Source organism: Zingiber officinale, chromosome 6A (assembly GCF_018446385.1).
Source record: "Zingiber officinale cultivar Zhangliang chromosome 6A, Zo_v1.1, whole genome shotgun sequence".
Taxonomy (NCBI): Eukaryota; Viridiplantae; Streptophyta; class Magnoliopsida; order Zingiberales; family Zingiberaceae; genus Zingiber; species Zingiber officinale.
In genome coordinates, this window is record NC_055997.1 from 132,393,915 (window position 1) to 132,466,003 (window position 72,089).

The window sequence follows — 72,089 nt, forward strand, 5'->3', positions numbered from 1 at the left end:
TCCGTATTCCACTGGAACTTAGTCTCTCGGCATAGTATCTTGAAGAATGAGTGACCCCGGTCGGATGACTTGGAGATGAACCTTAATAGTGCAGTGATCCGTCCGGTTAGCCGTTGGGCCTCCTTCAAGTTACTGGGTGAGGGCATGTCCTATAGCCTCCTTCAAGTTTGGGTTTAGCTTTATTCCATACGCTCTCAAGATTTGACAAGTTTCTTCAATGTCTGCACAAAGGTCAGCAGCTCGGAGGGATTTTATTAATATGTCATCGACATATACCTCTATGTTGCGGTCGATCTACCGCCGGAACACCTTGTTCATCAGCCTTTGGTAGGTGGTGCTGACATTCTTCAATCCGAACAACATGTCATTGTAACAATAAGTTTCGTCGGCAGTGATGAAGCTGACATTTTCTTGATCCTCCCGGGCGAGCGGCACTTGGTGGTAATCTTAATATGCGTCGAGCATGCAGATCAACTTGCAGTTCACCGTGGAGTCCACCATCTAATCTATCCTGGGTAGGGGATAGAAGTCCTTCGGGCAAACCTTGTTCAGATCGTGAAAGTCGATGCAGACTCGCCATTTGTTGCCCAGCTTGGAGACCAACACGACGTTTACGAGCCAGCTCGAAAACTGAACCATGCGAATATGGCCGACCTCCAGCAACTTCTCTATTTCTGCTCTGATGATCTAGTTATGCTCTATGCTGAAGTCTCTTTTTCGCTGCTTCACAGGTCTGGCGTCCGATTGGACGTGAAGCTCGTGCTGAGTTACACTTGGTTGTTGGTGCAACCTTAGGTCAAGGTTGACCTGGTTGACCAGACTCGAGTTGTGTTTTGATGTTTGACGAGTTATGTTTGACAATGTTTGACGTGAACAGAAAAGTTGTATCTTGATGTTTTACAAGGATACAAGCTTGGGAGATTGTGGGTGCAACCCGTGGTCAAGGTTGACCTGGTTGACCCGAGGTGAGTTGACCTGACTCGGAAAAGTTCAAGCAGGGAGCTTGGCACGGGAAAAGTCCAAGTAGGGAGTTTAGCATGGTGAAAAGTCTAAGCAGGGAGTTTGGCATGGTGAAAAGTCCAAGCAGGGAGCTTGGCACGGGAAAAGTCCAAGTACGGAGACTTGGCACGGAGAAGTCCAAGTATGGAAGCTTGGCACATGGGAAGTCGGAGAGGGCTTGGTAGCTCGTTCTCCGGACTGTGGTCAGAGAGGGCTCGGGAGCTCGTTCTCTGGACCGGATGGAAGTCGGAGAGGGCTCGGTAGCTCGTTCCCCGAACTGTGGTCAGAGAGGGCTCGGTAGCTCATTCTCTGGACCGTATGTGGAAAGTCCTGGTGAGTGAAGCCAGGCAGACGGATAAGTCCTGGTGAGTGAAGCCAGGCAGTGGGAAAGTCCTGGTGAGTGAAGCCAGACAGTTGTGAAAACCCTAGTGAGTGAAGCTAGGTGAAAGTCCTGGTGAGTGAAGCCAGGCAGTGGGAAAGTCCTGGTGAGTGAAGCCAGGCAGTTGGAAAGTCCTGGTGAGTGAAGTCGGGCAGATTGGAAATCCTGGTGAGTGAAGCCAGGTGAAAATCCTAGTGAGTGAAGCTAGGTGAAAGTCCTGGTGAGTGAAGCCGGGCAAGGGAAAATCCAGATGGATCAAGGGTGATCGGACATCTGGTGTTGAGAAGGTCAAGTAGGTCAAGGGAGTGACCGGATACTTGACACGAAGAGAAAAGTCCAAGTGGGTCAAAGGGATTGACCGGACACTTGGTGGGGAGTCTTAGCAGGTCAAGGGAGTGACCGGATGCTAAGCATGATGTACCAAGAGGTCAAGGTTGACCGGATATTGGTTTGAACTTGGTTTGGGCAAAAACCAAGACCTGGATCGGTCTAGTGACCGATCCACCGACATCTGTGGTTTCTGATCGGTGCAGGCGATCGAAGCGATCGATGTGCCTCGTGAGCTTCTGATCGGTGCGGGACCGATCGGAAGGAAGCTGATCGGTCCGGGACCGATCGAGTCTGCAGAGTTGGGCAACTCTGCGTGAAGCATCTGATCGGTCTGGGGACCGATCAGGCTAGGGCCTGATCGGTCCCCATGACCGATCAGATAGGCTCTGGACTGATCAGGGTGGAGCCTGATCGGTCCAAGCCTAGCCGTTGTAACGGCTAGGCTATTTCGGGCGTCTGTGTTCTGGCCTTTTTGCTTGCGGGTTCGCAAGTTGGCTCAGGATATCAGAGGTTATAAAAGGAGATCGAGGGCGACTCTTTTTGCTTCTTCTTTTTCTCTGAGCTGCTGCTCTTCTGAAAAGCTGTGCTCTTGAGCTTTACTGAGCTCCGAAGCTTCGGGTGAGCTTCTTTGACTGAGTTGCTTGTTGGCATTCGTCCGTGAAGTTGGTGCTTCATCCGGGACTTCAGTCGACGAGAAGGCAAGCGAGTATTTGTACATTCATTGTGTATTTTGTTCTTGCTCTTCTTTGTATTTCCATATTGCTGTTGCAAGCTATTATGGCGAGGTTTCTCCACCCAGAAGGAGTGATTATTAGCCGAGTTTCCGGGGTCTCATCCACCGACGGATTGATAGGCTTCGTCCACCTTACGGACACGCCGAGGAGTAGGAGTATATCTCCGAACCTCGTTACATCGCTGCGTGTTGAGGTTTGATCTTCTTGTCTTTGTTTCTTTGTTTTATTTTCCGCTGCGCTAACGTCAACTTGTAGAAAGAAACGAAGATTTGGGGTCGGCTATTCACACCCCCCTCTCTAGCCGCGACCATCGATCCTGTTAGAGTGTATACTAAAAGCCTAGCTTTTGGTATAAACATTTATCTAGAAATAAGAATCACATTGGTCAAATGTCTACATTTGTGATAAATGTAGTTGTTCAATTAATTTATATTGTAGATAACATGGTGTGTGGTGTCACACACAGAGGATCATGTTATCAGTACCTTATAAATTATAAACAGTAGCTCACGACCAAAATGGAAAGGAACAAACCATTAGAAGGTCGTAGTGTAATTAGGTATCAGTTTATCTTGACTGTATAATTACACTAGTACACTTAGAGTGTATTGAGTAGGACCATTTGAGGTCGTTTCTTTTATACTGATTTTATAAAGAAACAAAGACCTCGGTTATTATGGAAGTGTGTGCTCTTAATCCTAATATAATAACAAGCACATATATTTGATATTTATTTCTTTAATTTATCAATGGGTGAGATTTAGTTCGATGAATCAATAAGCCCGATAAGTTGGGAAATGGTATCACTTATAGTGTGTGTTGTTGATTATAGAAGGAAGCGTGTCCTAGAGATACTAGGTTGATAATGTCCTCAAGAGGAGCTCATAAGGATTGTCATGTTAAACCTGCGGTGGACCTAGTCCGACATGATGATAAGGTTGAGTGGTACTACTCTTGGACTAAGATATTAATTAAGTGAGTTGTCAAGAACTTACTTAATTAGTGGACATTGTTATCTTAAACACAGGGAGACTAACACACTCATAATAAGAAGGAGCCCAAAATGTAATTTGGGATTGGTGCGTAGTTCAATAATAGTTCTCTAGTGGAATGAATTATTATTGATAAAATTAAGTTGTGTGTTCGGCAACACGGGATGCTTAATTTTATCGGAGACCAAAACCAATTCCTCCTCTCGGTCCCTATCGTAGCCTCTAGTATATAGAGATTTATACCCACCGCATACCCACCTTCTTACCCATCCAATGGGGCCGGCCAAGCTAGCTTGGAACCCAAGCTAGGGCCGGCCAAGATCAAGTGGATGAGCCATGAAGGTGGCCGGCCAAAGCTTGGGTCCCAAGCTTAGGTGGCCGGCCACTAGAATATTAAAAAGGATTTTTATTAAAATTATTTCTTATGTGGATATCATGTTTTTAAAAGAAAGTTTAAAAATTAAAAATTTCCTTTTATAACTTTCTACAAAAAATTAAGAGAAGAGATTAATCTCTTTCCTTATTTGTAGTTTAAAAGGATGGTTTTAATTTTTGGTAAAAACTTTCCTTATTTGTAAATCATCTACATGTTTAAAAGAGAGTTTAAAATTTGAAATCTTTCCTTATTTGTTGATTAAAGGTGGATTTTAAATTTTAAGAAAACTTTCCTTTTTAATCATGTTCATGATTTAAAAGAGAGTTTAAAATTAAATATTCTCTTTTATAAGTTTCTACAAAAGATTAAGAAAAGATTTGATATCTTTCCTTATTTGTAGATTAAAAGAGATTTTAATTTTTAGAGATAACTTTCTTTTTATCCACATGTTTAAAAGAAAATTTTTAATTTATAAAATTTCCTTTTTATTAACCAATCATGAAGGGATAAAATTATTGGAGAAATTTTTATAAATTTCTAGAAACAAATTAGGAAGTTTTAATTTTTGTTTTAATTAAAACTTTCCTTGATTTGTGGATTGAAGGTGGCTGGCCAAATAAGTTGTAAAAAGGAAATTAATTTTTAATTAATTAATTTTTTTTTTTATGGCAAAAGAATTAAGGAAGTTTTTAATTAAATTTCCTTATTTGCCAAGACCAAGGATTATAAAAGAGGGGGTAGAGGAGGCTTCAAGGCTTATGACTCTATTCTATTTTCTCCCTCTTTTCCTTGGTGGTGTGGCCGGCCCTTCCTTCTTCTCTTCTTCTTCTCTTTATGGCCGAACCTCTTCATCCTCATGGAGTTTTAATTGGTGGCCGGATCTAGCTTGAGGAAGAAGGAGAGAAAAGCTTATATCCCTAGGAGCTTGGTTGGTGGAAAAGATCTTCATCTTTTGGAAGCTTTGTGCTTGGCCGAAATTTGAAGAAAGGAGAAGGTGCTTTGGTGGTTTCTCATCTCGGAAGATCGTTGCCCACACAACGTCCGAGGTTAGAAGAGGAATACGGTAGAAGATCAAGAGGTCTTTCTAAAAGGTATAACTAGTAATTTTTCTTTCCGCATCATACTAGTTATTTTTGGAAATAATACCAAATACAAGAGGCATGTGATTCTAGTATTTCGAATATGTTTTTCGATGTTGTGTTCTTTTGTTTTTTCTTGTGATTTGTTTGTTCTTTTCGGTTAACCTAAAGTTATTTTAGGAAATTAAATATTAGCTTTCCATAAAAGGTTTTGTCTAGTCGGTGGTGGTTGCTCCCATATCCAAGAAGGCCATGTGCCTCGCCACGTCAGTACTGGGAACCAATTATGGAAATTAATATTTAATGGAATTAATAACTTAAGGTGATTTGGGTCGAACGTGTTAAGTTCCGCAGGAGACCCAAGTCAAAACCTAAAAGAACGAATAGATTAAGTTTTGGATCAAACGTGTTAAGTTCCGCAGGTGATCCAAAATTTAATTTAAAAGAACACATGGTAGCTAGGAAAAGGTTCAGACCTTTGTACAAAATTTTTGTACAGTGGAACCTCTAGGTTTTCCGAGTAGCAACCAACAATTGGTATCAGAGCTAGGGTTTTGCCTCTGTGTATTTGGTATTAGTTTAATTATGCACATGTCATACATAATTTAGGCAGGTTAATAGTAGGATGTGCTAACTTTGTGGATGCAGGATCCAACTATTATGGCTTTTAGTTATTATGTGTGTGATTGGACCCTTGGACATGTCAAGGGCATTTATATGTGTGTGCATGATTGTATTAAAATACAGCAGGAGCTGTATTTAGATTTATTAGGATTTTATTTTTGATCTAGATACATGTACATTCCTTTTATGGAATATAGGATCAAAATGTAAAATTCTATTTATGTCATGGATCGAATCTTGCAAAGCGTGGAACCTTCTAAGGACGAGGCGTAGCGGAACTAGGAGCAAGATGGATGCGACAGCTAGACCCGGTGGCGTTGGCCAAATATGGCAGCAACTTGGGATGACAACACACGGAGGATAACAGAGATAAAAGCCATAATAGTTGAAAATTAGATTTTCTATTTATTGCTTTTATATTGTCCGTGTGTGCATGTTAGTTTACAAGTTTAGTAGGCTAGCATAGTTAAAATTCCTCATTTATAAATAACTAAGTGGGAGAGGATTTTAAGTAAATCCCATGGTCTCCATTCGATTTGTAAGTGATGCAAACAAGCTTGCGTTGGCTCAGTGCCTTCCTCCATAACGGATGAGCTTGTTTGTGGATCACTAGAGCAGACTTCCATATTTGGATGACTATAGGAAGTTAATTAAGGCGTGTGATCTTCCCCAACGGAAGGGCATAATCTTATTAATGGACTTAGTGTCAAGTAATGGTATACACTTAGACACATCTAATAGTATCCTCCCATCGAGTCATTGCTATTATTTGTGTGACCAAATGAAACCAACTATTAATTTGTCATAAAACTAGGTTGACAAGATAATAAAATTAAAGGGTTAAAACCCTCTTGCAAATGATTGATTTTGTATCGTCCACACTAACGTGGCATACAAAATTAACGGTGTTGAGATAATTTTATTTGTCATAAAGTTACGTTGACAAGATAATTAATGGGTAAAACTCTCCTCTTACAAATGTTGATTTTGTATCGTCCACACTAACGTGGCATGCAAAATTCACGGTGTTTTGAGGTGTTGGTAAATTTAAATAGTATTGTTAGAGGAATCAATATTATTTTAAATTTAGAGTCTTGACCAAATATTTGATTAAAGATAGACCAACTATTAATTTTATTCGTCATAAAGTAAAGTTGACGAGATAATAAAATTAATGAAATCTCCTTTTCAATTTTGTATACGCAAAATTTATGGAGATTTTAAGAAGTTGATCTTGACCAAATATTCTTGTGATTCTTAGGATGTTAGTCAATCCCTAGTAGTCATACTATAGAAAAAGACTTAGTAGTCCCAATTGTAATAGAACTTGGACATTAAGGTAGACTGTCTTCTTAGAACTAAGAACAATTTAGGTGTATTTAATTCATTAGTTGAAACATGTCTAGTGGTGTTATTTACCAGAACCTGGAGTGTAGATACAAGATGCCATTAATCATGTCTGCAATTCATTGCAGGGTTCCAGGAAACCCGACAACTAAATGAAAGGTAAATCATCGTCCACATGGGCACTACTGTAAAAGTGGTAGCTATTGCAGTGGGAGATGTTTATCCTTTGATAAGAATAAAATATGGATTTTAAGTAATTGTCTTTACGTACCAAGTTTAGAAAGAACCTGACTTCAGTTTCTAAACTATTATAGATATTGTGTCTATTTTGATAACAAAGTTGTTATCAAGAAAAATAGGGAAGTTATCTATTCTGGTATGATGGTTGACAATTTATAATCCAATAACTCCCACAATGCAACAAATGGAAATTAGTAACACATCTTCTAATTTTAAGAGAAAGCAACCTTCGGAAATGAACCAATTATATCTTTGACATCTAAAAGCTAGGTTATACTTGAGTAGGATTCATTGGTAGCTGATGAACTTTTGGGTTCATTAGTAGTGGAAATCTTTCCAACCTGCGAGTCTTACTTGGAAGGAAAATAACCAAGGAGCTTTTAAGTCTAAGGGGTATGGAGCCAAAGATATATAGGAATTGGTTCATTCTGATTTGTGTGATCCTATGAGCATCCAGGCAAGAGGTTGTTTCAAATATTTTATCTATTTTATAGACAACTATTTGAGATACGGATATATTTACTTGATGTGCCGCAAGTCTAAGTGCTTTGATTAGTTCAAAGAGTACGAGGCTGATGTGGAGAAACGACAAAGTAAAAATATCAAGACACTACGGTAAGATCGTAGTGGCAAGTACCTCTTGGGAGAATTTAGGAGTCATTTATCAGAAGTAGGGATTCAATCCCAACTAACTGCATCTGGTACACTCCAACAGAATGGTGTAGTAGAAAGAAGGTAAAGGACTCTTATGGAATAATTAGATAGATGATGAGTTATTCAGAAAATTACCAAATTTGTTTTAAGGATAAACTCTGAAAACGAAAGTGAACATAGTACCTTCCAAGTTAGAACTCTCTACTCATATAGAATTGCTGAATAGGTGAAAACCTATTTTGAAGCATATTCGGATTCGGGTAATCCAGCACATATGAGAGACAATGATAAGTTGGATAGGAGTTCACTTGTTTGTAAGTTATCCTAGATAAACAAAAGTAGGTTTATAGTCTTAAAATCAGAAAGTCATTGTTAGCATCAATGACTGATTTTTAGAAAAGGACTATATAATGAACCACGTGCTCATAAGTAAATTTGTTCTTAAGGAAATAATAAAGGACATGTCTAACCTAGTACCAACTGTATAAGATAAGATACCACAAGAAAACTGTAACACGTATCACAAATGATACACAATTGCAGAAAGTGCCTTGTCGTAGTGGGAGGGTTGTTAGCAACCTAAATAGGTCATGTTTTGGGAGAGTTTTGGACTCGATCCTAAAGGACATAAACCGATCTCCGGACATATGAAGCACTCCAAGATAAATATGACATCTTGGCAAAGAGTAATGAATAATAGAATTAGAATATATGAATTCTAATAAAATCTGGAAGCTTGTAGAACCACCAAGTGGTGTAAAAGCCTTTGGGTGTAAAAGGTCTATAATAGGAAAAGAGGGATAGACAGGAAGGTAGAAACCTTCAAAGCAAGGCTAGATGAAAAAGGAAACTTTTTCACTGGTAGCCATGCTTAAGTCTATTCGGATTCTTTTATCTATTTGGCAAGTGGATGTCAAGACAGCATTCCTTAATGGAAGTCTTGAAGAAAACATCTATATAAAGCAACCAGAAGGGTTCATTGCAAAGGGCTAAGAGCATCTTGTGTGCAAGCTCAATCAGTCTATGGACTGAGGCAAAGCTTCAAGGTCTTGGAACATCCGGCTTATCAAAGTAATCCAGATCTATGGATTTGGTAACCGGATAAGTCTTGTGTATACAAAAGATGTGATAGAAACGTGGTGATATTTCTTGTACTATACTTAGATAACATTTTTGGTAGTTGGAAACAATATCAAAATGTTGTCAGAAGTAAGGGTATGGTTGTCCAAACAATTCAATATAAAGGACTTGGGAGAATGTATATATTCTTGAGATCAAAGTAATAAGGGATCGCAAGAAAAGAATATTTTACTTATCCCAAGCTTCATACATCGGAAAAATCCTTGCTCGTTTTAAAGCATACAAAACTCCAAGAAAGGTTTCTTACCTTTTCAGGATGGAGTAACTTTATCTAAAGATATGTCTCTGTAGACATCAAAGGAGATAAAGGCAGTTCTTTATGCTACGGCTGTTGGAAGCCTAATGTATGCTATGCACGAGATTATATAGTTAGCAGATATCAAAGTAAGCCTGGACAAGGACAGTGGACTGCAGTAAAGCATATATTGTAGTACCTTAGATGCACTAGAGATTATATGCTAGCTTACAAGGCGATTAATTTAGTCCTTGTGGGTTGCATGGATTTGACTTCCAATCGGATAGGGACAATAATAAGTCAACCTCGGGGTTTTGTGTTTACTTTAGGAGGTAAAGTCATAACTATGGAAGAGTGATAAGCATAGGTGTTTTTCTGAACTCCACCATAGAAGCTTAGTATATGGCAAGCCTCTAAGGTAGCCATAAAAGCTGAATGACTCAATAACCTCAAGATAGACTTAGATATGATTTCTGGTTTGTCCAAAGATTATTACAATTTATTGTAATAATGTTGGTGCAGTAGCAAACTCGAAGAAACCATAAGTCTATAAGGCAAGTAAACACAATAGAGCGCAAGTACCACCCAATACGAGGAATCGTATAAACGAGGAGAAGTTGTTGCCGCCTAGATTGCATCAGGTGATGACCTATAGATCCTTTCACTAAGGTCCTTAAGGCAAGAGCTTTTGATGGGCATGTTGAAGGGATGGGAATCAGATGTATGGCAGCAGATATGGCAGCTTAGTCTTTTAGTATAAGTGGGAGATTGTTAGAGTGTATACTAAAAGCCTAGCTTTTGGTATAAACATTTATCTAGAAATAAGAATCACATTGGTCAAATGTCTACATTTGTGATAAATGTAGTTGTTCAATTAATTTATATTGTAGATAACATGGTGTGTGGTGTCACACACAGAGGATCATGTTATCAGTACCTTATAAATTATAAACAGTAGCTCACGACCAAAATGGAAAGGAACAAACCATTAGAAGGTCGTAGTGTAATTAGGTATCAGTTTATCTTGACTGTATAATTACACTAGTACACTTAGAGTGTATTGAGTAGGACCATTTGAGGTCGTTTCTTTTATATTGATTTTATAAAGAAACAAAGACCTCGGTTATTATGGAAGTGTGTGCTCTTAATCCTAATATAATAACAAGCACATATATTTGATATTTATTTCTTTAATTTATCAATGGGTGAGATTTAGTTCGATGAATCAATAAGCCCGATAAGTTGGGAAATGGTATAACTTATAGTGTGTGTTGTTGATTATAGAAGGAAACTGTGTCCTAGAGATACTAGGTTGATAATGTCCTCAAGAGGAGCTCATAAGGATTGTCATGTTAAACCCTGCAGGTGGACCTAGTCCGACATGATGATAAGGTTGAGTGGTACTACTCTTGGACTAAGATATTAATTAAGTGAGTTGTCAGTAACTTACTTAATTAGTGGACATTTGTTATCTTAAACACAGGGAGACTAACACACTCATAATAAGAAGGAGCCCAAAATGTAATTTGGGATTGGTGCGGTAGTTCAATAATAGTTCTCTAGTGGAATGAATTATTATTGATAAAATTAAGTTGTGTGTTCGGGGCGAACACGGGATGCTTAATTTTATCGGGAGACCAAAACCAATTCCTCCTCTCGGTCCCTATCGTAGCCTCTAGTATATAGAGATTTATACCCACCGCATACCCACCTTCTTACCCATCCAATGGGGCCGGCCAAGCTAGCTTGGAACCCAAGCTAGGGCGCCAAGATCAAGTGGATGAGCCATGAAGGTGGCGGCCAAAGCTTGGGTCCCAAGCTTAGGTGGCCGCCACTAGAATATTAAAAGGATTTTATTAAAATTATTTCTTATGTGGATATCATGTTTTTAAAGAAAGTTTAAAATTAAAATTTCCTTTATAACTTTCTACAAAAATTAAGAGAAGAGATTAATCTCTTTCCTTATTTGTAGTTTAAAAGGATGGTTTTAATTTTGGTAAAACTTTCCTTATTTGTAAATCATCTACATGTTTAAAGAGAGTTTAAAATTTGAAATCTTTCCTTATTTGTTGATTAAAGGTGGATTTTAAATTTTAAGAAAACTTTCCTTTTTAATCATGTTTATGATTTAAAAGAGAGTTTAAAATTAAATATTCTCTTTTATAAGTTTCTACAAAAGATTAAGAAAAGATTTGATATCTTTCCTTATTTGTAGATTAAAAGAGATTTTAATTTTTAGAGATAACTTTCTTTTTATCCACATGTTTAAAAGAAAAATTTTAATTTATAAAATTTACTTTTATTAACCAATCATGAAGGGATAAAATTATTGGAGAAATTTTTATAAATTTCTAGAAACAAATTAGGAAGTTTTAATTTTGTTTTAATTAAAACTTTCCTTGATTTGTGGAAATAAGTGGCCGGCCAAATAAGTTGTAAAAGGAAATTAATTTTAATTAATTAATTTTTTCATGGCAAAAGAATTAAGGAAGTTTTAATTAAATTTCCTTATTTGCCAAGACCAAGGATTATAAAAGAGGGGTAGAGGAGGCTTCAAGGCTTATGACTCTATTCTATTTTCTCCCTCTTTTCCTTGGTGGTGTGGCCGGCCCTTCCTTCTTCTCTTCTTCTTCTCTTTATGGCCGAACCTCTTCATCCTCATGGAGTTTTAATTGGTGGCCGGATCTAGCTTGAGGAAGAAGGAGAGAAAAGCTTATATCCCTAGGAGCTTGGTTGGTGGAAAAGATCTTCATCTTTTGGAAGCTTTGTGCTTGGCCGAAATTTGAAGAAAGGAGAAGGTGCTTTGGTGGTTTCTCATCTCGGAAGATCGTTGCCCACACAACGTCCGAGGTTAGAAGAGGAATACGGTAGAAGATCAAGAGGTCTTTCTAAAAGGTATAACTAGTAATTTTTCTTTCCGCATCATACTAGTTATTTTTGGAAATAATACCAAATACAAGAGGCATGTGATTCTAGTATTTCGAATTTGTTTTCGATGTTGTGTTCTTTGTTTTTCTTTTCCTTGTGATTTGATTGTTCCTTTCGGTTAACCTAAAGTTATTTTAGGAAATTAAATATTAGCTTTCCATAAAAGGTTTTGTCTAGTCGGTGGTGGTTGCTCCCATATCCAAGAAGGCCATGTGCCTCGCCACGTCAGTACTGGGAACCAATTATGGAAATTAATATTTAATGGAATTAATAACTTAAGGTGATTTGGGTCGAACGTGTTAAGTTCCGCAGGAGACCCAAGTCAAAACCTAAAAGAACGAATAGATTAAGTTTTGGATCAAACGTGTTAAGTTCCGCAGGCGATCCAAAATTTAATTTAAAAGAACACATGGTAGCTAGGAAAAGGTTCAGACCTTTGTACAAAATTTTGTACAGTGGAACCTCTAGGTTTTCCGAGTAGCAACCAACAGATCCTAACATTGGTGAGATGCCCGGGAGCTCGTGGGTCGACCAGGCGAACACGTCGTGATTTCACCTAAGGCTGTTGACCAGCTCTACCTTCTTCTCCTCTGTCAGGTCGGTAGCGATTAAAGTTGTGGCTTCCGATCGGCTAGGATGAATCTGGACTTCCTCCTTTTCCTCGTAGACCAGCGTGGGAGGTTCCTCCCTGATGGCGTTCACTTCCAGGTGCGGGGTCTTCTGCGACTCTTGCTTCTGACTTCACCATCTCGACATAGTATCGTCGAGTGACCAACTGATCACCTTTAACTTTGCCCAGCTCATTGTCCACTGGAAACTTGATTTTCTAGCAGAAAGTAAACATCACCGCTCGGAACTCGTTAAGGGTCAGTCAGCCCAATATAATACCGTATGTAGATAGTGTGTCCACCACGATAAAGTTTGTAATCCTTGTCCTCTTGAGCGGCTCCTCTCTGAGTGATATGGCCAGCCGAGCCTGGCCGATCGGCAATACTTCATTTCCTGTGAACCAGTAGAGAGTGGTCGTCCTTGGTTGTAACTCGCTTCGGTCAATTTGCAGCTGATCGAACGCCTTCTTGAATATTATATTCATTGAGCTGCCGGTGTCAATAAAAGTTTAGTGAATGGTATGGTTAACAATTACCGCTCGAATTATTAGAGCGTCATCATGAGGGATCTCCACTCCCTCTAAGTCTCAGGGGCCGAAGCTGATCTCGGGTCCCTCGGCCTTTTCCTTACTGCACCCCACAACATGTACTTCTAATCGCCGAGCGTCTGACTTCCTCGCTTGATTTGAATCATCATTGGTTGGTCCACCAACGATTATTCCGATCTCTCCCCAAGCAACGTTGTTTCAGTTCTCTTCTTCTCGAGCTTAGGGTTGACTCCATTCAGTAGAAGCTCAGGCAGGACTTGTGTTATTTCTTCTTTGAGGATGATGATGATGTCGCATAGACATCACTCGATTGTCATCTCGCCGCCCTGCTGATTGGTGCCTCTTATGGTAGTGGTGACTGCTGGAAAATTGATGTAAGAAGGTCACTCGAAAGTCTCTGAAGTTATAAATCGACCCGCTCGGCAATCTCTTGAACCAGCGTTGCGCTGATCCAGAGAGGCTTGTGAGGAAGACCTGACATTTCACCCCATCGGTATATTAATGAAGTGTGGTCGTATTATCAAACTTGGCCAAATGGTCATCAGGATTGGTCATCCCATTGTACTCCCTGATCGTCAATGGGGTGTAGTGCTTTGGCAAGGGGTCGTCCAAGATCCCTCGAGAGAACTGCTAACTAATCCGCTCAGGCGAATGATGTGCGTAGATTATATACACTTTTATGCATGTCTTGACGCGCATCTACTAGTATTTCATTAGCATAATCTATATTTATTGCACCCTATTTCTTTATAATGTCATACTTCCATTATATTTTGTTCGGAGATATGCTCTTTGCTTGTTTTGATTGATAGGACGTGATTTGAAGCAAAAACGGAGTTTAAATGAAGTCTAGAGCTTCCAGATTGTCACATGCATGCAAAAACTAAGTCCTTGCAGGTTCTAGTCGTGTGGAGACCACATTACCGTGTGGAGGCCGTGTTAGGGGTGTGTTGAGGCTGTGTGATTGTCACACGGCCGTGTGAAGGCCGTGTGAATGTCACACGGTCGTGCGAGGGTCGTGTGGAACTTTCAGCATTGTAGACCAAAAGTAAAATGATCATAACTCTGTACTCGATTAGAGTTTTGAGCTATTCCTTATATCAATTTATAGATAACGTCAAGATCTACAACTTTGATGAAGACTTCAACTAGAGAAAACCCCATATTGATGGTGTAAAAGACACTGCAATAAAACATAGCCATTTAGAGCTATGACAAGGGCCATGACAGGGGTGTGCAAGGGCCATGCAAGGGGTGTGTGAGAAACACATGCCCATGGCATGGCCGTGTCACATTTGCAGAGCCAAAGCAGTATATGGTCGTGTCCCAAACACAGCCATGCAAGCCTACCAGAGCCAAAGCAGTACATGGCCGTGTAGATTCACACGGCCGTGCAACATTTCCAGAAGCCAAGAAAGCTCAGGCCGTGTCCCAGACATGGGCATGCAGGAATTTCAGAGCCAGAGGCAGAGCAGACCGTGTAGATCTACACGGTCATGCAAGGGGGCAGTAGCAGAGTATGCCACGACCGTGTGAGCATCACACGGCCGTGTCACCTGGGAAGTGAAGGGAATGGACCAAGTCGTGTGAGCTTCACACAACCGTGTCTCGGGGCCGTGTGGCGCCCAAACCCCAGCTCTATATAAGGGTTTCTTTCTCGTTTGAATGGGGGAGTTCTCCCTCTTGGGGAGAGGGTGAGATTTGGGGTGATTCCTCACCTTCTTGGAGGGATTTTCCGGCGATATAAGGGCGGATCTTCAACGAATCGACTCCGGGAATGAGGATTGGATCTGAAGACCGTTCTTCATCGTAGATAAGCTTTTTTTCCCTTTCTCTTCTTGGATTCTGGGGATCAAGATGCTTGTAATCTCCTTGTCTTTGGATTTCTTTTCTTGTTCCATGGATTAGATCTCTTTGTTCTAGGATGGAGGGAGTATTTGTAATGTGATTTGATGTAAACTCTTGTGGATTTGCCAATTTCCTATTTCTACGATATTGTCTTGTTTTGTATTTATTTGATCTTGTGTGGATTGATGTGATTGGGCTTAATTACCATACTTGATTGAATGTTTGAGTGTCTTGTAGATCTTGTAGAGGTAATTCCTCATTCGATTATCCGAGGGATGTATGTGACAGACATGCACGTGTAAGGACGATTGAGGGATAATCTTGAAAGGAAAATAAGGACATTCAAGGGGATATGATAGATTGTATGCATTAAAATTTATATCTTGATATGGTTGAGAAGTAATGAATTTCTATGTTGATTATCCGAGGGATGCACGTGACAGACAAGCTCGTGCAAGGACATCATAGGAATCATTCCTAATTGATCACATTAGATATAGACTTTAATCCTAGGCCGGTTGTCTATTGCAAGAGAGAATCGACAATCTCCTACAAATGAAGGACAATTGAGGAATAAGATTTAGTAGATCATTTACATTGAATAATATTACAAAGAAACCAAAACTCCTAAAGCATCCTTTTATCATAGCCCTTGTCCCTGTTTTTATACTTTACTTTTCATAGTTGCACATAGTTGTTATAATCAATTGATTAGTTGTTTAGCTAATTCGTTTTGAGATATCTTCAGTGGTTATACCAGTCCCTGTGGATACGATATCTTTCTCTATTACTAACGATGTATCCGTACACTTGCGGATCGTTAACAGCGAATCATCATTCTTTGGTGCTTTCCCTTTCCGCGCGTCCCGAATAGGCACGTTGTCTGAGGAGGATCCTCGGTCCTTGCCCACTCAGCACTATTCCTCTAATGGAGTGTAGAATAGCGCACGATAGAAGGGGATCGGCACATTGGGTGCGTTTCCGTACGCGTCGGTCGGCTTCTTACTCTATCCCTGAACGGGTACATGATCCGCTCGATCTCCATATCCGTCTTGGTGACCCGCCACTGAGGTCGCGAGTTCTTGTATTTGGCGTTCGACCAGCGCCTGTTGCTATTGTTGCTCTAACATTTTTGTCGCTCGAGCCTGTATCAGCATATCTAGCTCCTACTTTGTCAAAGTCACTGTAGTGAGTCATTCAACGTCCTCCATCTTGGTGTTTCGGATTCAGTCTACGTTCCCACAGATGGCGCCAATATGATCATGTCCGAAAATCATGGAGACGGAAAGCTGGGGATGTGGCTGCTGCGTTGACTGAATGTAGACCACGCTCCGATTTGCAAGCACAAGAAACATCAGTGCAGAGCCAGACAAGGTGTCTCCGGCATTGACCCTCCGACGCTCAAGTCAGTCTTCGACACGAAGAAGAATACAGAACAACAATGGCGCAAACGTAAACAGTGAATAATGCGTACCTCCGTCGGTGTATAGATCCCCCTTTATAAATGCCCTAGTGGGCGACGTGCGCACTTTTCGAGGTGTGGGCACATTCTCCCATTGGCCGCGGACATGTTCTCCAATTGGTCTTGGACACGTTCTCCAATTGGTCCTGGACACATGATCATGGACACGTTCTCCAATTAGTCATGGGCACACCCTCCTATTTGTCGTCGTATAATCCACCTGTTGACCATGCCCATGTTAGAGTGTATACTAAAAGCCTAGCTTTTTGTAAACATTTATTTTGAAATAAAGAATCACATTGGTCAAATGTCTACATTTATATGCTAAGTGTAGTTCAATTAATTTATATTGTAGATAACATACTGTATGATGTCACACACAGAATATCATGTTATCAGTTCCTTATAAGTTATAAATAGTAGCTCACGACTAAGATGGATAGGGACAAACCATTGGAATAGTCGTAATGTAATTTGATATTAGTTTATCTTGACTATAAAATTACACTAGTACACTCTGAGTGTATTGAGCAGGACCATTTGAGGTAGTTTCTTTTTATACTGACTGCATAAAAGAATAAGACCTCTGTTATTATGGAAGTGTGTGCTCGTAATTCTGATATAATAACAAACACATATAATTAGTATTTATTTCTTTAATTTATCAGTGGGTGAGATTTAGTTCGATAAATCAATAGACTCGATAAGTTGAGAAATAATATTATTTATAGTGTGTTGTTAATTATAGAAGGAAACTGTGTTCTAATGATCTAGGTTGATGATGTCCCCAAGAGGAGCTCATAAGGATTGTCATGTAAACCCTGTAGGTGAACTTAGTCCGACATGACAATAAGATTGAGCGGTACTACTCTTGGAGCTAGACGTTAATTATGTGAGTATCAGTAACTTATTTAATTAATGGACATTCGATATCTTAAACACAGGGAGACTAATACACTCATGATAAGAAGGAGCCCAAAATATAATTTAGGATTGGTGCGGTAGTTCAATGATAGCTCTTTAGTGGTATGAGTTATTATTGATGAACTCGAGTTGGGTGTTTGGGGCGAACACGGGAAGCTCAAGTTCATCAGGAGACCATAACCAATTCATCCTCTCGGTCCCTATTGTAGTCTCTTATATAAAGCCTTATATCCACCCAAAGTCTAGCATCTTAGCCCATGCTAGGGGCTGACCCCTATCCTTGCTTGGAGCCAAAGCAAGGGGTCGGCCAAGCCAAGCTTGGAGCTAAGGCTAGGGCCGGCCAAGCCTTGCTTGGTGCCCAAGCAAGGGGTCGGCCAAGTGTGAAAGGGAAGAGGGATTTTATTAAAAATAAAATTTTGATTAAATATTTCCTTTTATGTTTTTATCCACATGGTTTTAAAAGAGAGTTTTTAATTTTAAGATCTTTCCTTTTATAGATTTTCGGGACTTGTATAAAATTTTTGTATAGGGGAACCAGTACGATATTCCGAGTAGCAACCAACATCCCCATGTTGGCAGCACTATCTCCCAAAAGGATATTCTGAGATAGGTCAGCGATCCCGCTGATCGACCAAGCGAGATAGCCGCTTGACCTGTACTCCTTCGCTTGGCCAAGTATTTCTCCGCTCGGTCGAACTTGGCTACTCTTCCATGTGGCGACGAGTCTCGATAATATGTTCTCACCCGACCGGAATAACTCTATAGTCATCTCAACGCTCCTCTACTCCGTAACAAACTTTTGATGATCTTGGCTGTACGGGCGCTTCACTTGGCCCATCCCTTTACCGGTCAGGCAAAACATGCCCGATTGGCCCATGATGTAGAGCTCTGCTCGGATACCCTTTGATGGGCCCGTTGGTTCTCTGGCGTTGATCTCCTTGACTTTGACCTTCACGTCCTCCTTTGACCCACACTTAGTAGGCCCCTTTTATCACCGCATGAATATGCATTACGAGTTTGCAGGATACAAATACAACAAGGAAAGTCCAAGTATGATCTTGGCAAAGGAGAAAAGTCCAAGAGGAGTTTTGGTAGTATAATTCCAACTATGTAATTTTGGCAACGTAAGTCCAAGTGTGATTTGGTAATAGTTGATGTCCCAGAGGTGAAGAGACTCTTGGCAAAGGAAGATCCAACAACTAGGACAAGGCCAAAGGAAATTCCAGAAGGCAAGGCGTGGAGGATTGAGAGACTTCCGAGAGACACGAGGTTGATGGAGAAGGCTAGAAAGCTAGCTAGGTCTAGGTTGGTTGGGCAAGGATAAATGTTGAGTGAATGTACTCGGGAGGGGGGGGGGGTCAAAACCTTAGGGTTAAGCGTTTACCAATTGACTGACAACTGAACCAGTCGACTGGGCCAGGGCATAGAATATTTCTGTATTCGTCGACTGTGAAAGTAGTAAACTGGTACAGTAGAGGTAACTGTAGCAGTTATTGTAGCGATTACTGTAGCAATTAACTGGTACTTCCATCAATCGACTGGTATCGAGCCGTTGACATATAACGATCAAATTCCACAGAGGATCAGTCAACTGGTAATTTTACTAGTCGATTGGTGGCGGAAAACATAGCTAAGTATTTCTTCCTGAGCTCTATTTAAGAGAGCTCGGGGTGCTTGACTAAGGTTGACGAAAATAGAGATAGTTAACCCCTATTAGAATCTTCCAAGCTCTCGTGTGATCAAGTGTGTTTGTGCGAGGTTGTGGCGAAGTTTCTCCACCCACAAGGAGCTACTTGAGCTAGTCGAAGTTTTCCGGGGAGTCATTCATCGACGAATCGAGATCATCAACCTTACGGACAACCGTGGATAAGGAGTCATAATCTCTGAACTACGTTACATAAATATGTCATTGGGTTTGTATTTCTTGTCTTTGTATTACTTAGGACATAACTTTTTTGTTAGTATTTTATTTTATATTTCTATTGTATACTAACGAGTATATGATGATTTAGATGATCAACTATTCACCCCATCTAATCAAGTATCAAGGTCCGAACAATCCTTCCCCTTGAATGTCACGAACTGTGACGGTAACCTAGCTGCTCAATCCATTCCTTTCAAAGGCTTCCCCCAGGAAAAAGAGCAGAATTATTAAGTCATATAGTTCATTGGGATGCTCAGAAAATATATATTGCATACATAAGAAGAGTTGGAAAATATTAGCATCATTAAACATGAAAAACCATTTTTGCACAGCAAACGAATCTTCGACAGAATGAAATAAAAGACTATTTTTTATTAAAAACACTTTACTTTTTCATCTCTATAAAGCTTCATTCATGTTTTTAGAAAAATAGGGTTTTAAATCTTTGCATATTCTTGTAGCTCTTCGTAATCATAAGAATGATACATACCTATCAGTTTAGTAGGAAAAAAAGGCAACAGAAAATCTAATGAACTAACGCAAAACACAATGCATATCCAATAAGTCCACGTTGAGTTTGATATATATCATATCAGATTTAATATAGAAATTTTTATTATTCTTTCTTATTCCATTTTAACATTTATGAGAAGTTAAAAAAATAATAGATAATATATTTGAACTCCTTACAATCCTAAAAATTCATTGGAATTGAAATGGATATAATTTGAAATCTTTAAATTCATCAGCGGATTATGACCGAAACTCACTAATGAATCTAGAGCTCTAATTGCACTCATTTTAATTCTTATGAATTTCTAGAATTACAAAAAGTTCAAATATACTTTCTTATTTCGACTTCTTAAAGGTATTAAAATGTAATAAAAAAGAATTATCAAAATTCTCCGCATTGGGTCTGATATGATGCAACCTCAAAAATTTACGGGAACTGAGATGGGTGTAATTGGAGCTCTCTAGGTCAATCAGAGAATTTCGATCAAAATCTATTGATGGACATAGAGATCTCAGTCTATTAGATTTCATCTATTTCAGTTTTTATGGATTTCTAGGTTGTAAGGAGTTTCAATATGTTATCCATTATTTATTTCGACTTCTTTAAATGTATTAAAATATTATAAAAAATCAATTAAATTTTATAAAATGTTACCCATACGTTATGCATGCATGAAAGAAGGTAGAAAGATTTTGTGCTCCCGAGGCTATGGTGCAGTGACAGGGCATTCAGATTGTCACTCAGGTACTCGCGGTTCGAGTCCCAGCTATGATAAATTTATAAGAATTTTTCTTCCAAATGGGACATGCAATTAAAGGATGTTGGACTCCTGGGCTGTCCGCTGTAAGCACTTCTCGATTTACCCTGGTGGCTGGTGGAAAATTTCTATGGGACTGAATCGGTTATCTAACCTGATTAATCATTTTTTTTAATGAAAGATGATAGAAAGAAAAGAAAGAAGAGGAAATATAAACGAGAAGTTACCTGCATAAGAGAGCAAAGAGAGAGAGAGAGAAAAAAGTCAGATTTATGAGAAAGGTAGAATCGAAAGTAAACTTGAATATGTACATCTTTTGATAAATACTAAAATTGCATGTGTCATTTAGTCAATTCAAAAATTTAGGTGTGTCATTTGATAAATTACCAATTTGGGTTTCATCAAAATATTTTTAGAATTATAAAAAATTAAAAACTCGACCTAAATATAATATTTTCTGCGCTAAAATATAATTCTTATGATTTGTAATTTTATTATAATATATAATTTCTACTCTAATTTCGAATTCTAACTTTATAAGGACTAAAGTGTAAAAGAGAGCACAGCAAGTCAGCAACTCATCGAGGACGACGACGAGAGGAAGGGAACACTGAATGGAGAGAGAAGAGAACTTCACCGCCTCGGCCCTTCTCCAGCCGGAGACTCCGCCTCCTCCGCATCCGCAGAGTCCAACTTCCCGGACGAGCAGTCTCATCTCCATCCTCGGCCGCGCCGCCGGGCGGCGCCGGCCCTCGATGCTCGTCCGCGAGACGGCGGCGCTCCAGCTGGAGGTGCGCCGTGCCAATTGGGCCTACTCCAGGCCAGTGGTGGCGCTCGACATCTCCTGGAACCTGGCCTTCGCCTCCGTATCCGTTGCCGTGCTCGGCGCCACAGCGTGCGAGCGCCCTGGCGCTCCGCTCCGCCTATGGATCGCGGGCTACGCGGTTCAGTGCGTGTTTCATGTGTTTCTGGTATGGTCGGAGTACCGGAGGCGGGTTGGCGGACGGAGGCGAGATGCGGAGCACGACGGGCGGCCGGCGCCGAACTCGGGCGTCGAGGGCAGCGAGGAGGATATAGCCGGGGATGGAGCTAGAAGCAGGCAAAGGAGGTATCGTATAACTATTATACTAGTTAAATTTTGCTCATACTGGTTGCTTTCATTAATCTGTGGATTTTTGCTAATTTCATGCATTTGATTCTCTCTGTTGATGTAAAATGATGCAAAGTAGATGATTGGGATCTTTCTTACAAAGGAGAAGGCAAAAAGATAAGATTGATTGATTGCTCAAATGATCATACCATTCCCTTCAAATTCATACATCCAAAGATCTTTTGTAGTTAAACTAACCAAAGATGGCAAATATATCTTAATTGGTAATTCATCATGCACAATAAAGGTTTGGTTAAGCTGTTAAATTTGTGATCGTAAGTATAGGGGTATCATTGTGTGTGACAAAATGGAAATTGTTAGGATGTATACTAAAAGCCTAGCTTTTGGTATAAACATTTATCTAGAAATAAGAATCACATTGGTCAAATGTCTACATTTATGATAAATGTAATTGTTCAATTAATTTATATTGTAGATAACATGGTGTGTGGTGTCACACACAGAAGATCATGTTATCGGTTCCTTATAAATTATAAACAGTAGCTCACGACCAAGATGGAAAGGAACAAACCATTGGAAGGTCGTAGTATAATTAGGTATTAGTTTATATTAACTATATAATTACACTAGTACACTTAGAGTGTATTGAGTAGGACCATTTGATGTCGTTTCTTTTATACTGACTTTATAAAGGAACAAAGACCTCAGTTATTATGGAAGTGTGTGCTCTTAATCCTAATATAATAACAAGCACATATATTTGATATTTAGTTCTTTAATTTATCAATGGGTGATTTAGTTCGATAAATCAATAAGCCCGATAAGTTGGGAAATGATATCACTTATAGTGTGTGTTGTTGATTATAGAAGGAAACTGTGTCCTAGTGATCTAGGTTGAGAATGTCCCCAAGAGGAGCTCATAAGGATTGTCATGTTAAACCCTGCAGGTGGACTTAGTCCGACATGACGATGAAGTTGAGTGGTACTACTCTTGGAGCTAGATATTAATTAAGTGAGTTGTCAGTAACTTACTTAATTAGTGGGCATTCGACATCTTAAACACAGGGAGACTAACACACTCATAATAAGAAGGAGCCCAAAATGTAATTTGGGATTGGTGCGGTAGTTCAATAATAGTTCTCTAGTGGAATGAATTATTATTGATAAAATTAAGTTGTGTGTTCGGGGCGAACACGGGATGCTTAATTTTATCGGGAGACCAAAACCAATTCCTCCTCTCGGTCCCTATCGTAGCCTCTTAATTATAGAGTACTATACCCACCTATACCCACCTTCTTACCCATCCCATAGGGGCCGGCCAAGCTAGCTTGGAGACCAAGCAAGGGCCGGCCAGTGCTTCAAGGTGGCCGGCCCTAGCTTGGGTTCAAGCTTGGTGTGGCCGGCCCAAATTAAAATAAAAGGATTTTTATTTTTTAAAATTTTTCTTATGTGGATAACATGATTTAAAAGAGAGTTTAAAAATTTAAATCTTTCCTTTTATAAGATTCTACAAAAGATTAAGAGAAGAGCTAAATCTCTTTCCTTATTTGTAGATTAAAAGGTTGATTTTAATTTTGGTAAAAACTTTCCTTTTAATTATGTTCATGATTTAAAAGAAAGTTTAAAATTAAAAATTCTCTTTTATTAGTTTCTACAAAAGATTAAGAAAAGATTTAATATCTTTCCTTATTTGTAGATTAAAAGAGATTTTAATTTTTAGAGATAACTTTCTTTTTATCCACATGTTAAAAGAAAGATTTTAATTTATAAAATTTCCTTTTTATTAACCAATCATGAAGGGAAAAATTATTGGAGAAATTTTTTATAAATTTCCGGAAGCAAATAAGGAAGTTTTAATTTGTGTTTAAAATTTTATTTGCTTGGAAATTTTATGGTGTGGCCGGCCATTGTAAATTGAAAAGAAAAATTGTTTTTAATTAAATAAATTTTCCTTTTCAATGGCAAAAGAATTAAGGAAGTTTTATTAAATTTTCCTTGTTTGCCAAGACCAAGGATTATAAAAGATGGGGTAGAGAAGGCTTCATGGTGAACAACTCTATTCTATTTTCTCCCTCTTTTTCTTCCTTGGTGTGGCCGGCCATCCTCTCCTCTCTTCTCTTTGATGGCCGAACCTCATCCTTCTTGTGGAGATTCATATGGTGGACGGATCAAGTTTAGAGAAGAAGAAGAAGAAGGAGAGAAAGAAAGTTTTGTTTCTAGCATCCCTTGGAGCATGGTGGTGGTGGCCGAACCTCTTCATCCTAGGAGAAGTTTTGATGGCCGAAACTTGTAAGGAAGAAGAAGGTGCTTGGTGGTTCTGATCTCGGAAGATCGTTGCCCACACAACGTCCGAGGTTAGAAGAGGAATACGGTAGAAGATCAAGAGGTCTTTCTAAAAGGTATAACTAGTATTTTTCCTTTCCGCATCATACTAGTTATTTTTGGAAATAATACCAAATACAAGAGACATGCGATTCTAGTATTTCGAATTTTTTTTCGATGTTGTGTTCTTTTATTTTTTTTCTTTTCCTTGTGATTTGATTGTTCTTTTCGGTTGACCTAAAGTTATTTAAGGAAATTAAATATTAACTTTCCTTAAAAGGCTTTGTCTAGTCGGTGGTGGTTGTTCCCATATCCAAGAAGGCCATGTGCCTCGCCACGTCAGTACTGGAAGCCAATTTTGGAAATTAATATTTAATGAAATTAATAACCTAGGTGATTTGGATCGAACGTGTTAAGTTCTGCAGGAGATCCGAGTCTAAACCTAAAAGAACAAATAGATTAAACTTTGGATCAAACGTGTTAAGTTCCGCAGGCGATCCAAATTTAATTTAAAAGAACACATGGTAGCTAGGAAAAGGTTCAAACTTTTGTACAAAATTTTTGTACAGTGGAACCATTAGGTTTTCCGAGTAGTAACCAACAGAAATATAGTAAATAAGTACATAATAGAAAAGTAAGTCCTTAATCATTTTAATTTTATATGTGAATTAATATATGTTTACTTTGAGGGAAGAGGAAGTTGGATTTGTAGCATGTGGTTTAAGGCACTAAATTGAGGCCTATGCCTTACACACACAGCATGATTTAATGTCCTTGATCCATTGCATGTTCAGAATGAAGTGGACACATTCTAGACAGAGTTCAGTTCTTCAATAGACGGGACTGTAAAGTTAAGTTCTTTCTTGCCTTTAAGTATCTTGTATATTTTGTGTGGTCCCGAACTCGTTGTTAAACCAAGTAGATAACATAACTAGTATATGCTACATCTGTATCTTGTTGATTAGAACAATTATTTCCACATAACTTATAGCTTGTTGCTTTATTAAATGTCAACTATGGATCTCAGTCATTTAACAAACGCTATATTCCTGTTTTATGTGTCTTCTTGACCTAGATGCAATGATGTTCTTGGCAGCATGCTGACTTTTAACATATGATTGTTGACCCAAAAGTATGCTTTTATTTATTTTTCTAACTGTCATGGTGATTGGATGCCAGCTTTGCTAAACGATGTGAATCACTTAATACCATTCTATCATTTCTGTGGTGGATTATTGGCTTTTTCTGGATCGTCTCTAGTGGAAAAGACCTCGTACAAAATGCTCCTAGACTCTACTGGTATTCCCCAAATCATAGTAATTATCTTCAATGATATCAACTTATTAGCAGTTCAGCATGTGCTATTTTATACTTTGTATGCAATCAAACAGGACAATCATAAAAAATGCTTCTAAACTGTGAAAGGTATCTTTTCATTTTTTGAATAATCACCAAGTAGTTATTCTTGCCATTATTGCACTAAGTTGTACCTCTTTGAGGTCATCCTTAGAAATCCCATGAATTCCAAATTATATCTCGGTAATGATAATTTGTTGTTGTAAATACTATCAATTCTATTACTCTAGACTGTGGCATGACTTATTCTGAATGATTGACTATTTTATGTGCACGTAATATTTTGGCTTGTTGATGAACAGGTTAACTGTGGTTTTCCTAGCATTTGATGTGTTCTTCGCTATCTTTTGCGTTGTTTTGGCTTGTGTTATCGGGATTGCACTGTGCTGCTGCTTGCCTTGTATCATTACAATTATGTATGCCATAGCAGGCCAGGTAAGCATGTCATTCACGTCAAGAATAAGAATTCCTGTGTTATCTAACTCATCATAAAATATCTTGATGTACACAGGAAGGTGCATTGGAAGCAGATATTAGTGTTCTTCCAAAATACCTGTATCATGCTTCTTGTGAAGACCAGGAAAAGACAGCTGAGGAAGGGGTTATGATCCCCTTGAATCCTGGCAGTGGAAATTTATCAAGTGCGCGAGTTCTTCCACATGAAGATGCAGTAATAACACTTATTTTCAGTTGCTAGTAAAACGTAAACTCTAAGACACTTATCTTTTATTGCAAGAAAAACATAAAGCGCTCAACTAGAAGTAATGCCTTAATTTTCTTGCAGTAATAACTTTTCTATTTAAAAATGTTTAACAACTTAAATTTTAAATCACATCAAAAGCGCTCAACTAGAAGTAATGCCTTAATTTCTTGCTACATCTAAAACTTTGTTGTGATGATGCTACTTGTTAATTCCTTTAACTGTTTAGCTAACAAAAATATTTTCTTCCAAGATTTGCATTTTTTTTATTGATTTGCATAAATATTCTATAAATTCAAGAAATAAAATTGTTACTCTAGTGAACAAATTAAACCAACTGTTGTTTGATCATTGTCAGTAAAGCATAGTTTTTAAAGATGTTGCAGCCTAACACAATTATCTGCTGATACTTGAACCATTCAACTAAACCCCTACAATCATGTCGGACATTGAGTCTGATTTTGACACTCACATTGGGCAGAAGCTCTATTGATTATGCTTTCTAGAACGATTAATGATGGAGAGAAGCATAAATATTGGCTCTCTAATACCATGTCGAAGTTAATAGTGTTTGGCACTCATGGTCTACCTATATGTTTATGATTGATCAATATAATCATACTTTCATATTTGTGTTATATTGTATTTATAATTATGTCCCTAAGAAAAGAGAACTTGAGAACCATAAATTTGAGTGAATTATTTGTGATAGCTACATTGGCCTGTATCAAATTGTAATTAGTGCTCAAAACTTGTGCATATTTGATCACTCACACCCTCCATTACATTTTACTGCTGTGTGATTTGGAAGTTTGTTAGAGATTAAAGCATGTTGGAGCCTACAAAGAAACTGGAAGAGTTGAGCTAAAACTTCTATTTGTGAAAAATGAAAAAACAGCAACAATTTATGATGTTAAACAGTGGATGGAGCCATCATATCACTATGATTGTCTTGTGCCTAAATTATCGTCTCAAGTTAGTTGTACCTCAAATTCATGGTATAAACTCGAGAAGATTGCTTATATTATTTAACTGCAACAATTGAAGGTTATTTACTGCATCTCTTGCTATGTTGTATTGTTTTGTGCACAAGACTCATTTTGATTTATATCGAAACCTCACCGACCTCCATTCCAGGAATGTTGCATTTGTCTCACACCCTACGAAGATGGAGTTGAACTGCTTGCAATGCCATGCAACCATCACTTCCATTCTTCTTGCATCACAAAATGGCGTCGGATCCATGCTACCTGCCCGCTCTGCAAGTACAACATTCTCAAGGGCAGCGACATTGTTTGATCGGCAGTGATCATCAGATTGCACATGTTGAAATACAGAAAAGGTTAAAGTTAGTGCAACCCACCATCCCGAAATGCAATAGCTTGGACTAAGTGCTTGGTTTGAGAAAATCTATAGGTTTATACTCTCCAGGTATGCCCTTGTTGTGGGTTCCTTGCTTGATCTAACATTAGAAAAGGGAAACAAGACCAAAAATAAAATTGTGAACTTTGATTCCTTTTAAAATTGGACTTACAAATGGCTCTATCTCATCATTATCGACTGCATATTTTAGTTTAGGGAATATAATTATCTTTTGTTTGTTATGGATTGAATCAGTTTTGAAGTATAGATAAAAAAAAATTTAAGATGAATGTATGAAGCTAGTAAACAAAAGCATCAAATTAAAAATATACATATATAATAAAATTCATCGTTTACATTCTGTATATATATATAAAAGAAAATTGTGATGAAATGAAAATTTAGAAAAATGAATTGTATTTGTTTTGTATAAATAATTCATATATGCTTCATCTAACCATATTTGTTGTCACTAATTGTGTGTAGTTTCCTCCCCATTGGTCTTGGTTCAAATAAGTCGGCTTTTAAAACCTATGAAATTTGAATTCCAATTTTATATTTCTAGTGAATTTCTTTTGTTTTTAATAAAAGAAATAAGAGATTGAATTCTAATTATCCAAAATGGAATATTAAATTCCACCAAAAGTCATATTCCATTTTTTTTCCATTGCTTTATTATTTGTAGAATACATCATTGGCTAAGATAAAGCCAGGCAGATGAACTCATCAATTTCTTAGATTGTTTGTTTAATAGAATAGATCTATCAAAAAACACAATAGGAAATTATCTATCCCTTGTATGATCTTGTATAAATCAATTGCTTTGACAAGTCACTAAATTGTAGTCCAGAATTTATTGTGCACAAAAATGCATAAAATTAATTTTAAAATACTATTTCATAGGAAAACAAAAATTCTCAACTAAACTACCATAACAAAATCTAAACCTGGAGAAAGAACAAAACTGTCATCTAAGTGATTCACAAATTGGATCTCTAAGGAATGAACCAAACCCCAACTCTTTGCCTCTCGTGCTTCGTCGTAAAGTAATTGGGTAATATGCTGAAACGTCGAACAAGCAAACAGACTTAGCCTAGAGGTAAGAGAACAGGAATTCAGAGCATGTTCCAAAGTGCTCTCCAGAGTATTTGGAGAATGTGTCATTAGCTTGCTTGGCTCCTCAACTGAAGATCCATTTTTATGTTCATCGCTGTGAATTCTGCTGCCAAATACTTGAACACGTAGGGCATCGCCACAGTTTCCATTCCTTTGCTGGTTTTGCAAGCTTGGCATATATAGCTCTTGGGAGTTCTAGCAGGCGGGAGACCGTGGATTTCACGCGCTGACTTCTTTTGGGGTTGTATAATGGTGGCAGAAAGTACACTGCCACAGTAGGAACATACATCAGCTATGTGGTAGTCGGAGCAGGAATGGAGCCTGTCATGTAGGAGGTAGGCAGCTCCATGAGCAAGAACTGCATCACGTTCCATTTCTCCAAACCGAATACCTCCACCTCGTTTCCTTCCTCCAATGGGTTGCCTGGTGATCTGATCCACAGTTCCAGTGGAGCGCACCTGAGTCATTAATACAAGTTAATTGAGTTCGACAGAAAGATCACAAACTATCACTAGCTACAAGTGATAACTAATACAGTCTCACTGAGAGTTCAAAATTATATGTAAAGGTCGGATTCTAATTTACTGCACTGTTCCACTTAATGGTTTACACGCAGGGATAATTTACACAAGAAATAGAACTTGCCTATAATTTCTTTTTCATACCCAAATTTAGCAAATAACCAGGAAATGGAGAAAGATCACCTGAAATTTGTCAGAAACCATGTGGCGGAGCCGCTGGTAATAAACAGGCCCAATAAAAATCTCACAAGTCAGCTCTGTTCCATAAACTCCACTGTGCATTACCTCTACTCCATGGTAGTTGAAACCGTAAGCAGTCAGCATTGGACCTAGTTCATCAACCACTGAGCTAGATTTGGATATCTTATCTTCATCTTCTTCGTTGCAATTTGATCTAGGGAAAGGAGTTGCATCAACAAATTTTCCATGCAGGCTTCCTCCCTGCGAAGGTTAGCAAAGAAATGTAAAATTCGCTACCACTAAGACTTGCCATAGGATAAAAAAGATACCAAATGTGAGTTAGGAAACTGAAATGCTTAGGTGCATTGAAGACCAGTTTTCTAATCAAAACCAGGTTTACTTAGATAAAACACACTTCTACTGTAATAAGCAAAAGAGTAAAGCAAGGAACTAAAGAGTGACCTTAGCTGCAATTGACTCCAAAAGCATTCCAATAGTCATTCGTGAAGGAAATGCATGAGGATTAATTATTAAATCTGGTCGCATCCCTGTAACTGCAGAAAATGGCATGTCAACATCAGGCCATAGCTGAGAGCAAACACCCTTCTGCCCATGCCGGCTGCTAAACTTATCGCCAATAATAGGATATCTGGTGCGTCGAGTACGAATGTTAACCTGGAAAGGTTAGTTATTGCATTAAGCATTTTTACTCACCATTTGAAGCCTAAGAAAAAATTAACCAGCAGTGCACATAATGAACAATGGAAAAGCTTTTGTTCCAAAAGAATGTTAGTGTTGTTTATTACATGTTTTCCATGTTCACTTGTATATTCATCCAAGAAATGTGGAAGAGATTGATTTCACAACTTGGTTTATGTTTTCTCATAATTTGCCATAAACATTAAGAATGAAATTTAGATGGAATTGATTTACATAAATTAAGGATCTTGCAGGTTGCAATTTAGATGCCTAATTAACTTCCAAAAACATTCACAATCTTATTGATCACCACTGTACATTATTATCCTTTATCAATATCACAGGCCCACCAGAAAATTAACAAGACCTAACTCTGTGATTGTGATACATCAAAAAATTTCAATTCCACAAAACAAATCTGAAGATACATATTGTATTAGAAATAGTGAAATAACAAGATGAATCAAACCTTTTGCAGGTAGTTCTTTGAGCCAGTACCATCAACAGAAACATAGTCAATGATGGCATCTTCTGAACCTTTCAAACAAGTTGGTTTTGTTGTGCTTGTTAAGGTATTGTGTGTGCTATATAATGGCTCACGTGGATGTACCATCTGCAAAAATGTGTTTGATGTTTTACTATTATAGCTAACAAACATAGATGGATTACTTAAGTGAAATAACCTGTCCAACGTATGGTAGGCCATCTGAGTCAATTGAAAACATCATGTTTCTATCAGTGTTACTCCTAGCAAATATTTCTTGGATCCGGTCTGTCTCATGCTTCTTTGCTAAGTCAATTGACTCTGTCTGCATAAAAAAATGGTGGTGAATTATAGATGAAAACATGCAGACAAAAAAGTAACTATTCAAAGTCAAGCACATGATTAATAAAGCAAAAGTCAATGATCATACCATGCATATGCAAGTCCACTCTCAAACACATGCACAAGAAAAAAAATCTCAGGAAGCAAACTATTTTTATTGTAATATGAAACTTCTATAAGGCTTTCAGCATTTCCTCAACAGCAGTTGCAGGGAGCCAAGGCATCGGCTAAGGACAAAATAGATGGCAGAAGCTCTGCCAGACAAGACTAACTATTATACTAACAAAGACAGAAGACTAAATGTTATAGTAAGAATAGAACTACTTTAAACTATAGCGATTATTTTTTGTGGTTTTTTATCAAGATAAAGGGGTCATAATAGCTTTATGTGTGTTTCAGCCTAGACAATAGTTTCAAGTTTCAACAGAGAATTTTTTTGCTTTCAGTTCTTTGCTTCTATTGCAGTATCATGCTACACTGAGTTCACAACTTCAGATGAATGCTTATTCCTAGAATGCTACCCTTTTCTCTAGGTGGAGATTGATAGACTATATTTGCTTGCAAAAATGGAAGGGAAGAAGAAAAATGGTGTTCTTAATTAGAATGATCATTAACAGCTCTCTTTGTCGTGAATTGAGTTTGTTATTGAGAGTCAAGAAAATCTGTAGTTAAGGTATCTGAATGCATGCATAATCATCTCTGATGATACTCAAAGGGAAAGACGTGGAGATGGAATGATGGCATTAATGAGGGAAGGATAAAGAGAGAATAAAAAACAAGGGAAGTTGTGTTGTTGGATGCTCCATATCCCCTATTAGTTCTTCCTCCACCAAATGTATGATGAAGGCCCAAATGGCACAAAGGCATAATAGGATGACTGATAATGATCAACAATGAGAAAGGAAAAGGGAAGGGACCACATGTGAAGTTTCCCTTGCTTTGAGGGGTGGGAACAACAAGAGGATAAATTTGTAATTAAAGCCTTAGAAGTGATTCCTATCCAATTTGAGAGGATCAATTTTGAGGGAAAAAAAGGTAAAATTTCCTCCCACTTTCTTTCCCTACATTTCTTCCAACAAAACCATGATTTATTGCCTTCCTATCCATTCTCCTTTATTTATGCCACTACTTTTTCTCCCAAAGGAAACACAACCTAAGATTTTCCTGATTCACGGGATAGGCATGAACATGTGCTTACATGCTTCGTAGGGGTAGGGAATGGTTCAGACAACGTATTAAAACGATCTCAGAACCCAAACAAGACCCAATTTAAAAAAAAAAAAAATGGAACCTGGAACTTTTGGGACAGTTCAGGTCCAATTTGGAGTTTCTAGTTTTTCAGGGTTCTGGTTTCTTGGGCATTTTATAGATTTATTCAGGGGTTTTTATTCTACAATTGCAAAATGTGGGTAAATACAATATGTTTTGAGCTTCTTTATCACTTTATAAGTAACAAATGTAGTATATAATAATATATTTGCATGTATTATGTAATAATAAATACCCAATCTGTTCAAGCGAGTTTTCTTGAGTTTTATATAAGAAAACAACCAGACCCTAAAGCATAAATCTCACATCTGTGAAGCTCCATCCGAAACCTGAAAAAAAAAAACCTAAATTTCAGGTCAGGTCAGTTCACTTTCCTGGTTCAGACTGATTATTTCAATTTTTTTACCTATCACTGCTTCTCAATGGCACAAGGGCATCAAAAACTCATAAAAAACAAAACAAAAAAAAAAACAACAGATCAAAATGATATGGAACTTCAGCATATGCACAATCATTGCCAGAAAGAATAGTAGTAATTAGCTTATAAAAAATACAACCAGCATATCACAATGAGCACAAATAACATTAGCTTCATCTATCTCCATCAAAACTAGAAGGAATTATGTGAACAAAAATATTATTACAAAAGCATGACTAAATTAAACATTGTCCAATGCATTGAAAAATAATTTAATTATTTGAATATTACTAGTAATGCTGTTTGTATAAAGCTCAATAGGTAAGATTCAGGTCGCTAGCCTCAAATAGTAAGACAAACATAGAGATAACAATGACATTAGTAAAGCAGCATAACATGGTTATATGTGAACCATGAAAATGAAATAACAGGCATGATAAGACAAACCTGGTAAATATGCCCACGACTTAGCCCACGGTCCACAGATGACTTGTTCAAGATCATGGCATCTTCCATGTCATAACTGCAAAAAGGGAGGGAAGGAATAGCTAGAGCATTAGCTTACCAATAGAAAAATTACAACACGTCATAATTAGTTTTATTGTACCCAGTGTAAGCTAAAACTGCAACAATTGCATTTGTGCCTGTTGGGAACTCATCCATGCAGTACTTAGTATATGAAGTAGTCCGGACGATTGGAGATTGAGGAGTCTGTGAAAGATATTTTGGATGTGTAAATATAAATGACAAATTTGAAATAAGTCCATGTGCATATCAACAAATATATAATCTAATGGCTAACAGATAAGAATAACAACATTGTCTTGATGCCATGGTAGAAAGGGTTGTAGCCTTCTATAGACATGTCAAGATAGTTAGTTAATAAGAAAGGGTTGTAGCCTTCTATAGTTTATGCATCAGAAGACAAAAAGGACACCAATATATATTTTTTCCTTCAGATATTTATTTCGTTGCATGATGCGTCTTATGGACCAAATCCAACCACAATATACCATAAAATGGAAGCTTCAGTGAGAAAAATTACAGAAGAAGAACATAACAAGTAGAACTAAAATATTAGTAATCAACATTAGTTAGGAAAGGTTATATGGACAAACCTGGAGATGATATGTCTTCAAATCTGCACGATATTGCAAAGCTTGGCCAGAAAACCCCATTGTTTGTTTGGCCATCTAATATGCAAAAACATGAAATGAAGGGATAATCCTAGTAGCATATTTATCAACAAACAAATATTTAACATCGCATATAATAAAGCCAACCTGGCACTGGTACATGTTTCGTGGGCTCTGATTGTGATCAGACCAGGGAGTAAGATTGGCAACAACACTAAGTATTCCTGTTGGGTGTATTTCTTCATGTGTCGCAGGAAAGAATTCTCTTCTTCCACCATCTCCACCATCAGAGCATCTTATTTCCATAAAAGACTATAGACAACATAAACATTTTGTTCAGAAGGCTGACATCTAAACCCAAAGGTCATTCTCAGGAATCTGCATAAGTAAATCATAGATCATATCCTTACCTGCTCAAACGGACCAATAAGTTCAATATCATTGCCCCCATCATTGCCATGGGCAAGATTTCTAACCGGTCGAATAAATCTGGAAGTGTTAGTAAATAGGTATAATCCAGGATATGCTCCACCATAACTTAAAGGTACATATCCTACCTCTAAATCTTCAGGAATCTATAGTGATCATGACCCAGGCACAATTGTTAGAAATTGAATGGAGATAAAAGAATGAAATCCAAGAAGAAATACCCCTGATAAGGCAGAAAGTTTCAGGCTCCGGATATGTGCAACTGCTTTCTCAATTTGACAAGAAGTTATGGAACCTACAACACATCCATCCAAAAGAACATGAAGAACCTCAGGTGGGCCAGCACGCTCAAGCTTCGGAAGCAATGGTGTCATTCCAATCGCAACTAAAACAGAGAGTATCGACATTCTTATCTTGAGAGGGTCCTTAATTTTTCCTTCCGAATCATAGGAAGATGAAATGCCTGAAGAGGAAAACAAACATGCTAGATTATATAAAATTTTAAAGAAACCTAATAATCAGGCAACAACTTTGGGTGGATATTTTAACTGTGCAATACTGCAATATAAAAGATATATTAATCATGATTTTCAAATAATTGATTATGTTTAGCATGCAATTATATGAAAACAGATACTGGAACGAACATAAAACAAAAGTAATCACAGTGACATTTGATTGCTACTATTCTAATAAAATCTTTTCTACAGAGAAACAAAGGTAAGAAGAGAAAGCAGTTTGCAAAACCTTGAAATGTAGAAAACATAATTTGCAATTTTAGTTATAGATTGTGAACTTACGGCAGGAACAAGTCATATGGTTCAGCAAGCCACAAGGCTCTCCATCAGGAGTATTGACAGGGCAAAGGAAGCCCCAAGACCTATCACATCAATGAGAAATTAATGAACATATGAACATCTAGCAAATTTGTATGCAATTTAAAAAAGATAAAGTGAGATGACAAACTCTGGCAGCAATTTCCGTACACTTGTCGTACGCATTTTTGTAAAAGCAGCACCTCTATGTACAGAACGAAAATGAGATAGATAACGGAAGAAATTGAGCCTCTCTGCCATAATGGTCATTCCTTCTCTCTATATAACCAAAATAAGTAAAAGATCTATTAGAACTTTGAAGAAATTCAAACAAAACTAGAAAATGATAAGATTAATCAATTGTATGACCTTTAGCAGATATCAGCTTTGCTCAATTGGAAGAGAAACCAGAGTCGCAAAAAAAAACAAATCTAAATATACCACTAATATTGATAATCTCACGCTTTGTTCAAAGATAAACCTAATAAAAGCTCCCCAAAAAGATCCAGAGAAAAGAAAGGAATACTAGAAATCATTTACATAATACCTTCTGCAGAACATTTAACTATTATTTATATCCAGCTTAGAAGATCAATGGATCCTCAAGACTGTAACTAAATCGTGATACATCTCTTCAACTGAATGTGAATGTCGCTTAAAGGACATCCAATCAAAATGTGAATACTAAAGAATAAGATCACTCCAAGAAGCTATCTTAACAAAGGCATGTTTCCTACCATGGGAAACAGGGAGGAAAGAAACAAGGTGCAGGAAAGCAGTAGTGGGCGTCACTTCCCCTCAATCTCCCATGGAGGCCACAAGGGGAGCGAAAGAAACCACTGTCTTGAGCAGATTATTTCCACCCAAATTGTGCCTTCCCTCCATTTCCTGTGAAGGCTACAAGCGGAGAGAAACAACTGGGGAAAGAATTTCTCTGTTTCGACAACAATTATTTCTGCACAATCTGATGAAAAGCAGTAACTTGGGAATACTTTGATTTTGTGTAAAAAAAATCAAATTATTATTTTGCATGAAACTGATTCTTTTAGGTTTTTCTTATGTTTATATCAAATTAATATTTAAAAATCTAAACTTCTTCCCTCTCCTTCTTTCCATCCAAAGAAAGGTTTCTCTCCTTGCAGTTACTTTTCTCCATATGAAATACACCCATAGTGTTCAATTGTAGAAACAAATGCACTTAATGGTTCGCAAAATCATCCTATACAATTATACTTGGAATTGCTTAAGTGACAATCTTACTGTAAAAGATTAATATTAACAAAATACGTTGCATGAGGGAAGCAAAAAAGTAATCACCTGAGGCAAGTCTAGACCTGATTGCGCGTTCAATCTTCCAACTTTTATCATACTCTCAATGGCCCTCCCAATATGTGCAGAATTCTTGGTTAAAATCTTCTTCACCTGTGTTACTGTTTGTAGAATTACTAAAAGTTAGTCATAACCTACCACTATGAAGAACTTAATTAACATCTTCAAGTACAAACATCATGGCGAAATGTTGAGAGTCGATATATTGAAAACAAAGTATGAAGAGAGAGCGCAATGAATCGATAAATGAAAATGAGACATATGTGCTAAACAAATATAGTTTCAAACCTTATGGGTGAAAATGTCTATCAACAACAGCAACTTCTATGCCGAAATAGAGTTCACTTTTATTGTGATATATCATGGAGCAAAACAAAAGGATCTTTGAAAGATAAATTGCTCAAACTAGCCTCAATAATCACTCAAATTAAAACCAAAACTGGCATCTTGATTAGGCAATTTCATTGATTATTATTCTTAGTCAAGCTTGATGAACTATAGCCATGTAAATGGCTGACTAGCCACATAAACAAGAGAGAATTAAATAAGACCTACACAACAAACTGCATTCCTTAACTAGTCATCAAAATTAGACTAGGATCATGATTTTCAAATGTTTAGACTGGCTAACCATGCAAAAAATTGGGTGAGTTTCAACTACTAACCTTTTAAATAATAAACTATTTCAACAGTTTAAACCAACAACTATATGTTATGGCCTAAGAAATTGAAAGATATCTATACCACTTTTTATATCAAAGGTTCTTTCCTTCTTTGCTAGCTCATCAAGAATCTGTTGTCTTGCCTTCCTCAACCACATTTGAATTTTTTCCTACAAATAATGAATATCAAGGACATAAAGTCATCCACAACATACAAAAATTATGTCTGTTAACTATCTAAGAAAAAAGAGAAGTCCACATTGATCAGTCAAGTGAGTCCATCAAAACATTCAAAGATACGTAGCATGAGTAAAGGAAATGTTAATCCAAATAGCAATAGAAGAGTTGGATGTTAACATTATTTCCACCAAGCTTTGAGAACAGGAAAATGCATCGTACATCCACAATGTCCATTGGTAGCAAGGCATTGAGGTGGAACAAGATCATTCTCACATAATATTCCCTCCTGCCAATCCTTTCGCATCCACCTTGCGTTTTGTCAATGTCATCAAGTTAACTGGATCAACATCCTCCCCCATGGTTTATTCCAAACCCTCCACCCTACCTCATTCAAAACAAATTGTCATCTCCACATGCTCTCCATAACCTCTTGGTTGGATCCAATCTAGTGTTGCTCTTTTAACATTGTTCCTCATCTCGATTTACACTCCTTGGACATATGGCCTACTTCAAATGTCACATATTAACACTTAAGATATTAGTTCCCAACAAATACTTGACACAAAAAAATCTCAACCAAAGTGATATTTCAAATCCTTTGGTCAACCTAAACATGATCTTGTTCCAATTACCTGAATTTTCAATCAGAGTCATAAGTGAAAGGGATAGAGGAATACCAAAGACAAATTTAGTTAATATAGATAAACAATGATGCAAATGATTTAACTAAAACTAATAATATACTTTTTTATATGGCTCAATGGAGGGATAAAATCCTTGTATTATTGTAGCGTCTATCGGATGTAGGTTTTCACCATTTCAGCCATCATTGTATAAAAATCTTGTGATTACATCAATGATTTATCTGCTCAACAAAAGGAAAATATCTGAAATTCTGACTTGCCAAAACACTAAGATGGGAACCTAATAAACTAGTAAATTTAAACCCCTCATATGATACACAGCTGAACTATCTCCTATGGCTATTGAGAAAGAAAGCTCAACTTAGGTTCTTTCTCATTTTAAAAGTTTTATATAAGGGTAGAATATATACACATTTAACAAGATAGCTTAAGAAGGTCAGTGGTAGCAGTTGGGTGACAGGCAAGAGTCAATTGATTGGCTAACTCGTGCATACAAGGCAAAAATCATGACAAAAGCAAACCAAATCATGTGTGGTGACCAAAAGGGAATATAACACAGCAACGAAATATTGAAATAATAAAAAAATAGTTACTTTGTTAAATTCCTAATTACCCACTAATTAGGCATAAATCATGAATGCATAAACACGATACCTTAAGACAAATGGCTATCAAGTGTCCAGGCAACAGAACTTCCTGGTTTTGCAGTGTATCAATATTATCAGGGGCAGCAGTTTGATCTACAAGTGCATAAAGTTTCTGCAGCATAAAACTGAAAGAGCCGAGGATTAAGCAGGATATTCATGATAATCTCATGTACAAAATGACATAGATCAGAAAGACAGAATATATATATATATATATATATATATATATATATATATCAAGAGAGAGAGGGACAAGGAAAGGGAGAGAGAAACTAATATGATTATATGAGATAAAAAGAACTAACATTAGCAAATTGAACTTGTCATGATTGCTCCCAAGATTAACAAAAATATATTCTCTAAGAACAGCTTCTGCGACCTACAGGATATAATATTACAGGTGTTGATCAAATACAGTGTTGGTAAGAAGAATTCTTTTTTCATAAGGAAATGAAGCATATAACTTCACAAATCATGTCTATGGAGTTTGACTTACAGTTATATAATTCTCAGTTTCAAATCCATCCATAACAGATCTGAAGTACTCTCCTATAAATTAAAGATACATATTACTGTAATGCACGATCAACATCAACAAAAGCACCAGATATCAAGGAATACCAATATGCTTCAAGCAGTGATGGTGAGTAAAAAGCGACAAATCTCTAACTTCATCAAGAATAATTTGAGCCCTTTCGCCAATAAGTTGAGTTCCAACAGCACCTTTTTCTTTTTGGTATCTCTCATTATAATAACATGTCAAGCTCACAAAGATTTCGTGATCATTTGTGTCAATAAGAGCCTATAAAGACCATCTTACTATTAACCATGCAAACTAGAAAGCAAGAAAAAGAGAGAAACAGGATGGGTTCACATAACAAAGGCACGCATTAAAAAGTTATTGACTAAACCAAGAGACAACCCACAAACTTAAAATGCATATCTGAGAATATAAATAATACTTTTTATGTAATCCACAAACAAGGTGAGTTCACATCAAACGACTTCACTATTTGCTCATTGAACTGCGAACTAGCCGTCAAACAATTTTTTTGTGGGTAGGAAGAAGATTCTTAAAGAAACCAGGAGGAAAAAAGAGTGCAAGGACATGTGGTATACTAGAAAGTCCTTAAATATTTTGGTGGATTTTTGAAATGCATGTTGGTAATGACCTTATCAGAGAAGGTCTTTCTCATTCAACTATGATAAGCATTGACATTATATTCTCATTTACAAATAAGTACAGAACTTGTGATCAAATTTCCATATGATATGGAATTGGATTAGATAAACAATTATTTTTCTTTGACAAGATGTTCCTTTTAACTTTTTAAATTGCAGAAGAAGTTTCCAATATGTTAATCATGTCCCCGGGAATTGCATTGATACTTTGGTCTATGTTCAACAATCAAAAGAATTAAAATTTACCTTTAGACTTCACTTGATGATGAAATTGTTGATGGACACATTAGGTTATACAGCAACGGAAAGTTTTAAGATGATATTACTAAATGAAATGAATATATGAGTAAGTTTGTTCAATTCTAGATTGCTTTGACTCCAATCATATTTAAACTAAGGATCCAGATGGTAGCTCAATCTGCATATCTATGCTGCATTTGCAATTTAGCAACACACAAGTCATGGCATGGATAACTCAATGCACTTACTCCACACAGATATAGGATCTAAGCATATCCAAACTAGAAACAGTGGCAAACCATTGTCAAACAACCCCACCCAAATGAAACACTGCATGTTCTTCTCTATGATGACAACATTAAACATGAGAATACACATAATTACTACTACAATTGTATGTTAAATTACTAGACTATCAGTAAGGTATATCTAAATGAAGGATAACAGTACTCAAGGTTTCTCAAGATTGATAATAAAAAAAATCCTAGAAAAGAACAACATCCCTTAAATAATTTACAGTGAATCAGCAAGCAATCTTCATTTTATACTAAAACTAAGCAATTTAAAGAACAAAAAAATATAATTTCAAGTTTAGGATAAGGCACCTTCAAAATAATACCAACTGGAAGCAAAAACTCTCTTCCTCTTATCCTAGAAGGTTGTATAATACATTACATTTCGAAAATCCAGATGTTGAATGACTTGTGGAGCAAATTAAATATGAAATACTACCAGAATCCAAGTCTTGCACTTCCATTTTCAAGGTAGTATAACTTGAGAGTGACAGAAGATTGGTCTTCTCGAGTACATCTATAGGAAATAAAAGTTCGATAAAATACAGAATTACACCAACAAAATGCTTCAGTGCATTAACAGAGGATAGTGCACGAAAAGCTATAATTTAAGACTAAGCAAATCATTATGATGCAAAAAAAAAAAATCCTAAATTCAAAAAAAAACTAAGAGCTTTACATTCCAAACAGAAATGCCTAACACTCCTATACAGCAAGCAAAGTTCAAAAAGTGTGGGAAAACAGTGATGGTGACTTACACACCACTTTGTGGAGAGCTAGAAAATCATTTTATGCACTAGAGACCTATCAAGGGCAAATCAATAAACAAAAGTAAATGCACAAAATATTTCATAGTACTTCATCAAGTTCTGGCAAAACCTAAATAGATTCAAATAGTGTAATCAATGCATAGATAATCACCATATGATATTACAAAGATAACTTTGGACAACATATTCAGGTAGCACACTTAATATCTTTATGCTAGATAACAATCATAACATCCTGATTATTAACTAGGGCTTCTTAGTCTAAAAAGATCAATTTAAGAGACATGGAGGGGAAATTTTTAGTCTCCGTTGCATTAAACCCAAGGAATCCAATTATGACCTTCTCTTCTCTCATAATTCCTCTCGGTTATTCATGAGTGTCAAGAGAAGATCACAAGCCTCACAAAATATTATTTCCATTATGAATATTTAGGCCCTTGAGTTGCTTGGTATGCTATCTTCTAGCTTGCAGTAGCATTTCTCAGTTTGCATGATAGCCATAGTGATTCAGAACCAACTATCATAGTTTATATCACCTAAATGCAAGAAAAATGAACATAAAGTTTCTGTCTGAGAGTAGATCAATGATACTTCATAGCACCACAAAAATTTCAAAAAAAATTTAATATGTATACACAAAAGAGTGGAACAAATGGAAGCACCTTATAACCACTGCTTTGTCACTGTAGCCTGGTCCACGGTTATTCAATGATCTGCGCACCATGCTCAGCGGCTAAATCACAAGTTACATTTACATCAGCAAGCTAAGTGAAAAGTCAAAAGCAAAGAAATGAGAAAAGGAAAAGTTACAACAAGCATCTCACATAATTACGCTTTTGTATAATTAAAAGTCGTGCAAGTCGCTCCATTCCAGAGCAAATGAAGTACCTAGGAAGGTATAAACAAATGTCAAATCTCTATTTTCTTTTAACATAAGAAACTTAATCATGCTCAAATTTGATTCATCTCAACTCAAGATTGAATTCATGTATCTATTTCATATAGCTGTGTCATGGTATGCGAGCAATATAATGTTCAACATTTCCAGGAAACAAAAAGACTTATTTCTCAACCAAAAAAAAGTGATTATATGGATATCAAATAAGTCTAACGAAATACAAGAAGAGAATGTAGCCAGTGATTGAAAAGGTCACCTACCCACCCATTTCTGTTGCCTCCTCTTTGTGGAAAACAAGCTTTTGAGGGTCAGCACCTCTCAGGTGGCAGAGTTTTGACTGAAAACATTTAACACAATGTTGAATGACAAGAAGAAAAAAAACTAAACAATCATTACACAGAATCAAACAAGCACTTAATGGACTGAAAAGACAAAAATGAAATTAGCTAAGATCTTCCTTAATGTAGTAGTCAATTTATACATTATAGCCATGGCCAGGAACATATATACGCAGTAGTTATGTTATTATCTGGAATATATATACATATATATATATATATATTCAAGATGTTGAAAATTTTCATGAAGCAACTTACCTTCTAACAGCAATATTTCATAAATTATGCACAGAAATGCCTTAAATGGTCTTATGGTGTAATCCATCAATAGCCTATTTCAAAAGAAATATTTTACAACCAAGATTATGATTTCATGAACAATGCAACTGATAAACATCAGAAAGCAGACATAGCAGCTGATTGGAATAATTCAAAACATGGCACCTATGTGTTTCCCTTGAATGACAGACCATTACAACCCACTACACCATCCTTGCATTTTTCCTGTACTTGGAGAATGCAGCTAAAAATCTACCACTTAATAATTTAACTCCATGGGATTTTTCAGTCTGCGTGATTCTAAGGTCTCAAACCAATGTCTTATCAATGCAGTACCTGAATTTCCTTGCATTCTTCTCAAACTAAACTAATAAATAAACTTTAATTGCACAAGCAGAAAATACAAATATGATCCAGAAATAACCATTAGCAAGTTCTAGCATGTGTTATGTTACCTTATATACAAGAAGTTGTGTCAACTCTCTTCTATCGACAGTTGAAAACCTCAAAGACTTACTTTCTCAGAGGGGACGTGTTATAATATTATATCTAGTGATATAGAAAATTAACAAGGAAATATATATAAAGAAAAAAACACAGAACGGTGAATCATCGTACCTTCAGCATTATTGGAAGATATCCAAAGTTGATAGAATCTCTAACAATGACTCCATCATCATACTGACAGCACAATGACGCTTTGAAACATCCTTTATAAGTTGTCCTGGCTTGCCTACACTGTTTTTTGTAAGATATGTCAGAATCACTGGAAAAATAAACCAACATACTAAAAATTCAATTTTTGAAACAGGAACACCAACCTCATGGGGATACAAGGGTTCGTTTAGCCGCCCGTCTTTTGTTGGAGGAAGTAACTGCGGATTCTCTACGGAAAGTATTCAAGTCAGTTAAGAAAAAAAAATAGATCATCAAAACGATCGAGGAAGATAGGGAACGACTGTAACGAAACAATATAAACAAATAAAGTAAATAACTAAAAAAAAACTGTATAAAAGGATATTTCTGAGCTTGACTCCAGTTATGCGGTCGACGATTTCTTCGGGGCGTATTCCAAAAAATATCTTTTCGAGACCCTCGTCGATAAAGTAATCAAAGGACTCAACGTGCGGACGGAAGAGATCTCGCAACGCCTCGTAGTCGGGCTTCGACTTCGATCCCATTACCGACAGCAGCGTGGCAGGCTCTGCCGCCAAATCAAATCCTTTTGAAGAAGGCGGAAGGGAAGAACGGACTCGGACGGAGGGAGTGGCGAGGTAGATTGAAGGCGTTCGAGGAATCGCTAGGTAAGTGCTAGGTACGATGGAGAGTTTTTATTAGGGTTTAGTATTCCATCAATTTATACTTAGATTTTGATAATTTGTAAATAACCCATCATACTTTCCATTTGTGTTGAATCGAATAAACAAATAAAAATACTTAATTATTTTATTAAACACTTTTGATGATTTTAAAATTCTTAACGCTCAGACGTCCACTTCATCTTTTCAATTTATCTATAATTTTAAAAATATATATTAATAAATGCGTACCAACACCTAAGTGTATCCATAATAGTTGGAATTCCGTGAGAACTCTTTCGTTGTTATATTCGTACCATGACAAAAGTAAAAAAAAAACTCTATATATTTTTTTCATTATAAAAAAATCTCGATCACACACTAATTTTTTTAATATATTATTATTATTTTTTTAAAACAGAAATTCAAAAAAAATAATAATATAAAAAAATGAACGAAGGAGCTACTGCGTATTGTTAAAACAAAAGAGCTCCCTCTCTTCGTGGCCACGTCATAATGGATGCCCTTTAAATAATTTCCCAAATTTTTTTTAAATCTCATCATACGCGTATGATGCTCGAAGAAATTATTCAAAATATTTTATACATCTCTAATATACTTTCGAATAATACTTCCGGCCCGGGACTATAGTGCAGAAAAAGGGTTAATTTTCAAATTAGTCCCTCATTATTTAATGTGGTATTAATTTCGTCCCTAATTTTTCAATTGATCAAATTTAATCCTCTAATTTTCGAACGTTTTCCCAAATTGATCCTTCTGTCTAAATCCTCGTTAAAATAAACGGGAAGACTTGTTTAACCGGTGGAAGTGACCTGGATAATTCCTAATTTAATCGCTCATTATTTGACATAGTAACGATTTCATCCCTAATTTTTCAATTAATCAAATTTAATCATCCAATTTGTTTAACTTGTTTCCTTTGTTGATTTATAAGCTGCGAAGAAGAAGCACTGACCATATCGAAGTCTTTGTTGATTGTTCTAAGAAAATGATTGGAAGGATTGCGCAGAGAAGGGCAGGCGAAACCGTTGGGAGCAAAGAACTGGAGAAAAGTTTGAGCAAGGCTGAATTGCCATAGGTCGAAAGAGAGAATTCAAGTCTTAATTGAGCTTTGAGATTGAGTTGGTACCTCGGCAGCCACCGGAGCAGGGCCGAAGAAGATGGTGCTGCCATAGGCGAGGAGGAAGAGGCGATCGAAGAGGTCGAACACCTCGCTGTCGGGCTAGTGGACGGCGACGACGACCGTCATCCTCTCGCGGCGGGTGAGGCACGTGATCCGGTGGACGATATGATAGGCGGCGGCGCTGTCGAGGCCGCTGGTGGGCTCGTCGAGGAAGAGGAGCGACGGCGAGGTGAGGAGCTTGACGCAGATGCTGACACGCCGCCGCTGATGCCTTTGACGTGCCACCCGCCGATTCTAGTGTCCATGGCAGCCGCCAATCCCATCTGCCTCATCGTCGCCTCCGCCCTCGCCTGCTTCGCAGGCGTCGACATGGAGTCTGGCAGCTGGAGCTGCGCCGAGTAGCAGACGACCTCCATTTTAAAACTATCCTTGGACGAAATCGGTACTACGTCAAATAATGAGGGACTAAATTAGGAATTATCCAGGTCACTTCCACCGGTTAAACAAGTCTTCCCGTTTATTTTAACGGGGATTTAGACGGAAGGATCAATTTGGGAAAACGTTCGAAAATTAGAGGATTAAATTTGGTCAATTGAAAAATTAGGGACGAAATCAGCACCACGTTAAATAACGAGGGACTAAATTGAGAATTAACCCTGCAGAAAAATATCATATTATTATTCAGATATTTACGATTCAATTTTCAATTACGATATATTTATTAAAAATTTTCTTCAAATGAGACGTACAATCACATAATATTATATTTCTAGACTGTCCACTACAAATACTTTTAGATTTATCCAAACAATAAATAGAAAATTTCTGTGAAACTGAATCGATGGCTTCAGATCGATATTACTTGCTTCATCAATTTTTTAAAAATTTTATTTAGAATAACACTTCCTTACACTCTCATAATTCTATTCATATTAAAAATTTAAAATTTCATAAGTACGTAATTATTAATCAATTTGGATAAAATTATTAGCTCATTATCCCTCTATGTCTAAAGAAACAAGTCTTACGTGCTCAATTGATTAAAAGATTAAAATTTTATTAGAGCATATGCAGTAGGAGGTTTATAGCATGTAATTTATACTATAAATCTCTCAATATAAACTCTTCTCTTACTACATAGGTAGAGTTTATAGTTTTTTTTATAAACTTGTATCAAAATCTTTGAATCGGATTTATAAAAAAAATAGTGGAGAGAGAATAGATAGAGAATTATAAAAGAAGTAGAGTTTCTAAAAGAGAGAGGTTTTATGATAATAGAGAATGATTTTTAAATGAAGTAAGGTGTTTAATTTTTGATGTGACAATGATGTGACAGAGCATAAACCTCTTTAAGAGATTTACAACTACGGATACCCTTAGAACGAAAGTAAGAATCAATTCCAGACTTATAATCATTTGACAGTTGGTATTAAGTTGATCTTTTAATTTATTTTCTTTACATATATTAGAGCATCCACAATTTATCCTCATTATAATATTTACCACCTCATCAAAAAATATATGGTCTCACGTACTCATTATAATAACATATCTCTTTCACTCATATTCCCTTTAACATTAACTTTTATTATCTATGAGTTTTACTCAATTATTTTAAAATTATATCAAATTAAATAAATATATTTTAAAATATTTAATTTATTATTATTATTTTTAATAATAATCTTACTTAAAAAATAATTTTACTATTTTTAAAAAATAATAGTATTTTTTAAATATATTTATTATGGTTTTAAAAAAGAAAAAAAATTGTTAAATTGTTTAAAAAATTGAAAGCGTTCATTCCTCTTTAACATTTTTTCATTTTCTATAATGTCCACTTACAAATAGGCAAAATTAATATTAAATTGTTTAAAAATTTAATCTTTTTAAATGTTAATACAATGTGTTTAGACACTTCTAACTTATATTATATCTATTCAATATAGAAGACTATTTTTTATTAAAAAAATGTTTTATTTGTAACACGTGTGGTGATTAATTTCCCCCTTTTATTTTTTTTCCGAATCTTATCAAATCTTTTTTTTCTTAGAGTCCGCTCCTCCTCCTTAAGAATTAAGATTACTTTAATTTTTTAGCTTTTTTTTAATAATATTCACATGATAAATGCAAAATTGGCTAGGTTTTTACCATAATCTTTATTCAATATATTGATTAATTAGTTTGAATTAATAACATGGTATTTTTATAACATGAAAAAAATGCATTACTCTAGTCAACTTTTTAACTACAGTTTGAACGTGCCCCACAGATTTTGGTCATTCAATGCACAATTCATAAAATAATAATGATTAGAAGAATCAAGGATTTATAATTAATCAAATCAAATGCAAATCAAGCACAGATATGCGAGATTATGTGTTGAAAGCTAATAAAAGTATTGATAACTGAATCTCTTATGAAATTTTAGTTTGTAAGTCATTTATGGATAACTGAATCTCTTATGAAATTTTAGTTTGTAAGTCATTTATGGATGAGTGAATACAAGTACGCCTCTCCAGGGTGACCCTATTATTGAAAAAGGAGATAAATTATGAGGAATTTTGTCTAATAATAGTAGCTTGTATAAAGAGAGATTGAGATAACTAGTAAAATATTTCATATCAAAAATCAATCTCATATCTATTGTCAGTAATATTTTTTATGAATCAACTTTACCAGCTCGTGGGGTTAGTGAATACAAGTAATAATGGTGGCAAAAGGCGACTATTCTTACCCCTAATGTTTCCGTCAATTTGTCACAGGGTCAACACATAGAAAGTAAATCACGGATGACTACTAACATTTAGAATAATGACTGACACATGAGGAAAATATTTATCTCGATTATATCGAAATTGCATAAGAGGCGGAGCCACCCTTTGGCTAGGATGGGTTCCAACCCTGGCTAACTTTTGATTTTATTAAAAGTTAAGAAGGAAAGAGGTTGCTAGAAGGGGTTGTAGTTGGTTGCCAGTGAAAAAAAAAATAGGGGAAGATAAGAAAAGGGGGAAAAAAAGTAGAGAAACATGTCAACGCATGGAAGAGGGCTGACACGAGGCGGTGGGTTGTTGGGCGTGGAAGAGAGGAAGAGAAAAGAGAAGGTTTTCAAAAATATGATTTAAATGGATCAACTCGATTTAATCTATCATTTAGTTTAGTCATATTTGATCAAATCAAATCCAAATCAATCTCAATTTGAATCAACTTAATCATTATTTCTATGTCTATCCATTGGATTTAGTTCTAATCCAATCTAATTTTAATTCAACACCCTCACTTTGTATTCAATGAGTTGATTTATTTGTTTTCTTTTTTTAATTAGCACTTAACTATTGGACAATCATGTAGCAAGAAATAGAGAAAAAAGATCTGAATTTACAAAAACTAAATTCAAATTTATCTATTGAGTTGACCTAAGCTAATAATCTTAGACTGCCAAGTAGGAAAGGAAGAGCTACTTAGAATGATTGAGTTGATTAGAAAACTAGGTTGCCTTGTATGCCAGAGTACAAACTCTTGACTGCCAAGTATGAGTACAGAATCCTAACTCTTGAGTACAACTCCCAACTGTCGAGTGTCGACTTCGAGTCCTAACTCCCGACTCCTGACTTCGAGTCCTGACTCCTGACTTCGAATGTAAACGCTTGAGTATGAGTGCAGGAAAAAAAATGTCAAGGTATGCTTTTAAACAGTTTTTTAAAACAAATTTGTCCTCCTTCAGTCGTGCTTTAAGGTTATAAAGGTCATCTATTTTCTAGGATTTAACGGTAGAATCACATACACAATCAAGCACCAGTTATTCGTGGTGAACTGAGAAAGTACCCGATTACTATCATTGGCAAACCACCAAGCAAAAATGTACGATGGAGAGAAGATTTGTGGAACGAAGGTGGAAATTTTCTTCTTTGCTATAGCTTTCACTTCTACGTCTCTCATGCTCAAGACCATGGTCTCCTTATACAGGAGCACGATCCCTCATTTGTATTCAACATCGAGTAAAGGCCATTCAATGTCCAAAGCTTAATGATAGTCATTGGCTCTCAATAGTCAACCATTACTATCTAGGAGGTTATAAAATCACCATTAATAATAATTAACGTTTCTATTACCCTCTTGAGTAACAAGCAAAAAAAAAATCCATGTGGAAAAAATATTGATTGTTCTATACTTAGACAAATTTTACCCTGATCAGTGCAACATTCGACGAGCAAGGTCATGCTCGTATATGAGTCAACTTGATTTAGTGGAATCTGACCCTGGAATTGCACCCCCTGTACACTCACGCATGAGAGAGAGTCTCTCCCTATGCATTTGTTCACATCATACATGCATGTAAAACAATATAAATCAACACTGAGGCCATGAGTCTTCCAATGTGAAACTAAAAACTCATTCACAATGAATTCTCCTTCTTTCATCTCTTATAGGATAGATAGGTTTTATCCTTCAAACTTTCTCTTGTGAAGATCTGTTTGTCTATTGCTGACAGTAGATAAAAATGTTCTTGAATTGTTCTGTCATCTATATAAGCATTAACTTATCTCACTCAGGACTCTCCCTAATATAACTTAGTTCTCATGAGTATATTCATTCTTGATCATGAATATGCCTAGTTTTGTGAGAAGTTATAATAATTGTGCCTCAAATTCACTTCGAAACGGTCCCGCTTCTTTCTCACATAGATGATCTCTTAATAATAATCCACATTACTGGATTGAATTATTAAAAGTTGTGTGTTTAATCTCCATCCTTCATTAATACATTGGGTTATTCCCCCACAATGAGCAACTTTATTAGTGTAGTTAGATTATCCTTGAGCCTAGTTCTTGGGATCTCCAAACTGCATAGATTGGATTTCTTCTACACCAACATTTCTCATTGGCATTAAGTCCATCCCTTGCGATGAGTTTGCAATTAATTCTCTATTTAACACTTTGGTTAATGGATTTGCTAAGTTATTCTTTGACTTCATATAGTCAACTGTGATAAATCTCGTTGACAATAGTTGTTTAATGATATATATCTAAACGTATCATTATAAAAATGACTCTATGCTTAACCAATTGCAGATTGACTGTCGTAATATATATAAATTATCGACACTAATTTTGGCTATCTCGGAACATCTTTTAAAAATTATCATAGTCATTCAGCCTCTTCACCACATTTGTTAAAAGCTACAAACTCAGATTCTATCGTGGATCTAGTTATTACCATTTTCTTAAAAGATTTTCAAGAAATAGCTACACTTTTCAAAGTGAATGCATATTCACTAGTAGACTTCGAGTCTTTCATGTCAAATATCTAATTCGTATCGTTGTATCCTTTGATCATAGTAGAATATGCCATATAGTGTAGTCCATATTCACGAGTACACTTCAAGTACCTCAGTACTCTTATTATTCCTTCCCAGTGTTCAACACCGGGATTAACTCGTATTTATTTAGTTTACTAACTGTGTAAGCTAAGTCTGATCGTGTACAACTCATCATATACATCAGACTTTCAATCACTCGAGAGTATTCTATCTTAGAGATATTTTCTCCTTGATTCTTTGATAGATGTTAACAAGTATCTATCGATATTCATGTCAATACAGTATCATCTTTGGTAAATTTCTCAAGAATCTTGTCCACATAATGAAACTGACTAAGAACAAGTCCTTATGTCGTCTTAAGAATTTTGATTCCTAGAATTACATCAGCTAGGCTAATATCTTCCATATCAAATCTTGAGTTCAACATATTTTTAGTGGATTTGATTATCTTATCATTATTTCAAATGATAAGTATGCCATCTACATATAAGCACAAGAAGACATAGTCATTCTCTGTGGCTTTTATGCAGATACATTTATTGATTTTGAATCCACGTTCGTTCATGACATTGTCAAATTTCTCATCACCGCTTTGGTACTTGTTTTAAGCAGTATAACAACTTCACCAATCTACAAATATTATTTTTCTGTCCTGGTACAGAAAACCTTCTGGTTATTGCATGTAAATTTTCTCTTATAAATCTCCGTTTACAAAGCCTAGCTTTACATCCATCGGATATATTTCTAGATTTCATAAAGTGGCGATAGCCAACAATATTTTAATGAAAGTTATTCTCAACATCGGACAATATGTATCAAAGTAATCAAGACTTTCACATTGTCAGTATCCTTTAATTATCAATCTGACTTTGTACTTATCAATCGTGCTATCTGATTTCATTTTCTTTTTGAAGATCCACTTACAAAATAGTGATTTACTTTTTTAAGGAATATTCATAAGTTTCTAGGTGTGATTTTGTAACATAGAATATATCTCAAATGTCATTATCTTTTTCCAGTGAGGTTCATAGAAAAACTTATTACTTCTGAGTAACTATGGGCTCACTTTCCAATATGAATGTAATAAAATTTGTTCTATAGGATTTTTTCCATCCTAGCTCTTTTACTTCATCCGAGTTCAACTTCAATTAGTTTATCATTATCTTTTTCTTTTTGTGTTTTATATGTCTATTTTGAGGAGCTAGCTTCTTCTTGGGTCATATACGAAAACACATGCTCAAAGAGCAAAGTATTTCTCAATTCTATTATTGGGTTTTTATGTATATCTGATATTTGAGACTTATATACAAAAAATTGATATGTCATGTTATTATGTGCATATACAATAAATATGCAACCAACAATTTTGATCCTATCTTAATCATTTTCGGATCAGACACCAAAACTTTAGCAAGACCCCCCTCCAACATTCACAAATATTTATAAAACGATTATCTTATATTCCATAACTCATAAGAGTTCTTCTCTATTTTCTTTTAGAGTATCTTATTTAAAAGGTAATTAACTATTAGCACAGTTTTCCCTCACATGAACATTGGTAGTCTAGAGCTCAATAGAAGAGCAATCATCATCTCCTTTAGAATGTGATTCTTTCGCTTAACAACTCCATTTTGCTGAGAAGTAAGAAGTTGTTTCGTGTCTGATCCCATGTTGAACACACAACTCAGTGAACAATGATACAAATTCACTACATCAGTCACTTTGAACCACCTTAATCTCTTTATTAAGTTGGTTTTTAACCTCATTCTTATATATAACAAATTTTCTCTATAGCTTCATTATTATTTTGAGAAGATACACATAGCAGTGTTTTATGTTATCATCTACAAAAGGAATGAAGTATTTATTCCCACCACGTATTAATATACCTTTGAGGCTGCATACGTCAGTGTGAATAAGGTTGAGCGGTTAGCTACTTCTTTCAACATATTGAAAGAATGACCTTGTCATTTTCTCTTCGACATGAATTTCACACTTATGTTTCGGGTCAAGGAGGAATATAGGTATGCTTTACATTTTAATTAATCTACATAATACATTATAGTTAGCATATCCTAGCCTACCATGCTACAAACACAAAGACTCAATCATATAAACGGAAGAGTTTGTAATTTTATTAACCTTAGGTATAATAACCATTACATTGAAAGTGAATAGCCCTTCGATTATATAACTCTTTCCAAAAAACATTCCTTTTTTTAATAGAACAATTCTGTTCGATTCAAAAATAATGCGGAAGATATGCTTTCCTAACAGTGATCTGGATACTAAATTCTTCTGAATCTCTAGAACATACAATACATTGTTGAGAGTTAACTACTTGCTTGAGGCCAACTTCAACACCACTTTTCTTTGGCCCATGATGTCAAAGATTGTTGAGTTTCCCATGAACAATTTCTCTCCATCTTTAATTTATTCAAAGTTGTGGAGTAACTCCTTGTTGCAACAAATATGTCTGGTGATACTGGTAGCGATTCACCATTGATATGGATTTAAACCCACTAGGTTCAGTTCGGAGACAAAGACACAGAGGTCATTCATTTCTGGTACCTCATTCAAGTTAGCCACTTGCTTCTTTTTCGACTTTCCGCACTCCAAAGATTGTTGATTGATTTGGTCACAGTTGAAGGACTTCTTAGAGAATTTCTTTTTATTGATGCCTCCTTTGGGTCCTGGTGTTAACCTTTTTGCATGTCACAAGGCACCCCAAATTGATAAAGATTGGAACTCAATTAACTAAAGAAAACTCGTGTAGTATGGAATCCCGAGTCATATTTTTCCAAGGATAACTAGTAAATTTGTGAGAACTCTAGAATTTATACAAATGAAGTTATTACATCAACAATGTCTACAATTTGCAAGAATCGAAATCAACATTGCATTCACATCACAATCCAATTCAATACTCAACTCAATTACCAAGACTTCTATACTCAATCACAATCAACACTTAAACTCAGAAACTCATTCGCAATAACAATGAACATAGGTAAACATTCAGCATCTCAAATTAAGTATCCAACAATTAAACTTCATTACGATCTCAACAAACCTAATGAATAGAACTAAAGGTTCTTCTAATCACTTGAATTGAAACTCAACAACCTTGTTATAATCAGATCGCCTAATTCAAATCAAAACTAAATTGCAACTAAGTTAGAAGCTAAACTTAACTAGGATTACAAAAACCTTAAGTAATCAGAATTGCACATCAGAAATCCGAACTGGGGGTGCATAAGTAAATTCAATCAAAACGGAAATGGAAAATGCAATATACACTTTCAGATCTTTGGATCTGAGCAGGTTTAAGCACAATGCAAAACACCAACAAAGAAAATTAACCCTAAATATTCCACAAACCAGAAACCATAACCAAACTCCTCCTCTCTGCCAAAACACAGATCTGTCTCTGGGAACGCCCTTCTGGCAATCACCGGCTAATATTCAGGAGAAGTCCAAAACTACAGAGAACACCCTAGTTAGCTTGGATTCACCTGAAATCACTAGCCGCCGAAGAACAGAGCACATCTTGCAATTCCAGAGACTCGAGGTGGAAATGAAGATAGATGACCCTCTAAAGAACCAGGGAACACCCTCAAATCCTCCAGTGAGTATGACAGCAGCTCAGATCGGGGAATGCCCTCAAATCTTGGCTTAGATGAAGCTCACGGACAATAAGACAATGATCGGGGAACGCCCATAAATCGTTGTTATGCCCCTTGATTTGCTGGTGGTCGGATCGTAGATAGCTCGCCAGCGACGAAGGAGCTTGAAGCTTGGCTCTGGATATGGAATGGAAGCGTCAGCGTCGCTGATGAAGAAGATACAGGAACAGTATAGAATCGTGAACGCCAAGCTCCACTCTGCACTGTAGCTTCTCAAAGGTTTTATACCCTTTTCAAATTTGATCCAACAGTCCAGAATGATTTGATCTCATCTAACGGCTGTGATGTCTGCAGATCTGGATCGCAAGTTTCAGATCCTCATCAACGGCTGAGATCTCCTCCTCATTAGGTTGGATGGGCCAGATCTTCAATGGATGACTCAGATCTGCTTGATTGTAGATGAACGGTCCAAATAACTCCAAGGTTTGATCATCTTATTTAGCCTTAGATTTGAGCCCAATGTAGTCTAATCTGATCGGGTTCATGACCCTTTTGATGCCTACAAAATAATAATCAAATATTAGCATAAAATACTATGATAATTGACTACTTTGCAATTAAGTCCAAGATCACATGTAATTATGAAATATGATGTAAATGTGAGATTAAGCTATGAATAGACCATTAAAAACATGCATTATAAATCAATATAATGTAGCAAAATCATAGTTATCAGGTCCCATCTTGGAAGATTTGGGATTGCTCCATTTTGAGTTTTGGCTGTGCTCAATCACGTTGGCTTTCACAGTAGCCTGAGAGAATAACTTTCTCTCTAAACTCTTGTTGTCTTCTTCAATTAAAAGTTTAACAATGAGTCTTCCATGCTCATCGCCTTCCGCTTATGTTTCAAATAATTCTTGAAGTCATTCCAACTGGTTGACAACTTTTTAATGATTGCTACCACCTAGAAGGTTTCACTTAGAATGATACCTCCTGAGTGAATCTTGTGCAGGATCACTTGAAGCTCCTAGACTTGGTTGATCACTATCTTAGAGTCAACCATATGACTAAGTTGACTGAAAAACTGAGCTGCCTTGTATGCTCGAGTGTAGATTCCTGACTGTTGAGTTTAAGTGCAAACTCCCGACTACCAAGTTTGAGTGTTAAGTCCGAGTGCAAACTCTACGCTATGAATTTCACCATCAACATAAGTAATCTATGACATGAAATAGCAAGACATAAATGAAATCTAATCAAAAACAGTAAATGAAATGAAGGGGACTGATCTGACTCGCAACCAACTCTACAATCAATCCTCCTGTCATCGTAAAAAAAACTATTGCTCTAGGGAAATGTCATTCAAGCAGTCAATGAAGAAGAAGAACCCAACTCCCAGCTAAGGATAGATATGCCTTTGGGAAACTCCCTTCAAACAATCAACGAAGAAAAACTGATTGCCCTGTTGGGATGTATACTATAAGCCTCGCTTTTGTATGAATATCTATTTTGAAATATTTTGAAATGAGAATCACTCTGGTTAAATGCCTACATTTTATATTTATATATATGTCAATGCAGTTGTCTATTTAATTTATATTGTAAATAATATGGTGTGTGGTGTCATACAGAAGATCAAGTTATCAGTTCTTTATAAATTATAAATAGTAGCTCACAACCAAGATGGATTGGGACAAACTATTGGAATGGTTGTAGTGTAATTTGATATTAGTCTGTCTTGACTATAAAATTACACTAGTATACTATGTGTGTATTAAGCAGGATCATTTGAGGTTGTTCGATTTATACTGACTGCATAAAAGAATAGAATCTCTGTTATTATGGATGTGCGCCCTCTTAATCCCTATATAATAACAAGCATGTATACTTAGTATTTATTTCTTTAACTTATCAATGGGTGAGATTTATTCGTTAAATCAATAGGTCCGATGACTTGGGAGATAGTATTATTTATATGATGTGTTGTTGATTATAGAAGGAATTTGTGTCATAATTATTTAGACTGATGATGTCCCCTTGAGGATCGGAGATCATAAGGATTATCATGTAAACCCTGCAGGTGGACTTAGTCCGACATGATAATAAAGTTGAGTGGTACTATTCTTGGAATTAGATGTTAATTAATTGGGTTATCAGTAACTCAATTAATTAACGGACATACGATATCTTAAATACGGGGAGATTAATGCAGTCATGATAAGAAGAAGACTATATTATAATATGGGATTGGTGCGGTAGTTCAATAATAACCCTTTAGTGGTATGAGTTATTATTGATGGACTTGGATTGGATGTTCAGGCCGAACACAGGAAGCCCAAGCCCATCAGGAGGCCTAAACCAATTCCTCCTTTAAGTTCCTGTTGTAGCCTCTATATAAAGCTTCGCATTCGCCTATCCATAACTTGGTTTGGTTTAACTTGGTTATAGAAAGAGAGATTTTTTCTAAACAGAATTCGGTTATAGAAAGAGAGAATTTTTCTTAACAGAATTATGTTAATTTTTCTTTCTTTGTAACTGACGACAAGCCTATAAAAAGGAGTAGGTGGTGGCCCCCTAAAACCTAATTTTTCCTAATTCCATAATTCTCTTCTCTCCTCCTAGGGTCGGCAGCACACATCCTTCTCCTTGTGGCCGGCGCCCCTCACCTCCTCTCTTCCTCCTTGGTGGTTGGTGCCACCTTCACCTCCACCTAGGGTCGGCGCCATTCTTCCCAAGCTAGGGCCGGCGCCCCTCCCCTCATCCTTAAGGGTCAGGGCCCATCCTTGCTAGGGTCGGCACCTTCCTTGCTAGATCACTTGGTGGCCGGTGGCTTGGAGAAGAGGAAGAAGTTGAAGAAGAGGAAGAAGAAGAGAAGGAAGAAGATTAGAAGGTGCCCCATCCTAGAGCCTCCTTTTGTAGCCGACGGTTTGGAAACCAAGAAGAGAAGGAAGGTGGTGTTGTCTTGGTAGATCGTCGCCCACATGAAGTCCAAGAAGAGGAGAGGAATACGGCAGAAGATCAAGAGGTCTTTAGCTACAAAGAAAAGGTTTCTTTAATTTCGTTGCATAATTAGTTTGGTTTTCTTTGTATCGATTTTGAATACCAACACAAGAGACCAGCGATCTTGTACTTCAATCAAGGTGTGCTTTGATCATTCAAGAACTTGCTTGATTGATCAAACACATGTTTGATCAAACATGCGGGTTGCTAGGAAAAATTCTGTTCTTGTACAATTTTTTTTGTACGGGGGAATTTAAACAGAACGAAATTCCAACGCCCTTCATGCCCAACTGAGAATAGATGCTGCTCACAACTCCTGAGAAACACCCTTCAAGCTTGCAAACAACTCTGCTAGATGATGAAAAATCAGATCAAGATCGTGGATAGGGAAAACTCCTCCTGTCATGCTCTGATCCTCATACGTCAGTTGCTGGTTTGAGTTTCTGAATCTGGATGGAGCTGCGGATGGTGGATAGTAGTCGGAAGGAACTCAATAACACCAGAAGAACGCCTCTAAATGTTACTGATGGGGAGTGAAATCACAGATTGGGGAAACGCCTCCAAATCTGTAGCAAAAATAGAAAATCTAAACAGCAACAAATTTTCCATCAAAACCTCCCTCCAGTGAATTCCAGCTGGTCGAAAGTTGGTCTAGTAGCTACCTTGAAACTCCCTCTCTAACATCAATGCTTGAGGAGTTGATTGGAGGTGAATTGGGAGCTGCGGGAGAAGAAAATAGTGGATTAATAGTAACCCCGAGCTATTGTTTGTTGGAGCAATCTGGGTACCCTAGGTTTTGATGTTTGGGCAAAGGTTTAAGTTAGGTTTATTATTATATTTAATATGTATTGTGAGTGTACAAGATACAGATACAACAAAGAAAGTCCAAGGGTGATCTTAGCAAAGGAAGAAAGTCCAAGGATGAGTCTTGGCGGTGTAAGTCTAAGTATGTAGCCTTGGCAACGTAAGTTCAAGTGTGACTTGGCAATAGATGAAGCCCCGGAGGTGTGACCTCTTGGCAAAGGAAGACCCAACAATAATGACAAGGCCGATGGAAGCTCCAGAAGGTAAGACGTGAAGGATGGAGGAGGCTAGAAGGTTAGGTCTAGGTTGATCGGGCAAGGATGAGTGCTGAGTGAATGCACTCAGGGGTTAAATCCTAGGATTAGGATTTTAATGTAGCAGTACTGTAGTGTTTTTGCAGCAGTACTGTAGTATTACTGTAGAGCCGTCAATTTGGGTTGGGCCCGTCGGGTTGGCCCGCCCCGCCAAACAATTTAAGCGGGTTGGGTTGTAATTTTATCAACCCATCATCTGGCGGGCCAAAATGGGTTAGCCCGTGCGGGTCGCGGGTCTGGGCGGGCCAACCCACAGCGGGCTCGGGTTGGCCCGCGGGCCTGACAAAAATATCAATAAATATTTATAAATACATTAGGACTTATAAATATTAATTATTTAATTAATGGTGAGAACTCAACTGCTGTTGCCGAGACGAGATAACACGTTCTGTTTATAACTCTTCTCCTATTATTAATATATTGTAGCAATAATTATAAAACATAAAAATTAAATAGTACTTAAAAGTTAAAACTTAAAACTTAAAACCCTATTTGCCTATTTCTATTTTTACGAATCCACGATTTCACTTGACGCTTGACGAGTTGACGCTTCACCTTCGTTCGTCACGACAGTACGACACCAACACGACGACACCGCCTTCATTCGCCGCGACACTGACACCGCCTTCGTTCGCCGCGACACCAACTGATCGACACCACCTTTCACTTACCTCTCACTCCCAGAGTCATAGCCTCGCACGCACCTGCGGGCTTGCAATCGCTAATCTCCCAACTCGAATCCCACAAGTTCGGCAACCTCCAAATTTTGTTTGCGCCTTTGCGGTAAGATTTTTTGTTTCCTTTTCTAATTTTGTTCTATTTCCCACTAGTTTCGTACTTTTGTAGTCCCTATTCGACTACTCCCTAATGGTTAGCATTTCTTATGCAATACCAGTCTTACCAGATTATCAATTTTCTCTTTTGATACGTTTTGACTTTGGATTGATTTATTCTGCATTTGCTTTGCAATTAATAGGGCTATCATAAAAAAATAAATTTAGGTTATTTTTCTATTGACATTTAGAGACTCTTGTTGATTGATTATTTGATTTTATCATAAACTAAATTTATTTATTGTATTTCAGATTGATTTTGAAATGGACTCTAGTTCTCAAAAGCAAACTATTATTTTAGGTGATGAATTGGAAAGTGCTAAGCATGATGACATTGGGTCAATTAAAAGGTCTAAAGAAACTTCTGATATTTGGGTGTATTTTAAGAAAATCAAAAGGATTGATAGTATAGATAAAGCTGAATGTATTGGATGTAAAAAACAGGATAAGTGTGGGGGTAAACAATATGGAACTTCTACATTGTGGCATCATCTTAAAATTTGCGACAAATTAAAGTTCTATGATGTACGACAAATGGTTCTTAATCAAGATGGGAAGATGCAGTCTAAGAAAATAAATCAAAAGTTTTCACGTGAGCTACTGTCTTGTGCAATCATTAGACATGATTTACCATTTTCATTTGTTGAGTATGATGGTATTAGAGCTTGGATGAAGTACATAAATCCTGATGTTGCTTGCATTTCTAGAAATACTCTTGTTTCTGATATTAACCGAATCTACTTGAAGGAAAAAGAGAAGCTTAAGTGTATTTTGACTATGATTCAGAATAGAGTTTGTTTAACTTCAGATAAGTGTGGGGGTAAACAATATGGAACTTGATCAAGATGGGAAGATGCAGTCTAAGAAAATAAATCAAAAGTTTTCACGTGAGCTACTGTCTTGTGCAATCATTAGACATGATTTACCATTTTCATTTGTTGAGTATGATGGTATTAGAGCTTGGATGAAGTACATAAATCCTGATGTTGCTTGCATTTCTAGAAATACTCTTGTTTCTGATATTAACCGAATCTACTTGAAGGAAAAAGAGAAGCTTAAGTGTATTTTGACTATGATTCAGAATAGAGTTTGTTTAACTTCAGATTTGTGGACGGCGTGCAATAGTGAAGGTTATATTTGCTTGACTGCCCATTTTGTTGATAATGACTGGAAATTGAATAGTAAAATACTTAGTTTTTCTCATATGCCCCCTCCACACTCAGGAGTTGAATTAGCTGCAAAATTGTTTGAATATTTGAAGGAATGGGGGATTGACAAAAAAGTTTTCTCTTTGACATTGGATAATGCATCTAGTAATGATAACATGCAAGTTTATTTGATTCCTAGCTACCATGTGTTCTTTTAAATTAAATTTTGGATCGCCTGCGGAACTTAACACGTTTGATCCAAAACTTAATCTATTTGTTCTTTTAGGTTTTGACTTGGATCTCCTGCGGAACTTAACACGTTCGACCCAAGTCTCCTTAAGTTATTAATTCCATTAAATATTAATTTCCATAAAAGATTCCCAGTACTGACGTGGCGAGGCACATGACCTTCTTGGATATGGGAGCAACCACCACCGACTAGACAAAACCTTTAATAGAAAGCTAATATTTAATTTCCTAAAATAACTTTAGGTTAACCAAAGAGAACAATCAAATCACAATGAAAAGAAAGAAACAAAAGAACACAACTTCGAAAAAACATATTCGAAATACTAGAACGTAAGCCTCTTGTATTTGGTATTATTTCCATAAATAACTAGCATGATGCGGAAATAAAATTTACTAGTTATACCTTGTAGAAAAATCTCTTGATCTTCTACCGTATTCCTCTTCTAACCTCGGACGTTGTGTGGGCAACGATCTTCCGAGATGAGAAACCACCAATCACCTTCTTCTCCTCCTAGCTAGGTTCGGCCAACAAAGAGGAAGCTTCACCAAGGAAGAAAAACAAAATACTAACCAAGCTCCAAGAGATGCTAGCTTTCTCTCCTTCTTCTTCTTCTTCTCCGAGTAGTATCCGGCCACCACAAGAACTCCAAGGGAGAGGGAGAGGTTCGGCCACCACAAGAGGAAGAGAAGGAGATGATGGCCGGCCACACCAAGGAACAAAAGAGGGAGAGGAATAATAGATGTTGTCCCTTTTGAAGGCACCCTCACCCCTTCTTTTATATTCCTTGGCCTAGGCAAATTAGGAAATTTAATTACAATAAATTTTCCTTAATTTTCTTGACATGATTTAATTGAGAGAAATAAAATAAAATTTCCCCAATTAATTTCAAGTGGCCGGCCATCATTGGATAACAAAAGAGGACAAGTTTTAATCAACAATTAAAACTTCCTAATTTGTTTCCGGAAATTTTAAAAAATAAAATTTCTCTTTAAAATCTCTTCATGGTTGATAAAAGGAAATTTCTATAATTTTAATTTTATCAACATGTGAATAATTTTTAAAGAAAAAAAAATAAAACATCTCTCCAATCTACAAATAAGGAAAGAGATCTAATCTCTTTCTTTAATCTTTTGTAGATCTTTTACAAGAGTGATATTTTAATTTTAATTCTCTTTAAAATATATCTTCCACATAATAATAAAAATTAAAATTAAATTTCTTTTTAAATTTATTTGGCCGGCCCTACTTAGCTTGGGTTCAAGCTAGGGCCGGCCACCCAATCTCATACCTAGGCCGGCCCTAGCTTGATCCCAAGCTAGCTTGGCCGGCCCCTATTGGGTGGGTATAGAAGGTGGGTATAGGTGGGTATAGAACTCTATAAATAAGAGGCTACGATAGGGACCGAGAGGAGGAATTGGTTTTGGTCTCCCGATAAAATTAAGCATCCGTGTTCGCCCCGAACACACAACTTAATTTTATCAATGATAATTCATTCCACTAGAGAACTATCATTGAACTACGCACCAATCCCAAATTACATTTTGGGCTCCTTCTTATTATGAGTGTGTTAGTCTCCCTGTGTTTAAGATATCGAATGTCCACTAATTAAGTGAGTTACTGACAACTCATTTAATTAATGTCTAAGTCCAAGAGTAGTACCACTCAACCTTATCATCATGTCGGACTAAGTCCACCTGCAGGGTTTAACATGACAATCCTTATGAGCTCCTCTTGGGGACATTATCAACCTAGTATCTCTAGGACATAGTTTCCTTCTATAATCAACAACACACACTATAAGTGATATCATTTCCCAATTTATCGGGCTTATTGATTCATCGAACTAAATCTCACCCATTGATAAATTAAAGAAATAAATATCAAATATATGTGCTTGTTATTATATTAGGATTAAGAGCACACACTTCCATAATAACCGAGGTCTTTGTTCCTCTATAAAGTCAGTATAAAAGAAACGACCTCAAATGGTCCTACTCAATACACTCTGAGTGTACTAGTGTAATTATATAGTCAAGATAAACTAATACCTAATTACACTACGACCTTCTAATGGTTTGTTCCTTTCCATTCTGGTCGTGAGTTACTGTTTATAATTTATAAGGTACTGATAACATCATCTTCTGTATGTGACACCACATACTATGTTATCTACAATATAAATTAAATGAACAACTACAAACAAATGTAGATAATTAGACCAAATGTGATTCTTTATTCATAATGAATGTTTACAAAGCTTAGGCTTTCAGTATACACTCCAACAGTTTTCACGTGAGCTACTGTCTTGTGCAATCATTAGACATGATTTACCATTTTCATTTGTTGAGTATGATGGTATTAGAGCTTGGATGAAGTACATAAATCCTGATGTTGCTTGCATTTCTAGAAATACTCTTGTTTCTGATATTAACCGAATCTACTTGAAGGAAAAAGAGAAGCTTAAGTGTATTTTGACTATGATTCAGAATAGAGTTTGTTTAACTTCAGATTTGTGGACGGCGTGCACTAGTGAAGGTTATATTTGCTTGACTGCCCATTTTGTTGATAATGACTGGAAATTGAATAGTAAAATACTTAGTTTTTCTCATATGCCCCCTCCACACTCAGGAGTTGAATTAGCTGCAAAATTGTTTGAATATTTGAAGGAATGGGGGATTGACAAAAAAGTTTTCTCTTTGACATTGGATAATGCATCTAGTAATGATAACATGCAAGTTCATTTGAAAGAGCAACTCTCTTTGCATGATAGTTTACTGTGTGATGGTGAATTTTTTCATGTTCGTTGTTCTGATCATATATTGAATCTCATTGTCCAAGAAGGTTTGAAAGTGGCTACTGTTGCTTTGAATAAAATTAGAGAGTCAATCAAGTATGTTAAAGGTTCAGAGGCTAGGATGAAAAAGTTTGGAGAATGTGTACAAGCAGTTGGTAACATTGATACTAGTATTGGCTTGCGATTAGATGTGTCTACTGGTTGGAACTCAACATATTTAATGTTGGATAGTGCCATCAAATATAAAAAAGCTTTTGCTTCTCTTCAATTCAATGACAAGAATTATAAATATTGTCCTTCAAGTGAAGAGTGGAAAAGAGGAGAGAAAATATGTGAGTTCCTTGAGCCATTTTATGACACTACTAATTTGATCTCTGGTTCTTCTTATCCTACATCAAATTTGTATTTTATGCAAGTTTGGAAGATTGAAGTTTTGTTAAAGGAAAACTTATCAAATGAAGATGAGGTGATAAGTTGTATGTGTAAAAGAATGATGGAGAAGTTTGACAAGTATTGGACTTAATATAGCATGGTGCTTGCATTTGGAGCTATTCTTGACCCACGAATAAAGCTTTCAATGTTGGAGTTTTTTTATTCAAAGGTTGAAAGTGATTCTCTTAAATGTAAAAAGAAGATGGATCTTGTGAAGACAAAATTGTATAAGCTTTTTGACCAGTATTCTGATACTAACCAGACAAGTTCTTCACAACCACAATCTTCTACCACACATACACTTTCACAAAATGTTGGAGTTAAAGGAAAGAGCAAAAGAATCTTTGATGTAAGTACTCTAATATTTTTTTTCTTGTATTCTCTATTTTTTTTTGTCATTACTATTCAAATTAATGTAGGAAATGATGGCATATGAGAGCCAAACAATTACAAGTGCCGGAAAATCTCAACTGGATCTCTATTTGGAGGAGCATAAACTTGAATTTGCATATTATCAAGATTTGGATATTTTGGAGCATTGGAAGAATCAAAAGCATCGGTATCCAACTCTTGCACTAATGGCATGTGATGTTTTAGCTATTCCTATAACTACTGTTGCATCAGAATCAACTTTTTCCATTGGTGCTCGTGTGCTTACCAAGTATAGAAGTTGCACCCTTCATGAAAAAGTACAAGCTCTTATTTGCACTCGCAATTGGTTACATGGTTATGCTATTAGTAATTTTGTTTATTTCAATTATGTTCTTGACTTAGTTGATATATTAGTTTATTGTTATTTTATTTTTTTAAACTATCTTCATCTTTGTTTATTTTATATACAGATAAAGATAATGAAGACAATGTAAGTATCAAAACATCATTATCTATGCAAGAATCAAACACTTTAGAAGAGGATATCGATGAAGAAAAAGGAGATAAAGGAGAAGATTTTGATCTGGATGAAGGCGCTGCTTGAGTATTTGATGTTTTTATACAATATGTAAAAGTAAAAGTCGTAGACATCTATGCACTCAACTCACTGCTTATTTTCTAGTGTAGCTATTTTCGATTGGGATGAATTACAAATGAATTATTGTCGGATTTTTTGAAGGTCGTAAATTGTGTAGGACTCGAGAGTGTCTGTCAAAGTTGAATCATGAAAACATATGATAAGTGTTTTCATTTCAGATCTTTTAAAAATTATGGTTGGGTTGTTTATACATTATTGGATGATATGAATCTTGAATTGTGTTTAGACCTGGAATTGTGCTATTGTTGTATTTCTTTTAATGAATTATGTGGTTTTTGTGGAGTTTTATCTGAAATCAGCCTATTATAAATGTGGCGCTGCTTGAGAATTTTATACCTGCTGTAAGGGAGGAGTGGCTGCATCCTACGGCCAGGACCTTGTGGTCGCACTCAGATAATCAAACTCAGTAAGCTTTATTTTTTTTATAGGCCCGCGGGTTGGCCCGCCTAACCCGCAGCCCGCCTTGAGTTGGGTCGGGTTGGAGATTTTACAGTCCGCCGAGATGGTGGGTCAGCCCGCCCCGGCCCGCCAGATGTTGGGTTTTTGGTGGGCTGACCCGCCCCGCCGCGGGTTGACCCGTTTGACAGCTCTATATTACTGTAGCAGTACTGTAGGGTTACTATAACAATACTATAACAATCGATTGGTGTTTTCATCAGTCGACTAGTGCGGTCGATCGGACAGTCGACTGGGAACGAACAGAATGCTTCTGTTCATTCGGTTAATATGGAGCAGTCGACTGATAAAAGTATCAGTCGACTGGTATCGAGTTGTTGGGTTGTAACGGTCGAATCTCCACAGAGGGCAGTCGACTGATGGTTTTGGCAGTCGACTAGCAGGCGGGGTTTTTCAACTCATGGCCTATATAACCAAGCATTGGAAGCTTGGTTAAGGTTGACGAAAATAGAGGTGGTTAACCCCTCTTAGAGTCTCCAAGGTCTTCTTGAGTGATCAAGAGCTTGTGTGAGTTTGTTGCAAGGTTTCTCCACCCACAAGGAGCTACTCGAGCTAGCCGGAGGTTTTCCGGGGAGTCATCCACTGACGGATCGGGATTGACCACCTTACGGACAGACGTGGAGTAGAAGCTTCATCTCCGAACCACGTTAAACAATGTGTTAAGTTTGCTTTCTTTTGTTAGTGTTTGTCTTGTATTTCCACTGTGCACACTAACCATTATAGGAAGCGACATTTGGGTGAGACGCTATTAACCCCCCCTCTAGTGAACGTCAAGGTCCCAACACTGTTCATCCATGATTTTCTGGGTTTTAAAGCTGGATTTGAACTGATTGTGAACAATAGCTTTGGGTTTGGTTCAAGTGAGGTTTTAAAGATTTGTTGAGGATGATTTGACATAAGTTAAGCTTGAGAGGTATGGGTTGAATTGATTTGATTGAGCTTCTTCATCAAGTTAGTTAAACCAAGCTTATTGACCCTTGATCATGCACCAATTGGAGTCAATTTACGTGTCCTACAAAACAAGAATCAAATTGTGAGGAAATATCATTAATTAAAAGAGAAATGCACTTAAGCTCAAAACAATCATCCATATATAAACATGCCAAAAATTGTATATTAATGCATGCAATTAAATCCAATAAGCCCAATATCAATCCAAAAGAACATGCCAAATAAATAAGTTATCAAATATAAACCAACACTAAGATAATGAAACTTCCAATGTGGGACTAAAAACTCATTCACAATGAAGTCATCTTCTTCGAGCTCTTATTTTCCATTCACATTTCTAACTGATCATGTCCGAAATTTGAGTCAAACGAAGGTCGGATGAGCTGTTACTGGTGTTGATGGAGAGACGACTAGGACACTCTTATCATACGAGCCCAAGAGAACGGACCCTCACGTGGTGCTGACGAACGGCGGTCACTGAGCCGGCGATACTTTGGTACTTAAAGCTCTGTGCACACTCAAACAAGTGCACGAAATGTTAGAGACCAGACACCAGGTAAAAAGTCCCCAGCACAAGCCCTCCGACAATCAAGTCAGGTACTTTTTCCCCGGAAGAACAGTGTACGAAGAAAAAAAACTATAGAAGACAAGTGCAAATGTGTGAGAGAGCGTACCTGCTCAAGGGAGAGGACCTCCTTTTTAATATGACCGTGCGTATCTCTAGAACCTAACTGATGTCAGGGAATGTCGGGTGTCAGGATCTGTCAGGTTATGGAGGACGTGTGGCACCCTCCCATGGACTGGAAGAAGATTCCATTCACAGATGACCGCAGACCATTGGAATATTCTCTGACATATAATAGTTATTCTTTGATAGACGATTACGATTCCATGACCTTGTTGTCGCATAGCGCCTTTTGTCTCACCCGAGTATGACTAGGGGTAGCTCGGGATGATCTATTAATATAACACCTAGCTCGAGTCTTAATGAGAAGGACGAGTTGTAACGAGAGCCTTATCTTCTCTTTTGGATTGCTCAAGAGCTGACCTGAAGTTGACCTACTGAGAGCACTAGGTCTAGATATGTAGACCGAGCTAAGAAAAACCTAACCAATCGGAGCAGATTAGGCATTACCCCAGTTGCACATCATGTCTTAGATTTGGGATCCTGGTCTATGAGCACCCGACCGGGAATCATGCGGCTGATTACGTCGGACGATCCTACCTCTTCTTTCCCTGACTATAGACTGTCAGGTCCTCCTGACTGCTGACTACCACAACCCCTTTATTGGGATGTATATTATAAGCTTAGCTTTTTATATGAACATCTATTTTGAAATGAGAATCACTTTGGTCAAATGTTACATTTTATATTTATTTATATGTTAATGCAGCTGCCCATTTAATTTATATTGTAGATAACATAGTGTGTGGTGCCACACAGAAGACCATGTTATCAGTTCCTTATAAATTATAAATAGTAGCTCACAATCGAGATGGATAGGGACAAACCATTGGAACGGTTGTAGTGTAATTTGGTATTAGTTTGTCTTGACTATAAAATTATACTAGTACACTATGTGTGTATTGAGCAGGACCATTTGAGGTTGTTCGATTTATACTGACTGCATAAAAGAACAAAACCTCTGTTATTATGGATGTGTGTTCTCTTAATTCCGATATAATAACAAACACGTACACTTAGTATTTATTTCTTTGACTTATTAATGGGTGAGATTTATTCATTAAATCAATAGGCCCGATGAGTTGAGAGATAGTATTATTTATACGGTGTGTTGTTGATTATAAAAGGAAATTATGTCCTATTTATTTAGGTTGATGATGTCCCCTTGAGGAACTCATAAGGTTTATCATGTAAACCCTGCAGGTGGACTTAGTCTGACATGATAATAAAGTTGAGTGGTACTACTCTTGGAGTCAGATGTTAATTAAGTGAGTTATCATTAACTCATTTAATTAACGGATATACGATATCTTAAACACAGGGAGATTAACGCACTCATGATAAGAATGAGCCTATATTGTAATATAAGATTGGTGTGGTAGTTCAATAATAACTCTTTAGTGGTATGAGTTATTATTGATGAACTTGAGTTGGGTGTTCGGGTCGAACACAGGAAGCTCAAGTCCATCAGGAGGTCAAAACCAAATCCTCCTCTCGGTTCCTGTTGTAGCCTCTACATAGCCTCACATTCACTCATTTGATTTGGTTCCTGTTGGTGCCCAAGCAAGGGGCCGACCAAACCAAAAGAAAAGAAAAGGAAAAGAAAAGAAAAGAAAGAAAAAAAAGAGAGTTGTAAAAGGGATCCACTATGTGAATTTTATTGATATACTTCGCCATTGTTTACTTCGACAATTAGTAATTACGAAGTAATATATGATAATCAACTTCGATAATAAATTTGATGTAGTATATACCATTTTAGACTTCATAGATTAAAAAATACAGGTTGCACTTCTAATTTTATCTGACACTTTATTTCATAATATATATTTAATGAACTAATAAGTCATAAAATTAAATTGATATATCTAAGTGATGAAGTAATAAGTTTAAACCGGTTGAAATATTTTTTTTCTATTGAACCGATTTAGCTTTTCCCACCAATCCCATGCTAAAACCCTAAGTACTTGTTTTTTTCACCGAAAGCACTTCACCTAGCACTCCACGCTATTCAAAGCCTGACCTATTTTTGATCGTCTTTGCACTGCCTCCTTTGTTCGATATCTTTGCTCTTAGGGTTTACCTGGCTGCTCCGCCTCCTCCTCCTCGTTGCCTTTTTTATCTCCTCCGTCTTCGTACATTCTTCTTCCACCGTCTTCTAGTCTTGTATCATGCTCTCTCTGCCATCTTCATCAATCCGGAAGAGAAGCCTTGGGAATAGCAAGCAAGCACCTTTTCCGGCCATGGCATATCTAAGCATGGGCGAGGCACACCGCCGCATGACAAACTACCTTTCTCGGTTCTGTGATGTCGTCTTGTCCCAGATGCCACTACCCTCTCTACCCTCCTCGCCATCTCCTCAAACATCACATCCCTCCAAGCGCCAATAGACGCTCTCAATGTGTTCCAGGTTTTTATGAAACTCCGACTACTCTCTTCTTTTTTATCTTAACTATTTTATCCTTTTTTTTTTGCCAACTATGCTGCGATTCTTTCTTAGGATTCAAATAAGTTGGCGAACTAGGCAGAGCGGTATGCCCAGTTTGCAGAAATTCTCTGCCCCTTTCTCCGATGTGTCCAAAGTCATCGACTTGGCCAATATGGCGACTCCTATGTTGCCTTTGAGAAGGTTACAAAGTACTACTCTATTTGTTCTTTCGTCTCTGGATTTTGTTGGCGATGTGAAAAATCTAGTCTTGTTGGTGTTCGTTGAGAGCTGAATGTAGTGGTTTCTCAGTGCTTTCTTACAGGAATTTTGAAATTGGGAGACTGCGTGGGCTATGGAAGCTGTGTATATTTTGGCTCTTGAAATTTAGTTGCTTGCGGAGAAGGTATGTCATTGTACCAAAAGAGGGATTTGGTATCGATTTTCTTTGTATGTTCTTCTAGAATTCATTCAAATGTGGACTTTACTTATCAATGTTGTTTACATTTTAAAGGGTGATAGAGAGCTCTCTTCTAGTGGGAAAAATATTGAGAAGTTGTAGGGAGCTAGATCATTCTTGATGAAAATCTTCAGAGCTTTGGCAATATGATTTTGTCAATTTTGTTATCTTAAATTTGGTATTTAATATAGTTCAGGTTTTTTTTTTAAAAAAAAAGGTTTAGACCATCGTCAGAATGCATGATATGGTTCACCTCTTTTATGACACAAGGAGTTAAGACATATTAGAAAACAAGTTTGGTATAAAAATCAAATAGACTTAGAGCAAGGAAAGCCCATGAAGATTGAATTCTATATAACCTCCTGTAAACGCAACTTTTTCATGGTAGACATTGTTTTCACAACTTTTAAGATGAAATACATGCATATTTGTTTGCTTTCTAACATGGGCCATGTGTTAGGTTTCATTAGTATTATTATGATAAATTTTGGCTAATCATTGGCAACACAAAAATTTCTACATATTTTGAAGATGTGCATGCATATTTGTTTTCAGTTTTCACTACTCACACAATTATTAATGATCGATAACATATTTTGAAGGTTAAATGCATACTTCAATTAATGTTTCAGTTTGCAACATAAAAAAACAAACAGTATTCAAGTATTATAAAGTCAAAAGCGAATGAAGTGAAGAAAGTAACTTCTATATGGGTGTCGGATCAAATCTATGGATACAAAAGCTTTTTCTTGAAGTTGGCCAAACTTGTCTTTTGTGAATATACTTTCGGGTTATATTTAAAGATTTGTGGATATAAAAGTTTTTGAATAAAGTTGGTTAAACAAGTATATTTTATGAATATACTTTTGAGTTGTATTTGATAGATATTTGTGATATATTTGTTCAATTTTGGTGGTAAAAAATACTATGTTGTTGTAAAATATTATGATATATACTTTTGTCAATTAAAATTGTATTATAGTAAAATATGATCAATTACTTTGATACTATGAATAAATGGTGGAGTAATACAACATAAAAGACTTCGACAAATTTAAATAATTACATAGTTAAAGAAACTATTTACTTTATCACTGATCAAATTTGTGAAGTTGTTTGTATAAATTACCTCGCTAAATTGAAAATTTTGTTGTAGTAAAATATGCTCTATTATGTCGACACTACGATGAAGTAATACAACACAAAATACTTCGACCAAACCAAATTATGTAGAAGTAAAATTAAATATTTACTTCACTAGAATACAAAACTTGTGAAGTCATATATATATTTTACTTCGTCAATCAATGTAACCTATGAAGTAATATATCATCAATTACTTCAGTACTTTTACAAAGCCAGCTGAAGTAATAAAGCCTTTTTACTTCAAAAATGGTTCGATTTTGAACCGGATTTGGACTGGTGATAGATTTCGGTAATTGTGTGGCGAAGTAATAAATTGGCCCTTTACTTCACGTGCGTCTACTTCGGTAATTATCTACCTATTACTTTGGATAATATTCGAAGTCTATTGTCCAAGCAAGGGGTTGACCAAACCAAAAGAAAAGAAAAGAAAAAGAAAAGAAAAAAAAGAATTGTAAAAGAGAGATTTTTTCTTAACAGAATTGGAAATTTTTCTAAAAAGAATTATGTTAATTCTTTGTTAGAAATTTTCTAAAAAGAATTATGTTAATTCTTTCCTAGAGATTTTTTCTAAATAAAATTTTTTTCTCCTCTTTTATCTGGTGTCAAAGGTTATAAAAAGGGAGGAGGTCATGTCACCATAACCTAATCTCTCTTGACTTGTTTTCCCTTGCTTGTGGCCTGCACCTCATCTCTTCTTTTCTCTCTTTTCTTTTCCCCTAGAGCCGGCGCCCACCTCCTCTCTTCCTCCTAGGGTCGACACTCCACCTTCTCATCTCTTCCTCCCTTTTCTCCCTCTAGGGCCAACACATATCTCCTTTGGTGGCCGGAGCTTGGAGGAGAAGAACAAAAAGAGAAGAACCACCCTAGGTGGTAGGCGGTTTGGAGGAGAAGAAGAAGAAGGAGGCGCCCCTTTTCTTTGCATCTTTTGGTGGTAGGCAGCTTGGAAACAAAAAAAAGGTTCAGGTGGTTTGTCTTGGTAGATCGTTGCCCATACGACACCCAAGAAGAGGAGAGGAATACAGCAGAAGATCAAGAGGTCTTTGTCTACGAAGAAAGGTACAACTAGTTATTTATTCCGCAGCACAACTAGTTATGTTTTCTTTGTATGGATCCTGAACACCAACACAAGAGGTAAGCAATCTTGTGCTTCGATCAAGGTGGGTTTTGGTCAATCAAGTATTTGCTTGATTGATCAAACACATGTCTGATCGAGTATGTAGGTTGCTAGGAAAAGTTCTGTGTCTATACAAATTTTTGTACAAGGGTTTTACACAATGGAATTCTGAGCGCCCAACACCCTTGACTTATGACTGTCATATCTCTTTGACTTCTGACTGCCACATCCCATTGACTTCTAACTGTCATGTCTCCTTGACTTCTGACAGCTTGTCCTTATTGGACTCTACCATTATGCACCGTATCACAAGCCTCCCCTCCAAGTCTAGTCGAAGGAGGCTCAGGTCCGACTGACTAGACCTAACCCTGGTTTCATTTATTTCACCATTATGACCTTAAATGATGTTCCTTTTCTTAGATCCTTGGTCATATAACTTGTTTAATTACTCAATCAACCTAGGAAGAAGGGTCATTTTAACTTCTGCATAAGTTGCCT

At 36.7% G+C, this 72,089-nt stretch overlaps 2 protein-coding genes across 6 annotated transcripts; one reads left to right on the forward strand and one right to left on the reverse strand.

Moving 5' to 3' along the window:
• Positions 1–21,195: 21,195 nt before the first annotated feature.
• LOC121998178 (E3 ubiquitin protein ligase RIE1-like) lies at positions 21,196–27,706 on the forward strand. 4 transcript variants are annotated; one of them, XM_042552963.1, is made up of 5 exons: positions 21,204–21,750; positions 25,255–25,374; positions 25,734–25,866; positions 25,943–26,101; positions 27,269–27,699. In XM_042552963.1, the coding sequence occupies exons 1-5, from the start codon at positions 21,257–21,259 to the stop codon at positions 27,428–27,430; spliced, it is 1,068 nt and encodes a 355-aa protein (XP_042408897.1). In that variant the 5' UTR covers positions 21,204–21,256; the 3' UTR covers positions 27,431–27,699. The 4 variants fall into 4 exon arrangements, with proteins under 4 accessions (XP_042408898.1, XP_042408897.1, XP_042408900.1 ...); XM_042552966.1 differs by having other exon boundaries at positions 25,943–26,072; positions 27,269–27,445; XM_042552965.1 differs by having other exon boundaries at positions 25,943–26,134; positions 27,269–27,404.
• Positions 27,707–28,345: 639 nt separating this feature from the next.
• Positions 28,346–43,703, reverse strand: LOC121998179 (DNA-directed RNA polymerase I subunit 2-like). 2 transcript variants are annotated; one of them, XM_042552967.1, is made up of 27 exons: positions 43,386–43,703; positions 43,186–43,259; positions 42,983–43,102; positions 42,008–42,084; positions 41,674–41,737; positions 41,512–41,582; positions 40,519–40,596; positions 40,392–40,437; positions 38,986–39,166; positions 38,861–38,913; positions 38,670–38,743; positions 38,372–38,489; positions 36,976–37,063; positions 36,220–36,332; positions 35,054–35,181; positions 34,888–34,967; positions 34,309–34,550; positions 34,069–34,233; positions 33,806–33,970; positions 33,641–33,715; positions 33,130–33,233; positions 32,970–33,045; positions 30,693–30,818; positions 30,479–30,622; positions 29,773–29,985; positions 29,314–29,571; positions 28,346–29,067 (listed from the first exon to the last, which is right to left on the reverse strand). In XM_042552967.1, the coding sequence occupies exons 1-27, from the start codon at positions 43,543–43,545 to the stop codon at positions 28,657–28,659; spliced, it is 3,504 nt and encodes a 1,167-aa protein (XP_042408901.1). In that variant the 5' UTR covers positions 43,546–43,703; the 3' UTR covers positions 28,346–28,656. The 2 variants fall into 2 exon arrangements, with proteins under 2 accessions (XP_042408901.1, XP_042408902.1); XM_042552968.1 differs by lacking the exons at positions 43,186–43,259; positions 43,386–43,703 and having other exon boundaries at positions 42,012–42,084; positions 42,983–43,051.
• Positions 43,704–72,089: the final 28,386 nt, after the last annotated feature.

Coding starts and splice junctions, on each gene's coding strand:
- LOC121998178 (XM_042552963.1), top strand. CDS start 21,257: ATGGAGAGAGAAGAGAACTTCACCGCCTCGGCCCTTCTCCAGCCGGAG. Junction 25,375..25,733: donor AATGCTCCTAGACTCTACTG/GTATTCCCCAAA, acceptor GTTGATGAACAG/GTTAACTGTGGTTTTCCTAG. Junction 25,867..25,942: donor TGTATGCCATAGCAGGCCAG/GTAAGCATGTCA, acceptor TGATGTACACAG/GAAGGTGCATTGGAAGCAGA.
- LOC121998179 (XM_042552967.1), bottom strand. CDS start 43,545: ATGGGATCGAAGTCGAAGCCCGACTACGAGGCGTTGCGAGATCTCTTC. Junction 34,968..35,053: donor GTACGGAAATTGCTGCCAGA/GTTTGTCATCTC, acceptor TTGATGTGATAG/GTCTTGGGGCTTCCTTTGCC. Junction 33,971..34,068: donor TTATTGGTCCGTTTGAGCAG/GTAAGGATATGA, acceptor TGTTGTCTATAG/TCTTTTATGGAAATAAGATG.